Here is a 57,378-nt window from a genome sequence, read left to right as displayed (position 1 = left end):
TGTAGCGATGTCGCAAAGTACGTTGTACGGCCGTGCTCGGCGACCTCTGGTACTATGGCACTCTATGAATGAGGTATTTCCAGAGGTCAGGGTTCGTTTTAATTTTTATCGGAACCTGGATGGAAGCGCCCTCTGGTGGTCAGTTGTTTCTGATCAACAATATTGTTCGCCTAAAAAATCCGGCTGCCAGTGGTTTATCTATGCCCTGCGATGCGATGTGTAAGATTTATTGTTGTTGATACATGTATAAGGTCTTTAGGGTGAATCCAAAATGCCCACATCGACGGAAACTAACACAAATCGATAATATGTTTATTAAACTCTCACCAAAACCAAAACTGTGACAAAAAACATTAGTTTGATGTTCTTTTTCGAGGGATTTGGTGATGCGAACCACACGTAACTCCGGTGTCAGCCATTTACCTCAGGCCGGACGAGGACAATATTACGTCACTGGAAAAGGTATTCCCGATAACTTGTTGGATACTCCCGTAAAGCGAACTATATATAGAGAAATGTACAAAAAGATGTCTTACCATACATGTAGGATGCAGAACAACGGAACAGCAGTAGATACAACAAAGTCCATAGCAAAATACTAATAATAGTAGCAGACGACCAATTCCTGGCGTTTAATCTGTTCCACTTTCTGAGGGGAAGTTCTAATACAGTGACGTCCTCGTTTAACGTCATTAAATTTATCTAGTTTGATCTTGAATAAGTGTAATTATTGAACATTCACTCAATCTTAACTATTGGTAAATACACATTTTAAAAACCTTAATACCCAGAGGTTACCACGATCTGTGCGTTATCACAAGGTATAGTATGTATCGCGTTTCTGTCGTAAAACACAAATCTCATGATAATACTTCACTATCTCTCCACTTGAGTTCCAGCCATTAAGATCCACACAGTCACTTGATAATTACACTTTACTGTGTTCTCTAGAATTCAAAATGGTATTGTAACCACAAAATTAACTTTATGAGAAATGTTCAGGCCTCCATCATTCTCAATGGTACACTCTATGTTCTAAGTAATTGCGATGCTTTCTTGAGAAGACTTAAGGTAGCACACGAGCGTTTACTATATTGTCAAGTTAAGTCAAGTCAAGGACATTGCGATTTGTGCTCGGTAGATAAACGCAGAAGTGGGAAAATACAACAACATATTATTAGTAAATGTCTATAGCATGTTAATCCAGTGTCCCATCGAGTTGTGGTATTGCGTAAGATGTTTTATAAACAGATGAAGCTGCAAGGCGACACAGGGATTTTCTGTAGATGGATTCGTAGTTCATAATGTTAAGGTGAAGTTCATTGTTTGTCTATCTAGTATCTATCTATCACGCAAGGAGAGACATCATTTTATATTGTCAATATTGACTCTCTAGTGGAAATACATGTATGATATCAATGTATGTGTGAAAGTTGTAAAATTAAAGTTTAACAATCATTATTTAATACCACCCAAAGTAGACATTTAATCAGTTCACCACATACTTGGAACGAACTATGCTACAATGGACTAATTCAAACTAACATATGGTTGTATCTAAACAGACTGACAGCGGAGTACAATCTACCCACCAAATGCACATCCTGCTAAACATCCAATTATTTACCTATCATCAGGTATCAGTCAAATGGCATTGTATCATGGTAAATAACTTGTAATCGTTCTTTATAATGAGCTACGGTATGAGCTCAAACATTTCCCTTGTCAACTTTACAATAATCAGCTTCAGAACAACTTCCTCGTGATCACTTCTTTATGTGTGCTGTAAATCATCGCTGCTTTAATTTAGAGCATGTACCAGCATGCTAAGGTGGTAATATAATTCACCGACAACAGACATTTTAGAATGCCGTATATAAAATAATAACATATACTTGTTCCGATGCAATACAGTCATATAATTTAAAAACAGATATAGCGTCATATAAATTAATAACTATAGCTCATAATTACAATTCAAACAAAACAAAGCAATTACAAACTCGGAAGACAGTTACACATGTGACATCGAAGGTCCAGCTCGTTGAGAGAAGGTCATATGTTCCTTTAAGACATACTTACAAAAAATTGTGCTGTGTTTTTAGAAAGTAGTGAGAACAGTGGTACTGCTCCACGTGTAAGCAGCCGGTAAATATTAATAGCATCAGCATCCGTGATCAAGAAACAGATATCGGCAAAACAATAACAACAGAGTATACTACCAGTTTGCCAGAAAAGTAAAATCTAATCTCTATAGATGTTCCGTTGGCTCTCGGAATATGGAGCAGGTTAATGCGATGAATCTGAACATCATTATTGTTATTGTTAACAGACAGACATTCTAGAACTACGCCATTCGTAATATTTTTATACAAAACTGTAGTCAATGAATAGATAGTGGTATACGGTAATTTAGTAAAACTGGTATTTGTTTTAGTCATAGCATAAAACAGTGAAACTATGGAATTTTCAGATGTCTTCGGAATAGTTCCGCAAGTTTGACGTGAAACATGTGATCGGCAAATTCGACGCCAGGCGCGTATCTTCCCAAATCATAAGCCGATGATTCCAGTCCACGTTGAACGCCCTCACATAGAAAGATGTCCTCTTGTTGCACTTTATCGCTGGCTGTGAAGCTCGTGTCCAGAATGTTCTGCAGGTCTTCTTCGCTCTTTTGTTGGATATAATCTTCTTCGAGGAAATAGTCAAAGACAATCATACACGTGTTGTGTGTGAGTGGTAGTGCGACGTTAGTGTCAATCCACGGACCATAACGGTTTATCATTAGATTGGGGAATATATGCGCGTATATCGCGTCGCCACAGACACGCTCTTCGGAGCCCACGGCGCTGACTGATTGTATCGAATGCCATTCATGCACCGCGGTTCTATAAGAGCTTGCATCCAGTGCCACACTTAGATCTTTGTGCGCTGTTGAGACGTGGTATCCACCGTCTAGATAGTTATCTACGAATACCTTCCAGTTGCAGTTTAGGGTGTATGTAATACGCTTCATGAACTTCATTCCAGAGCTGAAACCAATGCCATCCAAGCGGTTCTTCAAGGATTCCAGGTCTTCAAAGAAATTGTCCTTCTCCTCGGAAATCTTGTTGGGTCTGATGAAAATTAACGGACCCCATGCCTTGACCATCATCGGAATTAGTCCGAAGTTACGGGCGGAGAAATTCTTTATTCCGCGGAGGCGAGTGGCTTTCTTCAGTCTGCCGCTTAAGGCATACGTCCATCCATGATATGGACATTGCAAGTCTTTCACTGTCCCTTCCGTATCATTGACGATTTGCATAGCATGGTGACGACATACATTGTAGAATGCTTTTAGTTCGTTGTTCTCATCGCGTAAAACTATGTACGGCTCTTTGCCAATCGTCCCTAAAATAAATAAATAAATAAATAAATAAATAAATAAATAAATAAATAAATAAATAAATAAATAAATAAATAAATAAATAAATAAATAAATAAATAAATAAATAAATACTATTACACTACACGTCAATATCAGTTCCTTAATTTTTAATTACATTTATAAATTTCAATGGAAGGCTGAATCAAAACACACAGCGCAATGGCGTCATTTGAAAATGTTCCAATGGTATTCCATCGCCCAATAGAAAACCGTCATGTCGTTTCGAACTTTGAAATTCATAAAAATGGAAGGAATGGACATGATGTCTTAATTAGTATTATGTAAATCGTTCTTCACATGCATGCGAATGAATCACGGGAATGCAGAAGAAATGTCTAAAGGGGTCATATTTATGGCGTAAGTGGGGTACGTGTTCAGAATGAATTAAAGAACTCAATTTTTGTATGGATTTCTATTAGACAACTATTTCAGTCAGATTAATACAAAGCTACTGTCAATGTGACTATCCAGTTTCCGATCATCCATGCAGGTTATAAATTGTCCATACCGGTAAAGAATTTTCCAGGCTTTGTAATCTGATCTACTCTTCCTGCGAACATCCATGCGTCGTGGAATACCGTGTGTACTTCCAGTTGATGAAATTCTGGTCTCGTGAACCTGTGGAGATCAAATACGAATACTATTTACACTAGTTCAAAATATCGCTGGGTTCGACTTAAAATAGTAAAAGTATGCGATTACAACAAACATTCTGCCGGTAAGAACGCGGGAGATAGCGTCGCAGAATTATTCTGTATGTTGAACAGTGTGATACCGTAATAGAAGATTGTTACCAATCTATTCTGCATGTCTCTTACAGGCACTTTGTACTAGCAATAATGTTCTATAGCGGTGGTTCAAGCTCAGATTTAATACCACTGCACACACATTTTTTAATCTCTCTAGTTACAGATTTCGTGTGGTGCTGGTATATGGACTCCTTATCAGTGTGCTAATGGATGGTGGTCGTCACGCAGCACGTGTTCGAAATTCATGTAAACAACGTATTTTACACGCCTTGTATACGTCGTTATGAGGCTATATCGAACAGGACACGGATTGCGTCAGTTTCCGCACACGTCGAATTATAACAAAGAAATAAAAATACTGCAAGAACGTGTTTCTATTTTTAAAGTGTCAAAGTTCCGAGCTAACATCCTTGAACAACCTATGGGTCGTAGCGTCAGAATCGTTGCGTAGTCAGAATAAGCGTTATTTTTTACAATCGGTTGTCGGTTGCAAACTCAAACACAGTCACGGAAACTGGCATAGCAAAACGGGATTGACGCATGTGACTCAAAGCACGCAATACGTATGCCAGCAATTGCCTGTCTTCGCGCTAAAACACTGGGTAGAAGAATCATTATTTGTTTGCAAATAAATGTGTTTATGATCATTGATTATTGGTATATTATTATACCTTCTATGGTCGAAAACAGCCTGAGTAATCGACTAACTCCATTCTGCTATATCTGGGTCAACGGCAGTGTTTGCGATTGGAATCTAGCGACCCACTGTAAATACCACACACTCTGACAACGCAGTAGATCCAGTGGTAGAACACAGTAAATTTAACGATAGGTATTCAAAAAAGGCGATGGTTGTGACTAGTCTGTGCTGTGAACACGTGATTTTGATGACCTTGAAAACTGTGAGAGACAGTTGACAGGTTTACCTGGCTAATCGGAGACACAGTTTATTGACCTGTTATGAGGAATACCAGTCGTCAGCGGAAAATATCATTGTACATGTACATGTATATAGTACATAATGGCTGATGATTGTTTGGTATGCATCTTGTGAGTGAAGGTGGGTTGAACTCAATAACAACAATATACTCACCAGGTGGAAGGTGGTGTGGTAGCAGCTTCAACTGGAATGTTTGCGTCAAACTTTGCCACTTCCCTCTTAAATCAAAACTTGGATCATTGGTGTCACCAGTACGCAAGTTGCTTGAAGATGATGTTGCTCGTTTCAGCACAGCCAAGCGGCGACTCGGCATCGTGCGCGGAAGAATTCGTAAGGCTAGTTTGCAATGGGCCATTTTTGCGTCTTCTGACCAAATGCAGCGTAATAAATTTAAACATATATTTTGCCGTGTTTATTGGTGTCGATAAATCACGGTAATGTATGCCGTTATCGAATGTTCATATCTTTTCATTGTTAAGTACCTGATGTGAATAGGTGAACAGGGTCACGCGGAAAAATATAAACAACCCTGGGCGGGAGAGGTGCTCGCCCGGGAACGTTTATATGTTATGCAAAACAGTATTCGTGTTTCATCATGAAATGTTACTACATTTGTTTATAGGAAGATTCCTAGATGAGTACAGTTTTCGCGGATTGGTCAATACTAAGACGGAATTAAACATAGATCATGGAATGTTTTTGTTGTTGTTGATACGGTTTCTAATAAATACATTGGGCTAGGATGTATCGTGGCATTACAAAACCGTTCTTGTATCGTATATTCGTGACAATTCTCTAATGCGCATGCACACTGTTTTTGTACGTACACAAAAAGCTGAAAGTATTACTCGGGGATACCATTAAATTCATGGCGAGTAGTAAAACTGTCGAATAGGCTCCATAATCATGATCAGCACGCAAAGATATTCAGTAAAGACCTTATTATAAAGAGGTGCCTTATTATTATTAATATGTTCTTACAATAAAGTTATAGCAGCTTGTTTTTGTGTGGTAGACATGACACCATGATTGAAACTGTAATTTAGTGAGGCCACCAATGCATTCCCAATTTTTTCCCAGAAAAATAAATGAAATTCAAGGGGTAGCCCGTCACTGCCAGGTGATTTATTTTTGGGGATTTTTTTAAGGCAGAAAATACTTCCTCTTTAGTCAGAATACCTTCACATTTGTTTATTTTTTGTGGGTCAACATGTGGGATATTATTATTATTAAAGAACCCATATTTATCATTTGAATTCAAATTTGGAGAGGACGATGCATATAACGCAGTATAATAATTTCTAATTTGCATAATTGAATGTCCCGTTCATCGACCATCAATTTGGTTACAGTTTTCTTTTTAAAATTACGTTTTTCTAAGTTCAAAAAATATTTGGTACTTTTTTCACCCTCCTGATACCATTGTATGCGTGAACGGATAGCATAGCCCTGAATCTTGTGATCAATAATGCTATCAAGTTCTTTTTTTAAAGCTTCATACTGCATCAAAACATCCTGCTCCAAATTGTCATCAATTTCTTTTTCTAAATTACACAACTCTTTTTCCAATTCAATTTCTCTATCTCTTCTTTCTTACAAAACATATAAATTTATGCGCCGCACCGATCGGATCAGGTTGTTTTCAGTTTGTTTTTTTCAATGCTGAAATTGTGCTTAGAATGGCACATGATGGTAAAAACATTTTGAAACGAACACCATACAGACCGTCACACTGAGTGTCACGGTTACGTCACTGTTTATGTGACTGTGACGTTTTTGAGAAACGTGACCCAAAGGAACAAAGTGTTAGAGAAAAATTGCATTGTTAACACTATTTAAAACCCAGATTTTTGAAATAATTCAAGACTATAAAGATTACCCTCTCATTAACAATATCTATTTTTTTACCCTATGCCACCAGCCTACAATTTGAGATATATCGTAATATATCTGCCATAGGAACCTATTATAAAAGCATTATAATACTAAAATATTAAAAACAAATTGTCGAAAGTTTGGCTCATGACCCCCCAACTTTTTAAGTACAATTTATGAGTAGCTATTTCTCAATTAACAGTTTTTGATAACGCATACTTAGTAATTCAAAATTAAACTGAAGATTTAACAAAATGCTCCAAATGTAGGACATGAGCGCCGGCGTGCTTTCCATTCAAGTTGGTACTGAGAATATTTCACCGTGAACATTGCATGTTAGGATGTCACTGATAAAACCATATATGTTTAGTGTAATGCTTGCATGTACTGTATCATTCCGTACACTCTACTCTACATGTTTTTTTTTGTTCTTTTTTGGCAAGGATTAGTTTTGTTCAAAACCTTATTTCAGAGAAAGATCAGAAAGATGCGCTGTCTTCAAGTTCTCGTTCTGATCAAACGTCTCTGCGCATTTGATATGTTAGGTCTTTATCTTTTGTCTTGCCCTTCTGCTTGACCGATGAGTAACTGTCAGTCTTTTGGGGGGTTTTCGCGGGCTTTCGAAATCCGAAAAGTGTACTCCTTTCTTCGAAAAAATTAGAGCGCATGTGCGTATTCCCGGCAAGCTATAAAGTGTCCGATTTTTTCAAGTAAGTTAAGCTGGGCGGAGAGCTTGCGCAGTTGTATGATGTTTGTTGTAGAGCGTCCTCTTTCGATGACTATTTTTGTTTAGTTGGCGGTCAAAGGTTATCGAGTTTGCGAAATCCGAAAAGTGTACCCCTTTCTTCGAAAAAATTAGAGCGCATGTGCGTATTCCCGGCAAGCTATAAAGTGTCCGATTTTTTCAAGTAAGTTAAAGCGCGGCTCCGCAATCCCAGGAATTGCACCAGTGCATCATGGGAAATGTAATTTGCATGGTCCGCCCAGTTGTTTACTTGGTACACAGCTGTTATCATTTCAACTGAAGACGTTAATTCCGTAAGCTAACATCATGCATTACGCTATTATCTGATTTGAAAAGACTTGCTGAATCCCGTTGCCCGACGTTCACTGGGCCTACGCACTCTTTTGAAAGCCGTTTTCTGTGTTTGTTTCGCTCGTGGTCGACTGTAAAGCACAATTTCTGTAAATGGCGTTACGGCATTGTAAGGATCTCATTGGTATCTCTGAATTGAGCTCATGCCTTTGCTTTCTTGCTATTGTATCAATATGTTACAAATGCGACCTTTTTATACAATGTATTTATTTATTCATTCACAACCCGTACGTTACAAGCGCGATGTATTTATACTACGTACTGTGCTATGTTGCCGTGGGTTTATTTATAAATATAATGAGCACGTACTTGCAACAAACCAGTTATTATTAAAAATCTAAATAGGCAAAGTTATGAGTAAATCAATATAGATACATCGAACATGCAACGTGCGGATAATGAATAAATAGTTATAAGTAAACTTTTGGCAAAAATCCGTTGCCGAAAAGTCAGGATGGTAAATGGTGACCGAAACTTTCAGTCACCACTTCTAACTTGAACAGATCAAAACAACAACACTGCTATTAGGCGTCGTTTATACAAAAAGTATTGGACGATGCTCGGACGACGAAATGCGTGGACTGACGAAAAATATATCCAGCGCAAGTCGCAACTTATGAGGGCTGATAACGTTGTGGTCACACAAAGAGAAGTGATGCCGGAGTGTGTTGTAAGACAGATACGCGGACTGTATCCCAATCTCCCAGGCGTGCCTTATATGGGTCATCTCTGGTACTGAAAAATACATTGATACAAACAAACCAAACGGCCCTTTTCAGGGCCAACAAATATTCCAAATAGAGAACTACCGTATTGTCAATTACTTGCATCATGAAATAACTGTAGTTTATTTGAATGACCTACACAATTTAGTTGTCGTACAACGTTTGCTATAATGTGTCTTGTCGGCTAGGCAATAATGACGTTATGCAACGTCAAAACAAAAAAAAAAAAAAAAAAAAAAAAAATGTATTATACGTATACGGCTGTGCGGCACGGGTCCGACGCCAAATATACATGAATATATGCGCGGCTCATACTAGTACGTGACAAAAAGGGCTAAATCTTTCACTGCGGGGATATGTTTCAGGGAACATTATATTTTTTTGTGAGACCTTTCAATTTATTTTTTTCGAGAACGAAGAGAAATTTGAGAAACATACTCGACATATTGTCGGGGATGTATTTGGGACTCCCTCGAATCTTTTCATCGATATCAGAGTGAAAACCATTTTTTTTTATTTTCCCAGCCCGGTAACCACGAATGTCTTACTTTGCGCACACACACTACAGAAATTATTGGTATGTTTACGCAAAGTCGATTCGCACTCGCTCGGGTCGGACCGCTTCGTGGGGCGCCGACGATGTCCCCTGAGATGAACGGACGGACAAACAGCTCACAGCATATCATTTCTTATTAGCTCCACGATATTACTTACATGATCAACTCCGTAATTACATAAACATACCTAGAGATTGAACAAACAACTCGGAATTAACACCTTACATTTACATAAACCCATGACTGACAGCCAGTTTTAGCAGTCAAAGCGACTGTTTGAATCATGCTTTTCCGTCGCTTTTACGCGCAAATCACACTGACATCGCACCGAACTCGTAAATTAACATCGCAGTTGTATCGCGGACATATTCACGTTTGTGTACGACATGAAAATAAAGCATCACAGGCGTTAAGATTGCCGAAAAGAGTGATTTTGCGGAGCACCCCGAAGAGGTGTTTCACGCTTGAGTGTCATTTGCATACTGAAAAGTGGCGGCCATCTTTCCTTTTATACACTCAGACCCGCGGTTTAAGCTGGGCGGAGAGCTCGCGCAGTTGTATGATGTTTGTTGTAGAGCGTCCTCTTTCGATGACTATTTTTGTTTAGTTGGCGGTCAAAGGTTATCGAGTTTGCGCTTTTAAGATGTAGTCCAGTTTACACGTTGTCTTTCGGGACGTCAATGTTTTTGATTGCCAGGGGTCACAATTGGTACTGTTGACGTATTTTTTTAAAAAACAGGCGACGATAGTCTCTTCACATCCCGGGAAACGACCGACTACTACCACTGACACACGGTGATATCAGACTGGTAAACGTGATGGTGTCGGTGAGACTGACGTCGTACGTTGATGGATGTGATCAGCTGACGTACGCTGGTATTGATAACCTTATGCATAGTTCCGACATGTTGTTGGTACATTTGCCTGTGTCGGATAACTTATCTGCTTAACGCGAAATGCACGTCGAATGTTCTCGACGTATTAGGCCAGCGTTCAGTGTATGATATAATCGACAGATGGATACTTTTGACATGGTAGATGTAGCTAATAGCGAGATGGTTGTCTCCGAGGACAAACCACTCATCAACGAGGAAGAACGTAATAAATATCCTGGTGAGATTCATCAACAATACGACGATGCCAAAATCGTCGATGCCAAGGGAAACGAGTCTATGTGTTATATTTACGTGTTGGCGTTTTTTTCCGCAATTGGGGGATTTTTGTTCGGCTACGATACAGGCGTTGTATCTGGCGCGTTGCTGCTCATATCAGAACAGTTTCATTTACACAATCTATGGAAGGAAGTTATTGTCAGTGCGACCATTGGTGCTGCTGCACTGTTTGCTTTATTCGGTGGTGCCTTAAACGACTGGTGGGGTCGACGTCCAGTCATTCTCTTGGCTAGCATAGTATTTACAGCGGGTGCTATAATAATGGGGGTATCCCCTAATGTGCGCTCCATTGTGGCTGGAAGAATCGTCGTAGGTATTGGCATAGGTAAGTGTTTATTATGTTAAACGTCACACCTATTCTAGTCGTTGTCATTTGGTGTACGTGAATGCTATATCCTGTATTTCAAATCAAAGGTCATTTGCCGGGGCGGCGATTTGGTCAGTTCCAATTACTATTTCCATGGTAGTACGTGCATGCTGTTTCTAAATCAATACCATACCCGACTAATCCTACGTTTATCATGATGGAAACGTGTGTTTGGTCGACAGCGGAGTTGAAGTAAGTTTGTGTGTCGCAGGACGTGTCCATTAAATTGGCACTAAATTTAATCACTGGGTGGAACTTCGGAATTAACGACCGAGCCTAAATAAAATGGGAAAACCTATCGCACGACTTCAAGCTGCAAAATACTAAATGTAAATAGAAATTTTGTGACTTTGTCAACATTACATTAATTCTTGTTATGAGAAATCCAGTTTTGGTTTTAGTTTATATTGTGAAACTGTAAAAAAAAAAAACTTTTCCAAATGGCACAGTGCACACGCGGGATTTTGGTTATTATTTGAATGCGAAAAGTTGGTTAAGTATACAGTATTATTAAATTACGATTCGATTTTACAGGTTATAAATTCAAATGTTAATAATTAACCTAGGTTTCGGTATTCGGTACATTACAATGTAATATGTTGCATATTTTGTAATTGAGATGAGCCCAATACTGGGGCGAAACATCACTCCATTTAGTCTGGGCGCTATATCTGTTACGCCAAATGAGCAGAATGTGTCTGACCGATGAGGGCGCCAAACTTGTTTCTTGTTCCACCAATGGGCCGCTTTATATTCAAGTTGTGGCATGGTTGACACATGTCGTTTTATGCGATTTCACTGTTTTTGAGCATTCATGTATAAGTAATAATGACTAAACTTGTTTATGAGCATTAATTGTGCAGCTAAAATACCCCAGGATTTTGAACTCTATATTTCCCGTAGTTCGAAGTTCGGTTGACTGATGATTAAGTTAAATTTGAGTTACTAAATTTGAACGTTAAACAAAACAAAACATCTATGTTACCGGTGTACCTCATTGTCAATTTCACATCGAGTTACAATTTGGACGTGGTTTCGCAAGAGTAACTCTGTGTCCCTAACTTGAACAATTCAGCATCTCGTTGAAGTAAACGTATAGCTTCGCATTGCAATTATTGTTGTTTCACGGTAATGAAAAATACTGAACAAACACGCTATCTGACTGGATGGATATAATTTAGGTATACTGTAAAGAGCGGTGGTCGTCACGCAGCGTCCTGTTCGATATGGGACTCATAGCGACGTATACAACGCGTGTAAATTATATAGTTCATTTACGACGGGACGACCGCTGCAATTTAATGGTAACTAACGTTTAGGTAGGACATACTGAGTTCAGTGGTAAATCTTCACTCAGTTCAGAAAACAAAGTCAATTTCACTTGGGTTACATAAACCAGTCTTATAGTAGTAGCCCATTCTTAATCGTTTCAGTATATTAGTTATGTACTATAACTTTGCCAGTTCGGTTTGTAACGATGTGACGACGGGGGGGGGGGGCACAATGTGATCGTGGTGGAAGATGATAGCTAGGAATTGCTTCAGGCCACGCGTCGGTTTACATGTTCCGTGTCACGTTTCTAACACTGATGGCGCTCTACGATTTCCGTTCCACCCACTCTGGCTTTCACAGTACCCAGGATTAAATAATGGAGGGAAATGTGTTAACACCATATTGGATTTTGCAAAGTATTATGGGATAGAAAATCAGTAACAAAAATCTTCAAAACAATCTTCTAAGTGAAAGTCCAACAATATAACCATAATTTAAAAAAAATAACTCGTTGCTTGAAAACAGCAGAGGTGAAAGCCGATTTTAACATTTGGCTCTTCCCACAATTCTTTTAAAGGGCAATATGACATATGACGAGATTGTTATATGAAAATGATAAACAAAGTTGAAAACATGGCTCAAAAATGGGAAATATACATACCAGTAATCAACCACAAGAAAAATACTAACATGTTGGCCAGCTCAAATTCTTGCAAATCTCAAGCAAACAAGACAAACCTACTATAGTTGGATTGCACCCAGAGAAATCACTGGAAAAAAAATCAAGATTAGAACATCCAAATACACACAAGAATAAAACCACAGGTACACTGCCGCTAAGCAGTAAACGAAAGACATGTTAGTCTTACTTTTGACCCAGGTGATGCATGCCCTCAAACAGGGCGCACCTGACAAAACAATATTTTTAAAAAGTCATTGGTTCTTGCAAGGCATTTAAATTGAACGGTCATTGGTTGATTAGAGGTATGATACTTAAAATCCAATTCCCTACATACGAATCGAATTATACATGTATTTGATTAGAATTATTGAATAAACAAATAACTTTTAATGAGTTTGTCAGTGTATCTGTCTTGAATGAAATATTGACTCGTGTTTGCACTGATGTTCTGTAAAGAAGCTCCAACTGGCAGTTGTCTGCCTTCTGGTAGTATCACGGTGATGGCTGACCGAGGATTGGGACATTGTAGGAGAGTGATTAGCCAAAAGCCTCCGGCGAATTACGAGCCTGTCAAAAAATGTATCTATGAAAATCGCTGCAAGTTGTTCTGCAGAAACGTACGCCGGTAATCGGAGTAATCTATAAAGTCGACACGTCATCACGATTCAGTTCGTATCAGTGTGGTATAGACGCGTAACGCATATATTTTAAACATTTATTGAGTTATCTATTTTTTCCCTTGGATCCCATAGGGCGTAATTAAATACGAGCCTTCACGCTTGTTTTCATGAAACGCGTGTAAAACAAATGAGGTATCGCCATTGTGTGGAACTTGAGGCTGGATATCGTGAAATGCGCATCCCATTATTGTAACCCATGAGAATTGTGACTGTTATTAGTTCCCCAGATATAAACGTTTCGCAACGCCTTTGATTTCCCGGGCCATCAAACATATATATACATACATATATCAACGTGCGCGGAATAGTCGTGCGCACCTTGGTCACTAAGGAGGCCATACACGCACATAGACATCGGAATTTTTTGAGTGTTCAAAACACTAAGCGAGTTCTGTTATACATGGAATGAAAGTGTCGCTATGACAACTGTATGGAAATGCCTCCGAGTCGTGCTGCGCTACACGAAATGTGGGCGTGTCACACGCTAAGCGCTATGCATAGCGCTTTCTGAGCTGGTGTAATATATCAAGGATTTACGAAAATCACATGCGACTTCTTTATACTGAAAAATATGCTTTTTTTTGTCAAATATATCGTGTGTTTTTTAATTAAAATATTTCGGTTTATTCGCTTTCTATGTTATATAAGTCTGTACGAGCGCAGTGGCATGCGACGATCATACGGGCGAGTACGCAGTCTGCATCAAAGAAGTACTAGTATATTACGTGTATACTGTTAACTGTCTAAAAGGCAGTTGGACGATGACTTTATTGTCAAATTCGTTCGTTTGTTAGTGTTTATCACACAGAAACATCTACCGGAGGAGGGGCTATATTTTCAAAACAATACTGTTATTCGGGCTATTATTATTCCCGATTTGTAAATAACTTGAAGATGAAATTGATTGTTGCGCAAACGGGCGTGCGCAAAGGAATAACGATGTATTGTCAACATGGCGACGTTTTGATCGACGGAGCGTATTTTTCTTTGAAACCTTCGAGAAAGTAACTATTCGCCATGAATACGTCGGATTCGATGGATTTGAAGAGCCTGTCGTCGGCGAGCGGCATCGGCGAAGGTAGCCGCGAACGACTAGTGGACTCTTACAAGAAGAGAGCGCCGAGATCATGTTTCGTGATTGTCTTGACACTTTTCTCTGCCATCGGTGGCTTTCTGTTCGGTTACGATACCGGTGTCATATCGGGAGCTATGATATTGTTGAGACACAATTTCCCCGATATGACCTTCTTCTGGCAGGAGTTAATTGTTGCTGTTACCATCGGATCTGCTGCCGTATTTGCGTTTTTGGGTGGTTTTCTTAATGACTGGCTGGGACGTCGACCTGTCATATTCTGCGCTAGCGCCGTCTTCACTGTCGGGGCATTGACTCTCGGAACAGCGCCGGATAAAATAGCCCTGGTAATCGGAAGGGTCATCGTGGGTATTGGAATTGGTAAATATAACTTTTTGTTGTTAAATTTAAATAAGTGTTAAAATAATCTTCGAAAACGCGATTTTTGGAAATCATAGTCTTACTTCTTCAATCTTGGAACGATGCAGAAAGCGGTACGTAATATTTACGAGTAGTATATAACCCATGTCAGTTTATTAGATTAAAATTTTAAAAAGCAACCGAATATAATTAATTAAAGTTTACCCCTAAATTAGCTCTATCAATAAATCAAATCTAATTATTATGTCTTGAATATAATAAATAATATAATTATCTTGTCAATATAAATAAATCTGTAATCTAATTAGTCTGTTAATTAAGTAATTATTGAATCAGTTGTAATTCAAAAGATTTTTAAATTAAAAACGTTAATTGCTAGGTTGTAGACTACTAATTATCAATAAAATAGTTACTGACATGTTTCATTTCATGACACACTGGAGTCTGTCAATAAGACAGCTCAGAAACATATTCACTTTCTTGTAAAATAGCCATTAAAACCGACATTGCATTCAATGGTGAGTGCATGAAAACGGTAATTTGATGTTTGAATAATGAGTAACCTTGTCAGTGATAATTCATTGTGATGTAATGTGTATTCATGTACTGTGGCTTCTGTCATTCATGGTGTTGATAAGTTTAAGGGGCACCTCCATTTAAGTCTAATCTCACAACAAATTTGCTTTCTGGATTAAAATTACAATGGATAACACAAGATAGATCAACATTGTAAACAACATAAACAATAGTGTCCCATGATTCCTTGGTGCAATCTCTGGGTTTGGCAGGTTCCCCTTTGACCACAAAGAAATGATAACAGTGGTTTATATATATGTGGGAAGGTATTCGTTCATTGCTGTGTCTTTAATATATAGCATAAAACACTTGTTGAAATATACTAAATTATTCTGACATATTCATTTGTCTCAGGAATTGATTCCATGTGGCAGTGTTGTAATAAACTACAAGCTAGGATTACCGCACTTGAACTTGGAATTAACTCCTGAGTGCCAAAATCAACTTATGTCTTCTTTCACGTAAATAAAACACATAACATTTTTTGAATATTTTTTTTCTAAAACTTTGACCAAGACCTGAAGCTAATAAGAAACTATGTACATTAGGTCTAAAACTATCATCAAAAATAGGCTAAATTTTGTACAAAAATATTTGTGGCAAAATTGGTGGTGCTCAAAGGGTTATCAAAGGGCGGTGGTCGCTGCGCAGCGCATGTTCAAATTTCATGTAAACGTACAATATATTTTACACATGTCATATGTTGATATGAGTACCGTATCAAACAGGACGTGGCACGATGATCAGCACCCTTTAATATCGAATCTATTATTACACAGTTCTTAATTCATTATTGTTATGTAATATATCATAAATGTATGTACTTATCATTTTAAATTAGTTTTATGTCAGTTAATAATGCAGAAGATAGAATTAAACTTAGCTTCTAAATGTCGCATGATATATTTAATGAATAATTGAACATTTTTTATCTGAAGTGTTAAAATATTTTTTTTTAGCTCTTTCTCGCTTACTATCTTTCTTCGAGTGCTCAACTGCTAAAAAATTATGGTAAATTCAGTATATCTGTTCATTACCAATTTTAATGTCACATCGATGATGTCATGTGATGTGCAAATATGGGCATTGGTATATTACAATAGTGATGTTAGTCATAACCAATGTTCTGAATTCATGCTCCCTTTGGTCAAATTACATTTGTCATTTTACATAAACTGTGTATTCAGGCTTTGTTGTAGGAATAACTTACAATAATATAAATATGTCACCGTAACCCCATACGTTATAGAGTGCCGTAACTTTACGCTATTGCACTGGGTATTTTCATCCTACCATATTAGGAAATGCGAATTCCAAATATGGAACGATTTTGCGCATGAGTGTCCTCTAATAATAAAACAAACATGGCAGCTCCCAGGGTTTGACCGGACTCCATTCAAAGAAGTTTGCTCAATCTGTTCTAAACTTTTTTTGTGTATCAGCATTCCAATGATGTATCCTCGGTCGATACTCCCACTGAACTTCATGCATACTTTTTGGTATCCTTGTAATAACCTTATAATGATACCAATTTGAGGTACAAGTCTTGGGGGGGGAAAAAAGTGTATAATAAAAGATGCTCACTTGTTTGTGGAGGTATTAGTACAAAATAAGTTATACAAGACATGAAAATCACCTTGCTTTGATCACCTACTACTGTGAATACATTAATTATTCACTGGGTTTTAATTTCGCTATTTTCCCTGATAATTAAAATCTGCTAAATTAAATCTGTGTGAACATGTAAAAGAATAATAAAACTCATTGTTTCCTTGACAAATTCATGGAATTAAAACACAGTGAATATGCTCAAAAAATCAAAATAATGAAATTAAATGTCAGTGAAAATAAATGGTTTCACAGTGTCTGCTTTCATCTTGTCCAGGGTATTCAGCATACCTTTATATTACCGGTAATTATTTATTCAGTTTTAAACATAATTATCCTTGCAAATGTATATCATTTAAAATTATATTAAATTATCATTATTATTAACATAAATACATTATTGTGAATATATTTATGAATATATGAATATTCATACTAGATAATATTGACACTAATTAAAAATTGGTATTTTTGAAAAAATAAAAGGAATAAAATAGAAAACATTTTTTTGACATCCATGTTTTGTTTTCATGCCGAAAATAATATTAGATATGATATACTATACATCAAAAAAAATAGACTTTCCCAATTTGTGAAATGTGTATTTGCATTTAATTGAAACGTATTTGCACTTGTCCCAACATTTGAAATTTCCTTTTACTTTGGGTAAACTACATTGAACATGTTACAGACTATTGACGTCACGTTCAAACTCGTTTCTGTTGTTTAATTGGATGCTGCAAGCAATATAAGTTCATGACAGAAATAGAATCACAGAGCCCCTTCCTACGTCAGATTTTAATCAGATTGATATTTCACAATGCTATGCAATGGCTTATTATCGAAATATCTACTGTAGGATTAGAGATTTGTGGTCTGGAGTAAACTTATAATTGGTGAAATCCTGATTTATCAATATAATTTGTCAGCTCCTAGATAGTTTGAAAAAAAGATTCCCTTGAAGATCACCGAGCAGGTGCCAACTGAAATCATGCATCTATCTATCGACGTCTGGAATTAGATTTGCAGCACACCTATGGCTTCATCAATGTTGCAACCGTAGTATGACGGTTACCATGGAGATGATTAGTGGGATTTCTTTTTATCAAATTTACAAAGTCATAATGTGCTTGTGGCGTCTATATGTCCTTGAGGCTAAAACTGATGATGGTTTTTCATATACGGTATACTCTTTATGTTAGTATGCTAGAGTGAACAGGAGATTCATTGTATGTGTTAATTACTCTGTGTGGAGAGGTGACTCTTCTCCAGTGATGTGCATGAAACGAATTTGATAAGAGAGTGGGGATATTACAAGGATTAAAATATTCTAAATATTTAATACCAGATTTTTTATCATGATAATATACTTCCTTTGTGAGATATGAGACTCTCTCACATTTAATATGCAAATTAATATAATTTCAGTCAATTTGTGTCGCCATAATAAATTACAACCCACGCGAATGAGAATGTGGCAGCATTTCATTTTGTTAAGGTTTAATTATCATCGAACAGAAATGCTTCTTTTTTTTTTTTTTCTGTGCCGGATGTTACGATTCATTAAATGAAAGAAATATCAAGATTATTAAAAGTGACAAGCATGTGGACACAAAGAATGACTTTCGGGATTAAATGTGTGGGCAATGAAGGAGAAGTTGAGTTTCAATCTGACAGATCATTTTCAAATCATTAAGCCTCCGCTCTGCATTAAACTTGCAGTACAGGAATGGTGTTTTACGAATGAGGGTTCATGATTCATGGAGTTGATAATGAAATTGAGATAATTCATTCTTTATAGAAATTATTATTTGAACATCTCTGGTTTTTCCAAGTGTGTCATCTCATTTCCAAACTTCTATGAATTAGAGACCCCAAGACCTGTTTTAAGTGGCTTTTCAGAAGAAATTGCATTTTATTATTTGGCTATTGAGATTTATAAATTTCAATTAGAGAACAGAAATGTGTTTTTTTTTATACTGAAAAGATGATGATTTTGTAGTAATCTTTTGGCACTGTAACTTGGACGTTAATGAATCAATCACATTAGGCAATAATATATCATGTGTTGTATATACTCTATCATCATCACCTTGGGATTGCTGATCAGAAGCTGTTGTCTGTTTCACTCAACTAACTGACAAATCTGAGTTTTTGGATTTGCTTTTTTTCGGGTATACACAATAAAGTTTTACGTGTCTTTTTCGAATAGCCTAGGAGCATAAAATGATTCTCCTAAACGAGGTAACTTGATTGACATAGGGGAGCTATATACGTTATCTTTTTGCAAAGGTATAGATTAGGAGTGCAATAATTAGCCCTTCTGGGGGTTGATTGGGTGAGTGATAGGTGAGTGAAGTGATCATTATTCTTTGAAAGTAAGGTCTGGCGTTTAATGGGTAACATCAAGCCAATGGAAAAATATGAAAAAATCTGTTGATGAATACTGTATAAGTCTTAATCAACCACTGGGTTTTATTATCACTTAATTCACTAATAGCGCAATGCACTATAATTAAAATGAAAATGCAACAAATTATTAAATTGAAAAAGATAATGTATGGTTTCCTTTGCAAACCAGCGAATTTAAATATCACTGCAACTTCCAATCAAATGCAGTGCATATATTTTCTTCTCCAGTGATAATTATATGTAAAAAAACATACTCTTTGCTTACCGATATTTCTGTGAACACAGGCACCATTACACACATAATATGTACTGTCACTTAATTGTTTATGGACGTTCAAATGATGACATGTTTTCAGAGCAGACACTGAATTCACAGTTTGATCATGGATTTCATTTGTATATCATTCAAAGGAAAGCCTTACCAACATGTGTAAATGCAAATCTTTTGTAAAATAGGTAGGAAGAAAATTAATAATTTGATAACTGTGATAATCCACTGGCCTCATTATAAATATAAATTCTACTAGACAGTATATCGTATTGTCTTTACCTATTATTAATGTTCTGTATATGTATTCCATATTTGCTATTAGTAGCGCATACATACTAAATATTAGACACAAGTCTGTAGTCAAAAAAAGAATATTTTTAATTTTTTCAGCTGATATACTGTTAATACAATAAATGTAATTTTTGTCTTGTATGTGCTTCCAAGGTGATGCATTATTATTAAAGTAAATACGGTGTTTTTGCCATGGAACATGGAATCTATAAAAGTGTATGTGCTAAGATGCTAAGTGTATGAACAATTGCCCTTTGTAATCAATACGACAGAAGAACCCCATTAATGATAACAAGTATTGATTAAGTATTGATTCATGTATAACATTGAGAATAGATTATTCTAAGCTCATGCTCATCTAACTCTACTCTTAATTTAATCGCCCAATTTTAAATCATGTTTTGTCACATTTTGTGTAATTTTCTCTAATTTTACATGTCTTTCTTTGATTTCTGACTGATTTCTGACTGATTTCCGTGAAAAATGACAATATTAAAGATGTATTCTAAGAAATGTCTAGCATGACACAGAGGTCGTCTGATAAAGGTTCATTTCATCATAACATCATATGATGAATACACAATCTCTGTTTCCATGGAAATGGGGATATGAGGACCCTGATCTATGTTTTTCCCTATTATTCTCTGTTAAATCAGAAAGCTGTCATAGACTCTATGTTGACAATGATGGGTAATAATGGTCTGCAATGTAAGATACATAATTATCATTTGGTATGATATTATGGATGCAGAAATAAATAAATGATGAAGATATTCATATCAGGTTGTTCATCTTTTATTAAATAATTTAGTTTCTTTAACCAAATCTGCTAGCAATAAATGAGAAATTAGACCAAACATTACAGCATGGAAATTAACGATAATTATGAATAAATGTTTTTAAGATACATAATACACAAGAGCGTAACAAATACTACTGAGAAATGATGAGAATAACATTGATTACAGTTGCCTAGGTAGTGTACTATTGAACCTGAATGATGCATTATTTACATTATACTTTAGCTAAAAGGAAATGAACTTGAAATTGGCATTCACAATAATGAGAAAAATCAACACATGACTTTAAAAGATCAAGCTCTATGCGAGCATTTAAAAGTTAAGATTACAACATTTAGTCTTTCAAATTGTTGATTCTCATGAAAATAATGTATTAAACTAATAATAAAATTGTTGTTTAATATGTAGGGAAGATGTGAATGCTCATGTCAAATGTTAATGTTATGAATGTTATTAGGATAGAAAAAAAACAAAAAAACAGAACCAATACGTCTGTTAAAAATGTGCGCATAACAGCGTTGTCAAATTTCGAAAAAAAAAAATTAAATAAAAATCTAAGTTTCATAAAAAAATGATTGCACAATTAAAATGAAATGAAAAAATAAATGGAAAAAAAAAAAAAAAATACACGCACACATGTGCACCAATTGCCCAGAGTGTTTTCACTCGCCAGTTGTAATAAGTGTTGCTATACTATCCTGTAATGATTATTGATAATCTGCACTAAATATCTATATTGGTTGGTATAATCTTAATTATTAATGAATAATAAAATCCATAAGGAAGACAAGTCTCTTGTAAAGTGAAATCACGTATGCATTTATGGTGGCATGTACCTTGGAACTCGCAGCTGATGTTATCAAAAGTGACCTTTGAACTCACCAACCAGTCTATTGAACTTTACATCTCCCAATAGAGATTTCTATACATGTACAAACTGTGTGCGTCTAGGAGGAAAATGGGGGGGGGGGGTAATTAATGAAGCAAAAGGCAAGGGAGTCTCCTGATATCATAATCCATACACTACACACAATGAAATCCTTCATATAGAAATCGGATAAATGATTAATTTTCTCTCCAGTTAATCCTCTATTCAGATTTGTTGAGTGTGTCTCCATGGTTACTGGTTTGTTACATTGTTATCTGGTAAGAGATATTTGAGAATGAGCGAAAAAGTGTTGAAACTGATTCCATTAGGAAATCAATTTGACTCCTTGATGCTGAAAAATACTTTATTTTTAGCTGGAATTAATTTTTGCTGAAAAGACTTTTTGGGTTTTTCGTATGGAATTTATTTTCACTGATTTGTGATGAGTTGAATGTAAAATAGAGGAAAAAAGCTATATTTGCTGGATTTTATTTTTACTGAATCATTCATTCAGTGAAAATGAATATTTTATAGTATCTTTTTAGTCCCTGTCGAACGTAGTCGGAAATGGGGACTAATGTTTGGGTTCCGTTCGTCCATGCGTCCGTGTGTCCGTCATCATTTCTCAGAGACGCCTGGACGGATTTTCTTCAAAGCTGGTACAAAGACAAGTCATAATGAGAGACATGTGCACATTGATTTATTTTTGATTTGGTTGACCTTTGACTGAGTGGCTGCCATTTTTGTTCAAATAAAACACCAAAAATCTACATTTGGACATGTCATCAACCGTTTCCCGGACATGCCTTGACCAATTTCTTTCCAACTTGGCATTTACATCAGTCATGGTGGGTTACTGATGCACGTCGTTTATTTTCATGATTAGATTCAAAATGGCGGACTGGTGGTCATTTTGTTTTTTACGAGTATTCTGCTCATTTTACTGAGATGATCGTACAGATTTAGCTTAAATTTTCTACAAAGACAAGATATAGCCGAATGGTGGTCATTTTTGTCAAAAACAAGTAAAATCACAAAATTCTAACATGTCATCAACCATTTCTTGGATATGCCTTGACCGATTTCATTCAAACTTGGCATTGACATCAGTCATGGTGGGTTCCTGATGCACGTCATGTTTTTTGTGATTCAATTCAAAATAGCCATTTTATTTTTTTATGAGAGTTCTGCCAATTTTACAAAGATGATTTTACAGACTGGGTTTAAATTCAGTACAAAGGCAAGATATGGGTTAATTGTTGTTTTTAATTATTTAGAAATTTCAATGAAATTTAGTGAAACAAATAAAATTGCAAAATTTAAAAAATGTCAACTGTTTTTTAGGCTCGCCTGATGGTGTCACTGTGCATGTTGATTATTGATCAAGCATTGTGTTCTATGAATCTTTATTAACCAATCAGTGAAAGTAATGTGAGCTTGATGGCACCACAGTGTGCATCATCACTGTAAGTAATGTGAACTTGATGGCACCAATGTGTATGTTGATTATTGATCAAGCACCATGTTTTATTATTCTTAATTAACCAATCAGTGAAAGTAATGTGAACTTGATGGCAGCACAGTGTGCATCATCACTGTAAGTAATGTGAACTTGATGGCACCAATGTGTATGTTGATTATTGATCAAGCATTGTGTTAATATGCTAAATGCTATTCAAACATAATCTGACTATATGCTTTTCATTGTTTGACAAAGTCACTAAAAACATGACAGGGACTATGTCATTGACAATGACTTGTTTTTTTATGGATGGTGATCATATAGTATTTAGAGATGTAATGAGGGTAAAAACTGCCTATTTGTGACCATACTAGATAATATTTTTTACTAAACTACAAATATTTTTCTGTTGTTGCATACACAGCAGTATCCATTTGAAAAATGAAATAAAAACACTACGTATAACAATAAGGGACGACGTCAAAAGATCGATGTCGGATAAAAAAACTTATTTGCTTTAGTTGGGGGGTGGGGGGGTGGCCTCAAAAAGTTTCCATCCTACAAAAACGATTTTATTTTTTAATAAAGTCAAAAAAAACCTTGGATTATTTGTAGTTCGTTTTTTTCTATCCAATCATAGACCAAAATAACAGAAAGTGAAAAAAAAACATCCAATACGAGAAAATGGTTTGGTCCGAGTGTAAATATGTGCTCAAATGAGGTCAATTTCAGGGCATGGACCTAGAGCATGAACAGAAAGTAGTTTGCGCTTCATTATTACAACCAACTGCTATGCCATACTATTGTCAGATTATCAATTTGTATTTAATGGTGAATGTAGTCAATGATCATGATCAATATTTATCAATTAAGTTTCAGTGGGTTTTTTGGGAAAAAAACTAAAAGAATTAAGTTTTTTATCCGACTTTGATCTTTTGATGTCGTCCCTAACCAGTGCACATATACTTATTTGATAATTGCATTGTATCATCAATTGAATACTCAGATGTATGGTACAAAAATAGCGGTTTCAGTTTATGATAAATCACAATCTAGTGTATTCATATATAATTATATCAACATACAGTACCAATCAAGTTAAAACAAATGTTCACATTCATATGCATCATTGAAGATGACATTCTATCTGGTAATAAATTCTGACATATCAACTCGTATAGACCGCGCACTCATTTATTTATCATGAAAAAATATATTTGAAACTTCATCTTGACTTTGGAGTAACTGTTGATGGATAAATGCTGTATCGACAAAAATCATCCCTATATATATTCACTAATATCATCACCGTTTAAATTGGAATATTACCTCCGCATTTTGCCCATGTTAAGCTTAAAATGCATGTATACACTGTCTGATACATGTCATTGCTATTCAATGCATGAACTTTCAAGTATTAACATTTGAAATCTGTTATTTCCCTTTGCAAGAGGCCACCCCTTGCATTTTAACACCTACACCGTAGGTCGGATATAACTGTATGGCAGGCAGCCAAGATGCTGCTTTTGTTAATACAAGATTACAATAGCAACTGATGAAATTCGAAAATTAAGTTATTGTCGTATATTATTGAATACCTTGATTTTTATTCTAGAGTTACTTTAAAAAGGTATCTCTCTCTGATTTTATCTTCACCTGCATGGTCTTTTATAGTAAAGGACCACTTTGAATTTCTCCTAAAAAGATTTTCGTATGGAATTTATTTTCACTGATTTGTGATGAGTTGAATGTAAAATAGAGGAAAAAAGCTATATTTGCTGAATTTTATTTTTACTGAATCATTCATTCAGCGAAAATGAATATTTTATAGTATCTTTTTAGCTCCGCTGTCGACTTTGTCGAGCGGAGCTTATCATATGAGTGATTGTCCGTCGTCGTCCGTGTCAATGTTTTACTTTTTCGACTTCTTCTTGAAAACTACAAGCCTAAATGCTTTGATACTTGGTGTATATGTACCTTGGGTAGACCTCTCTTAGGTTTGTTCATTTCATGTTGATATCTTTAATTCTCTAATTTTGGTGAATATTTTTGTCATTTTTGGTAAAAACTGATATTTTCGACTTCTTGTTAAAAACCGCAAGTGCAATTGCTTTGATATTACATCTATAGGTACTACATGTGGACCTCTCTCAGATTTGTTAATTTTGTAATGATATCTTCAATTTTCTAATTTTGGTGATTATTTTTGTCATTTTTGGTAAAAACTGATATTTTCGACTTCTTGTTAAAAACCGCAAGTCCAATTGCTTTGATACTACATATATAGGTACTACATGTGGACCTCTCTCAGATTTGTTCATTTCGTGATGATATCTTCAATTCTCTAATTTTGGTGAATATTTTTGTCATTTTTGGTAAAAACTGATATTTTCGACTTCTTGTTAAAAACCGCAAGTGCAATTGCTTTGATATTACATATATAGGTACTACATGTGGACCTCTCTCAGATTTGTTTATTTCGTGATGATATTTTCAATTCTCTAATTTTGGTAAATATTTTTGTTTTGGTAAAAAGTGATATTTTTGACTTCTTGTTAAAAACCGCAAGTCCGATTGCTTTGATATTACATATATAGGTACTACATGTGGACCTCTCTCAGATTTGTTCATTTTGTGATGATATCTTCAATTCTCTAATTTTGGTGAATATTTTTGTCATTTTTGGTAAAAAGTGATATTTTCGACTTCTTGTTGAAAACTGTAAGTCCGATTGCTTTGATATTACATATATAGGTACTACATGTGGACCTCTCTCAGATTTGTTCGTTTTGTGATGATATCTTCAATTCTCTAATTAATTTATTTTGGTGAATATTTTTGTAATTTTTGGTAAAAAGTGATATTTTCGACTTCTTGTTAAAAACTGTAAGTCCGATTGCTTTGATACTATTCATATTGTTCATTTTCTAATGATGTCTTCAGTTCTTTAATTGAAATGTGCATTGCTAACAGCGGAGCTATCTCAGCCGATAGGCTGCTTGTTTAGTCCCTGTCGAACGTAGTCGGAAACGGGGACTAATGTTTGGGTTCCATTCGTCCATGCGTCCGTGTGTTCGTCATCATTTTTCAGAGACGCCTGGACAGACTTTCTTCAAAGCTGGTACAAAAACAATTCATAATGGGAGACATGTGCACATCGATTTATTTTTGATTTGGTTGACCTTTGACTGAGTGGCTGCCATTTTTGTCCAAATAAAACACCAAAAATCAACATTTGGACATGTCATCAACCGTTTCCTGGACATGCCTTGACCAATTTCATTCCAACTTTTCACTGGATTTTATATGTACTGATTTATCCATTCAGCAAATACAGATTCCAAGTCGAAAATAAAGTACACGCTAAATAAACACATCATGCAATGAATCATGTGCACACATTTCCTGTAGTATTTATGCATACACAAGTAGCTAATTTGCATATACATTCTCCAGGGTAAAGTATGAAATAAATGCATGTAGATGTAGATTTCATTGCATTGTGAGGATTCTTTTTTTCTACCAACTGTAAAATACTTTATATTCGCTTGGAATTAATTTTCACTATTTTCACTGAAGGAATGATTCAGTGAAAATAAAATCCAGCGCATATACCTTTTTTTCCTATATTTTACATTAAACTTTTCAAAAATCTGTGAAAATAAATTTCATACAAAACACCCAAAAAGCTTTTTCAGCGAAAATTAATTCCATCTAAAATAAAGTATTTTACAGTATATAACAATTTACATGTCAATGATTTGATATCAGTTTTTCTCACAAAAAGTGATCAATATCACATTTTGAGTGATATTTACATCGAGGGAGGGAGTGAGGGAGGTAATGAGAGGACTACATTTGGAATATAATCTCCAAATAATTAGAAAACTATACTCTGTGAGGAAAAAAAAACCATCATAATTAACTAACGTAAACTACTTCACTCAATATTTCCATTCAAACAAATGGATATGAAGTGAAATATGACTCTAGATGGGCTTACTAATCTCAGAGTATTATAAAATCATGCTTCCTGCTCAGTTTGCGCTGTAATGGCACTAGATTCATTACTGTAGGAGTGTTGATTTCACTGCACGGTTGTCAATTGGTGCACACTATGCGATCACCATGGTGACAGCACTAATAAGTGGCTCTGTGGAGAAGCTGAATACAGTGCGAGTTATTTCATCATTGCTTTGCAGTTTCTTATTTATGGGCTCACTGTTTGCAGTTATGTAAGACTGAGAGCACAAGCACATATTTTGAAAACTAATTTGCATGAGTGCTACGAGTTACGTCTCGGTGCAGCTGCAGATTATAAGATAATACCTAGAAATTTTGAGATTTATCAGTTGACAAGATTAATTTTCCATGTCTTGGAGTTGTACATATCAGGAAAACAAAAACGTGACCGGACACAGGTATCATAGGGGGGGTTGTTGATCGCATCAGACTCATGAAGTCACTGACCAAGAATAACCGACTGACATGCAAATGAAACTATTATAGTGTATACATTGGTTGAATGTATAAGGTAGAATATTGAATTATCACACCTTTTGCATGTATGTCATCTTCACCTTTGAAATTTACGCATAAATAAAGATGTGAAGAGACAGCACTGACATTTTCTTTACACAGACAAAAAACATGTCATGGCAGAAAGTTTTTGATATTTTGTGAAAAAATACAGGTAGTTACAAGAGAAAATCGTATATTGTATTTACACTTTAAAATTAGTAAACCAATGAAAATACTTTTCTTCACACAAGTTTGCTAGCCTTTTTATGTCAAATCAGCAAAAAATAAGTTAACTCAATTACTTTTTTCAGTTGAAAATAAAAAAATAATTTAATAAAATAAGGTAATTCACAGTGATCTGTTTCGCATAAACTTATCAATATTTAATTAGCATAATTATGCTAACATATTAAAGTCAGCAGCTGCCTCCTGAGGGCATACTTTTATTGAATTAAAATGAAAAAAACAAACAAAAAAAAACATAATTTTTTGTTTGTTTTAGGCCTATTACCAGGTATGTATGAAATTGCCTCTATGCACTAATGTAAGCATACAGTGTAATTATTTTATTGCTTGACTTTATAGACACATGAATTACCTTGTAAAAGTTACACTGTATATTTTTATACAATAAATAATTGAAAGGAACGAGCAGCCAGTGGCTGTTATTAAAATGTCTGTTTCATTGCCTAATAATATCGTTTATTTACACAACATTTTAAATGCTCACTGCGCAGTACTTATGGTGATTTAAATGCAGTCTGGTCTACAATTTAAAAATGTCACCTTTTGAGAAAAAAAATGATTTTAAATTAAAGAATTTATGGTAATGTCATGAACTGATCAAATATGTGATATTTACATGTCAATAGTATAAGGGTTTTTAACTCTATTAGTTGTCTTCAGGTGTGTGCTACTATCAGAGACATTGCAATTGATACATGTACAAACCTGAGAGTTATTGGAAAAACATGGAACGAAATGAAAAATCTTCTTCATGATATAACTATAATAGATGTTGAAATTAAAATAAATTGAAATCAGGCTTCAATTTTCATTTTTTATTTGTACCTTAGACGTGGTCAATATCCCACCTGAGAAAGCATTGTAGAAAGGCATTTCATGTCAGTAGTCTCATATTAAACCATTTAATTAACAGAATAGGATTCCCACAATGGTGATAGAGCTCTATGTAAAATAACCTGTCAGATAAGCAGTGTGGAATACATCAGCGTAAAAAAAAGGTAGTAATTGGTATGTCTTGATCAAAATCAAGACAAATTTAGAAAACGTTATACACAGGTATATTTTTGAAACTTTGGCATTCAAATGGTCTTATAATAGAATAAATAAGGGACTCAGAAACATATCAGATTATGATATAAATTAATCAACACTGAGTTAGAGGGGCCAGAGGTACTAAAGTTTAATAAGAGGTTCCTATTATCAACACTGAGTTAGAGGGGCCAGAGGTACTAAAGTTTAATAAGAGGTTCCTAGAAACATGAATCAGTGTCCAATGATTAAAAATACATTATACACTGAGGTTATCACTAAATGACTCTTATTTAAAGACATAGTTGATGAGTCAAGTGATGACATATGTGATTATCCACACACTGGAAACAATTAAGTTTTTGATGCATCCACAAATTTCAACCATCTACTACTACGTTCACGTTACGGGATCTCGGCACGTGCCGAAATTTTTAATTCTTTGTGTTTGCAAACTGATTACAGCAACTATGTTCATGTTAGTCGGGACCCACTTTATAGGACTTGGCTTGTGCCGAAATCACGCCCTCATTCGTCGATCTGTTATTTGACCCAAACATGGAAAACGATAAGCATATGATGATAATAGTAATTGCTATATTGAGTGAAATTATATCCATTTGTTGTTATGGTATTTTTTGCGAGTCATCGTGCAAATGAACAGCAAAGAAGATTCAAAAAACAATTATTTTTGCACGTCAATGTAGCATTGCAAGATGTGATTTCGACTCATGCCGATCGTTCAGGCAGCAAATCTTGGCACATGCCGAGTTTCGGTTCCAACCATCTATCAGGACCAAGATCAAGTTTTTTCGGCACGTTGTCGACTCGATCCTGACCGTTCACACACAAGTTTCGGCACATGCTGTCTCGGTTCCAAGTCTCGGCACATGCCGCCTCGGTTGCAAGTCTCGGCACATGCCGACTCAGTCCCAACCGTTCATACACAAGTTTCGACTCGTTCCGACTCGGCCCTGACTGTTAACACACAAGTTTCGGCACGTTGCCGACTCAGTACTGATCGTTCACACACAAGTTTCGACACATGCTGACTCGGTTCCAAGTCTTGACCACGTGCCGAGATCTCCAACGTGAACGCCACTTATACATATAAAGATTAGTCATATCAGGTGATATTTTTTTTATCACATTATCAAATCTGATTTCCAAAATAAACTGGATATGCTTATAATTTGCTATTATTATTATTATTGCTGAAAATTACAAATTTCTGGTGATTTGTTGGAAAAGTATATTATTTTCTCATGAATGAAGCCACTTCACGTCACGTGATGAATTATAGAAGGTATGTTTTATTTGATCTAATAGAAGCATGCGCTAATCAGTCACGATGAATCATAAGATATATGCTATTTTCAATTACTTGTTCAATAACCTGGCTAGTTTTCCCCCAAGACACAGACCGAATCGAATAAATTGTTCCAGCAATGTATTTAACAAATTTCAAAAAATTGAATACATTCCCTGGATAGAGAACCAAAAGTGATTTCTCTGATTAAATGTAATTTCTCCATCCTTGGCAATGGTTGTTGCTATGGGCTCTAAGCATGGTGATCTATCTTGAGTTATATCTTTTGTGTGCCAGACAGTAGAATTCATTCCTAGTTGTCTAGCATGAATGTACTAGTATTTGTAGCAGTGTGACTTATGTATGAATTCTAAAACAGTTGCACATACTTTTTTTTTTTTTTTGAAGAAATGAAGAAAAAAACAGGTTAACATGACAAAACTGTGATATATAATTGGAATTTATTACTGTTAATAGAATAACATTACCCCCAGAAAATACCTATAATAGAGAAATAAAATAAAATATACCGGTACACTGAATTATTATCTCTTCAGTGACTCAAAAGTACATTTGTTTTGTTTTTTCAATTGTCGAATGCCAACACACATTTTTTATTAATCAATAAAAAAAAAATGTTTGAGGCGGAATTTCCAAATACTGTAATGCTTCTTGTTGGCACATGAACAGATTATTCAATTGATGCCCTCAAGTCATTCTAAGTGTTGTAATCTTTTGGGAAATAGATTTTCTGGGCTTTAGGGCTACTTCGTATCCTAGCTTGTGTACATGTAACAGTGTATGGCATATACATGTATGGTATTACTCATTAATGATGAATAGGTTTGAATACCATGTTGTTAATATTAAACTTGTTAGTTGACTGTCATTCTTAATGACAAACTGTTTAAATCTTATTATTGTATTTGCAGTGCTTCTTGTGGTAATTAAGCCTGGCAGTACCTGACAGTCATTTGTACCTGTATCGTATATATACATGGACCAATCACAATTAAACTTTGTACATAAATCATATATCATGTTACGTAAATAACAGGGCTCAAAGCCCAGGGTACCTTAGTCTTCTCCTGGGACTACCATTTTCAAAAATGAGTACCCGCTAGCCTCAACTGACTACTTGAAATTTACAGAATGTTAGTCCTTTGTTTTCTAACAAACCAATTTATCTATTGATGTCCTACAGATTAAGCAAAATGATATGTATTTATTTCTATTTACGACTAAAACTGATGGACTACCAAATAATACCATGGGACTATTACAATGTACCATGGGATTTAGGTAGCCAAGTAGACTTCCATCAAATTCTATTAATTTTTGAGTTCAGAGTCCCGTCTATGCACCGGATTTGTTTCAAGATCTGATTCAAGATGGCCGAATGGTGGCCATTTTAAAGCTAAAAATGTATTCAATCAAGCATTTTTGTAATTTTGAAACTATACCTCAGTTGTACATGGGTAAATGTCATTCAAATTAGATACATACATTGAACAGAATGGGACCTTGATGCATCTCATTTTGCAGATCAAATTAAAAATGGCTGACTGGTGTTTTAATGAAAGCTGGTCTAATGATGACATTCACATTTTACCACATATGCACATATATATTTGTTTTAGTGATCAAGGATCTGAGTACTGTATTTTAAAGATATTCACCTCAATCAGAATTTTGTTCATTAATTGGAATTTAACTTGGCTGCTAGTTTATGTATAGATCTACTTTATCGTAAACTGCAAATTGGATTTTTTATTATTTTCAAAACTGTCTTTACTCAATTCCACTTGGAGAGAATTTTGGCATTTCATGTTTATTATCCAGTTCCCATATGTATGTAGCCTTGAAGAAATTGCATGTTATGCCGGCAATCCCATTTCAAATGTCAGTGTAGTAATTATGGATCTTCTGGGTCTGTAATGGACATCAAGTGTCCTCATCTTTTGCACAGTTTTTGTATGAAAATTTAACTCTAGTAGTCAATGACACAGCTCAACTTAAAAAAAAGGTATATAGTCAGTACTTGCAGTCATTTGTAGAATATCGAACATATCTGATTATTAATATTCCTGAGGGGAACTGCGTGGGATTTATATTGTAGTTTAGTGTGGAATTCTAAGAAATCAGTGTCACATAATATGTATTACTGTATATGCACATCTTATATTGCCCTTTATAACATTTATATTCTTAATTTAGCCCAGTTATAGTTTTTAATAATTTAAAATACCTTTTTGTTTGTTTTGTTGCTTTTTTCTATTTGTTGGCCTTTATGCAACAATGTGCAATGTATTGTTTATCTTCCATGTTTATGATGTGATATCGTTTTCTTATTTTTTATAAACTTACTGTATTGCCATAGAAGAGCTCTATGTGCATCCATCCATTTTCTATCCATGACTAATTTTCAGCTCCGTTGTTGACTTTGTCGAGCGGAGCTTATCATATGAGTGATTGTCTGTCGTCTTTCGTCCACGTCAACTTTTTACTTTTTTAACCTTTTCTTGAAAACTACAAACCTTGACACGTGGTGTATATGTACCTTGAGTAGACCTCTGTTAGACTTGTTCATTTCATGATGATATCTTCAATTCTCTAATTTTGATGAATATTATTGTCATTTTTGGTAAAAAGTGATATTTTCAACTTCTTGTTTAAAACTGCAAGTCCGATTATTTTGATATTGTATATAGGTACAAATGTACTATATGTGGACCTTTCTCAGATTTGTTCATTTTGTGATGATATACCTTCAATCCCCTAATTTTGATGAATATTTACGTCATTTTGGGTAAAAAGTGATATTTTCAACTTCTTGTTGAAAACCGCAAGTCAGATTGCTTTAATATCATACATATGTAGGTAGACCTCTTTCAAATTTGTCTGGTTCTTTTATAACTTGCGAGAATACACCTATATTACATCTCTTATGTCTGCAGACTTTATATCAATAACTAATGTTTTCCATTTACAGGTTTAGCCTCCATGACAGTTCCTATGTACATAGCAGAGGCAGCCCCAGCTGATATGCGTGGACGTCTTATATTGATTAACAGTATGTTTATCACTGGTGGCCAATTTATCGCATGTGTATTAGATGGCGCCTTCAGTTACGATAAAGAAAACGGATGGAGGTATGAATAGTTATTGTCGTATTCTTCAAAAAAATTATTATGTTATGATAAATTAAAGCACTTCTTTTAATTAAATAATTAACCGTTTTGGGGAACTGTATGATTTTGTGATGATATCATAAATTCTCTATTTTGAGCAAATATTTTCATCATTTTTGGTAAAAAATGTTATTTTCGACTTTTTCTTGGAAACTACCAGCCGGATTGCTTTGATATTTGAGGTGTACATACCCGATAATTTTTGTGAACAATTTTTTTGATGAAATTAGGTTGGCATTTTCTTAACCAGAACTATTTTACTTTTTCTATGCTTTAACTGAGTTTTGTCTTATGTGTGTGCATTGCTTGGATTCCACAATATTCTTGTAGGACAGCGGAGTTAATTTCAACCATCAAGTCACTTGTTTAATTACATGTAGGTCTTTCATGCCAACTCGTGCACTTATAATGGAGTCAACAAAGCCATGTATGTTATTAAATTATTTATAAACTAGAGAAGTTGTTTACGTTGTATGAGCTAGTGCAGTGATTTGGCAGCAGATTAAAACAGTGGAGTGTAATTATCAGTGCATGTACAAAAATAATAATCCTTGGGGACGGAGCTACGTCACAAGACGTTCCACGTTGCTAAGAGGCGCACCACTATTCCACATAATTCTATGGGCTCTGCACACACTGCTGAGGAACACCGAGCGAAGAGCCGGTGAAAATTCAAATAAACAACAGGAACTCAACTTGTAAGTAATCCTGAACAATCAAATGTATATGCGTTACACATGCAGGGGTAATCTTGTTACACTGTTCAGGGGAGTCTCAACAACCATTCCAAAGTACTATTTTCTGGGAGTTTTCGGCCTTTGTTTTTTGAAGAAAATACTGCAGAATATTCCATCATATTAAAATCACCATACTATTTACCAAATAAATTTCATCTGTAATTGCATGAAATTGTTTCATTCAACATATTACTCTTTCCAGCACATAAGATCACATTTTCAGTGACTTTTTTTAAGTTCTGCTTTTAGTGATTATTTTTGTTAATATTGGTAAAAAGTGATATTTTTGACTTCTTTGTTGAAAGTCAAATTGCTTTAATATTATACATGTTGGTACCTCAGGTGGACGTCTTTCAGATTTGTTTATTTCATGATGATATCTTCAATTCTCTAATTTCGATGAATTTTCATGTGATTTTCAGTAAAAAGTGATATTTTGGACTTATTGTTAAAAACCGCATGTCTGATTGATTGAATATTATACATATAGATACTACAGGTGGTCCTCTCTCAGATTTGTTCATTTTGTGGTGATATCTTCAGTTCTTCAATTAAAATGTGCTTTGCTAATAGCGGAGCTATTTCAGCCGAAGGGCTGCTTATTTAAATTATACATGTAAATTGCTTTCATAATTCCGACAGGTACATGCTTGGTCTGGCAGGTGTGCCTTCATTAATTCAGTTTATTGGATTCCTCTTTCTACCTGAGAGTCCTCGCTGGCTTATTACTAAAGGAAGAAAAGAAGAAGCGAGGAGAGTGTTATCACTCATGCGTGCAGGTGTAGGGGTTGATGAGGAGCTGGATGAAATTCAGCGCAATATTGAAGAACAAAAAGAAGAAATGCAAGCCAGAGGTATCTTCATTCTGTTATTGAACATATACAAACTGCAACACAGTCGCATTTTTCAGTTTGTATTATGGGCCTTCATTTTGTTACATCTTTTCAACAAAAATCAGTTAATTTAGAATTGTATTGGGTTCTGAAGTGCTGAAACTGATAAAAAACTGATTTCAGCAGTTTACAGGTCTTTATTAAAATCTTAATTGTTAAAAAATATATAATTATAATAAATCTGTTTTCATCTTAGTTATTACTGCAACAATATTTAATTAAGACTTATCTACAAAAAATGATTTATTTATTAGTTTATTAATTAATTGAGAAATTGCTGAGCCGGTGTTTAATGCTTTTAAGTTTTGTACACTAACATTGCACTAACATATCTGCAAGAACTAAATCTGAGAATTACACATGTTTCAACGATATGCTTGGTGAGTTTAATGAAATAGTAATGTAAAGCTATATTCCAATTCAGTGTTAGACATGGCATATCCACAGTTGAGTGGTTGGTTTTCCAACACTATAAAATGTGCAGTGATGTAAATTAGCCCCAAATACATAACAATTGCTTAGTGGGACTAGAACTAGTACCATACATACATTTCAATAACATACCACATACCACACACATGTAATTCAATTCCTGCAGATGGATGTTAATTATTAATTAATAAAATCAACTAAAAGGAGCATGGCTATAAATACTAACTGCTTCTCCAACTAGCATGTCAAATTATATTCAATTATTTAATAGTACATGTGGCTCTATATGTGCAAATAACAGAAAATATATAGTGCTATTACAAATGGAATGTTTGCAGAGAATATGGATTCTCAAATTTGTTGAATTTCCATTTTTTTATTTTCGCAGTTCATTTTATTTGTCATCCTTGACAGCTGGGATTTCACGGTGTGATATCCACGAGTAGTATTGATTGTTTTTTCAATTTATTAGTGTCGTTATAGTAATAGATCACTTAGACTAATTATTTTATTTAATTGCCTGAAATAATGAGTTTCTGATTTTGAAATAAAGATATTTCACCTTACTAACATGACAACTTAAAGTCCATTGTGATAAACTGACTGTTGTCTTGATGTTATCATTTAATAGCGGTTTTTCATGTCATCAAATTTTCCTCTCTCACTTTATTTAAATTTTATTTCATATAATACTTGCGCCAATACAGTGAAAATATTTGACTTTTAAGAATAAAATATTTACTTCTGGTCCAGAAATGCTCAAAAAAATGGTGTGGTAACAAATTTGTTTTCATTTTCGCAATATTTTAGCAAAACCAAATTCAAAAAATGTGTGATACACTAACACAATATAAAACTAGAAACAAATTTTGAAAAGGAAATGTACTATTGTCAGAAATTATGTAATAGTATAATGGTTTATTGTCAATCGACTCCCCGATCTTGTCGATCAGGTTATGGCAAAAGAGATTGCCATCTACTTTTAACTTTGTTAACTGAGAGAAATCTTGGCCATTCTAATTCCTTTTGCGTCAATGAATTTTAATAGCTTGTGGGTACAATTAGGGTACTTCTATATGTCTTAAGCTTAAGCAACGCTCCTCGTGGCCAGAATGGGAAATTTCACCTGACATTTGAATCAGTATATACCGATAGACATCATTCCTGATTTTTTTTATTCCCCAAATTTTATGTAAATGATTTATTAGAACTAAATACATTGATACATTGATTATGAATAATCATTTGAATAATATTTTGAAATGGAAAAAAATAAAACTTTTTTAAATTACTCATTTACATTTTTCAGGGAAAGTCTTGTATTTAGTATCATTGGATTTTTTCCTGTAAAAATTGCTTTGGTCTAAGGGGCATGAGACACCAGACAGATATGTTATCCCAACATAGTTTGAATTATGTGTTTTCAATGTGCTTCTGTACTATGAAATATTATTTCAGTGCATGCTTTCTTTGTATGCTTTGCAGGTAAAAAGGCTGTATTAGTTCAAATGATACAGACGCCTGCTGTCAGAAGAGCATTAATCGTTGGATGCGGTATGCAAATGTTTCAGCAGTTAGCCGGCATTAATACTGTTATGTGAGTCAGGTTATATTTGTCATTGTAAATCATCTTCAGGGAGTCTATGAGTACGTGACGGACTTTATATACGAAGGAAAGGTTGAAAAACAAGAAATAGCCGGGAGCAGAAACGGGAATATGAGACAATGATTACATGATGCTATATCTTTCAAGGGTTTCCCCAAAGTCAGTCTTTCTAAAATTTTGCTCAGTTGTAGTGATTACTATATACTGCAAGGTTTTTAATCGGAAACCTGAAGTACTTTGAATATGGTATATTTTTATGAATTCTTCTTCCGTCACTACAGCTGGATCATAATGCATGTGTGAGCTAGCTGCACTGCTTATTTCTAAGTATAACATTTGTTACTGTGTCAAATTCCCTCGTATGGAATTTAATTTTGGATTACCTATTTATAAATGCATCACACAAACGTTACAAATATTTTGCTTCAATAACTGGTGATTCTGGTACATAAAAAGAATTTTTGCACAAAACAAAAATTGAAAGAGAGAAACTGAACATCTTTTATTCACCACTGGGGAGGAAGGGAGGGGGGGGGGTGAAAACTTTGTCTTGTTTTTGTATTAATTTGTTTCCAATTTTATTTATATACAATTGATTGATGTGTTTTGTTCTGATGTTAGTTTGTTTTCCATTACATACTGTTATGATGTGAAAGAATTGAATCTATTTGACTGTCATCATTAATGAATGCTAAAAAAAATAATTGAGAAATAAGGTTTGACAATAATCATTTATTAATTTCTGTAGTACTGCATTGAATCTGTATAGGTTCTGCTGAATTATATGGCCACTCTTGGCACATTTTCCAGGCTGATATATATTGTAAAAAAAAATTTGTTTGAAATTAATTTTCATTATTTTCGCTGAAGGAATGATTCAGTGAAAACAAAATCCAGCGAATATACCTTTTTTCCTATATTTAACATTCAACTTGTCAAAAATCAGTGAGAATAAATTCCATACAAAACACCCAAAAATTCTTTTAAATTAATTCCAGCTAAAGTATTTCACAGTACCTCTGCAATCCAGGACCCTCATACACATGTTTATTCTAATGTTGATATTTGTTTGATATTGTACAATACAATATTATACAATATCAGATCATGCAACAGTGAAACACACATTTATTAAAGGGCGGTGATTGTTGCGCTGCGCATGTTTGACAATTGTGTTGATAAACATTGATTTTCCTATAATCCAATGTGCACTTCTAATGGAAACGTCAAGTATGAGATTTGACCTGGGTGCGACTTGCACCAATTACCACCAGTGACTCCTTCAATACCTTCCAATCACCTAAAAAAAATATCTAATTAATCTGATCTGTTGTACAATCAAAGTTGCCATCTTTGTTTATATGAGACCCATATATCTTGCGCATACATGACGCGACAACTACCGCCCTTTAAAATATAAACTGACTTAAGATTGGTCCAACGTAACTAAGACATGCTTTGATAATTTATTCAACAGGTACTACAGTGCAACAATCATTAAAATGTCTGGTGTGAAAGATGATAATTTTGCCATATGGTTGGCTGCTGTTGTAGGATTCACAAATTTTTTATTCACTGGTGTTGGACTTTATCTAGTTGAAAAAATTGGTCGTAGAAAACTCAGCTTAGGCAGTATGATGGGTAAGGATTATATATTTCATGTAATTTAATATTACCATGGATACCAATCAATTTATTGCATGTGTGTCATTCAAACTTAGCTCTGATGGCACTAGATTATTTCAAAACTCCTACAAGCATCATCTAAATGATGCCAACAAGTACTGCATACAACTATATTTAGAATACTGACGTCAAATATATTAATATGTGCATATTAGGTAAATCCTGTCAGGATACATGTACTGTGATAAAAAAAGACAAAAAAACAGGCGGCTATAGCTAATGCTGTACATAATCTATTTAAAACCAAAAAATGTGTATACCAGCACACACTATTTGACTAACAGCAATATCGCAAATGATAAATTACATTAATTTACCTAGAAGGCTCTCCAAGAGCACAAACCTTGATCACCCACCTACCGGTATGTAATTTATTGATATTAAACTAATACCTCAAGCCTATTGTATGTTTATAATGACAAAAAAGCACATTTGTCATATTTACATATTGCTTATTTTTTTTTTTTGAAAAGAAAGAGAAAATTGAGTCATGAATTGTTTATTCATTATTATTAACCCTATTTGGCAATGGTGAAGAATCCTAGCAATTTCACTGTCTTCATAGCAACTGGATCCAGATCTCTCCTGAAATCAAACTGCTTGGTTTAAATTTCGAAGGACAATACCTATTCTGAAGAATATCAAGAAAATTCATTGTTAACATTTTGAGTATCTGACAACGTTCTGTTTCCATGACAACAAGATCTGAACCCCCAACATCTTACAGACTGGTACTGGTTTTCATGGGCATTCAATTTTTTCTGAAATGTTAGGAAAGTCCATGAATAAAAATCATACCGAAAATTATTTCCATGGCAACCAGATTCACATCTCTGCTAGACCTAAACTTATTTTCTGCTGGATCTCTACTTATTTTCCACTAGTATATTTTCATGCAAACAGTGATTGTGTACTGGTTAGGAATATTTTCAATACATAAGTGCATGTTCAGTTCAATGTTTCAATGCTAAAGTCACTGAGATTTTATTGATTGCTTGATACCTATATACAAAGCTACTTTATATTCATTGTAGACAAGCTAATCTACCAGCGATTATCAAAGATAGGGAAACAGGTTTAAGTCAGTAGGGAGTTTAATAATAATGCTAACCTGGTGAGATTAACTAGAAAGGAAACTGTGCATTTCCTTGCTTAATAGTGATTTGTGTTGTAAGAGATTTATTTTTAGACTGTTACTGCTTTGGCACTTATTTCTCTAGATCACCGACTATTAACTATTCTTCAAGCTGTTTTTGAGTTCATGAACTTTTTAAATTGAAGTCACAATGTGATTAATTTATTCGTATTTTGCAGGTGTTATATTTAGTCTATTATTCTTAGCCGCGGGATTCCTTTTGGCGTCATTAGATTCCCCACCGATTAGTCATAGTTATGTGAAATCTTCAACACATGTTAATTGTAGTGGTTATAGGTGAGTCTGTCTATTCTGTTTTTCCATTCACTGTTTATGTGTACTCATGAATGGGTCAACCTCTGTATCTGACTCTGCTGTATTGATTTGTATATTTAAATGAGAAAAATTAAATAGAACATAATTACTTGGGCTGGTAGTATGTTGGTTTTAGACTGGATTTAATAGGACACCTGCAACTGCACTGTACATATATATGTAATGGGATAAACTTCAATCGATTTTAAAAACATATTCATAAACCTTTAGCATATTATTAAGAATTGGTCATGGCAGGTATTTATTAAATAATACTTATAATTATTATAATTATCATAATTGTAATAATAATTAGTGATTAATGGGCAATGAATTATCGCCAATCACCAATTTCTTACTTAATAATTTATTATCTATTGATAACTACCTACTTCTCCAAATGTAATGGGAATAACAATAAGTTTGCTCAAATGAGATTGGTTGGGGTCTACTTGTTTTGTATATTATCATAATATCTGTTCCTTATTCACATTAATTTGTTTTAATCCTATCATATATTTTAGTGAAATATTGTTCAGTGAGTGAAATGTTAATGCCAATCAAAATTCACATACCGGTAATAAAGATAAAACAAATTTGTGTTTGAAGTTTGAATTCTTCCGCATAATTTCAGGTTCCAACTAGCTTGAAATTGAATGTCCTTGGATGCAATAAAATCCTGTGTAGAATGCCTTCTGAACAAGGAACTAACAGCGTAAAATGATTGGTGTTTTACCTAATTTTAGAGCCAGTTTATTTATACAATATTTCTAAGTTTCATTTATGAATAGTAAATTGCTTTATAATATCTGTGAAATACGTTATGATATTGTAAGCAACCATGTCTGCTCTAATTTACATTAACCCTATAAAGGATCACAAGACCAGGTCTTTTACTGGCTAATATCTACGTGTAATGAATAATACCATTCTTGCATTATGTTAATTATATTTGATGTTGGTTTGTTTGTTCACGTGAAACCTTATAGTTATCGGGATCAGCAGACGTATATACATGATCTGTCAAGCATGATAGAATAACTGAGTGTCACACTGGTTAATGTAATACATGGAATACATTACTGAACTGTTTTCATATTGATTCAATAAATCAGCTATGTACTGTGTGTAAATTGAAATATTTAGTGACTCTTCAGTGTCAGCTCTCTGAGCTGCCACTAGTTAGTCACCATATATTTTCCTTGGTGACCATAAATTATCCAGTACGTGGTAACATTATATAGTATGTATCTCAACCCTTTTATAGGGAATTTTCTTCTCTCATCTTTTTTAATTGAACTGTGCTATCAATATTTTGTCATATTGTGGTCAAGACCATTTAGTCTTGAATGAATTTTGTGTTATTTACAAACACGTACAAAAAAAAAAGTCTTGATATGGGTTCCATGTGATGATCACAATGGGTGTAAAATGCATTTTCTGTTTACATGAAATTGACGCACATGCTGCATCCTAAACAATGCTTCAAATAAACACACACACAATTCAGCCCACTGGTCAATCAGATCCGTGGAATAACCAACTCAGAAGTACACATCTTATGACAGTAAGTAGCATGATATTTGCTGTCTTACCCAATTGTTGGGCGGGATGTCTTCTTCCCACTGCACCCAACTGTCTCATTTTTTTTGACGGCGCTTTGAACACTAATTAGGGGGCACACATGCTGGATCTGCAGACTGCAGAGACTTTTAGGCTCTATCAGTCTATCAGCCAGACACATCAAGTAGTAGAAGCTGATGGCAGTTATTTAGCATCAACTACTAGCCTTTCTTCCTGCTAGACATTGAAGACAGATTGAATTTTGTTGAGGTGTGTCTACACATGGTCACTACTGTTTTTTTACAACCATACTGTAAAGATTCTCATTTAGTGTGTTTAGCACCCCACATTCTACTGGAGTGCAGATACAAGACCATTGCAGACACACTGTCTCAGATTCGTCTCAAGTCTGTTTGCACTGAAGTGACAGATCTACCTAGAGAGCTACTTTGGCTGAAAACAAGCATCGCAACTGTGACAACCACAATGTACTCAGTCTCAGGTGTTCATATGCTATGCAGAGGCTAAACACACTTGTTGGTAGGAATTGCCTAATATCAACATGAACCAGAAAAAAAACATGAAAACCAGTTTATTAGTTACTACCAATTACTTATACTCACCCATCTTCCCTAGTATTAAAGTAAGACATCAGTAAGACATCACTCTATTATTAATTTTTTTTTTTCAGTTCATGCAATGATTGCATATCAGACCATGGATGTGGATTTTGTTATTTAGATCTTCATAATACAGCTGTTAACGGTAGTGGATCATGTGATCCCATTACTAGAACTATGGACGAACCAATGAAATGGACTAGATGTGGAAATAGCACTCAGTTTACATTTGCCTATGATTTTTGTCCCACTGCTTACTCTTGGATGGGCATTGCAGGTCTTGTACTCTATCTCATCTTCTTTGCTCCAGGTAAGTATATCAACACTTTTTTATAACTCCTTTACCAGGTTCCCATTTGCTGCTTAGTAGAAAGATGCAGTCAAATTTATGTACCCTTAGGATATCAACAGTACTTGATTTGACATCCTTTTGATTGCCACTCTAGCAAGAAATTTGTTGTACAACCTAGTTGTAATATAATCACTGATTATTCCTCCAAGTATAAGTTTTTGCAATTGAATATTTGATTTGAAAATTGTTGTTGCTTGGTATGCATTTTATATGTTACATAATTATTTATTCTATTTTATTCTATATTAATTATTTTCTCTTTGTAGGAATGGGTACAATGCCATGGGTTATAAATGCCGAGATTTATCCTAATTGGGCTAGAAGTACTGGTAACGCTTGCTCCAGTGCTGTTAACTGGATTTGTAACTTACTCATCTCAATGACATTCCTAACATTGACTGATGCGCTAACAAGGCATGGTAAGCGGTCTTGCAGTTATAAGTACATGTGTATCCCCATTCATTAATTCAAACTGCTTTATGAGACTTTACTGCTTTGTAAAAAAACATGATTGTTCTGAGCTTGAGTACCCTGGGTTCTAAGTCGGACGAATATGGCAATAAATGATATACTGTAAAACACATTGAAATAGCTACATGTCATATTTTAGCCAATTTGAAATCTCAATTTAGCTAAAAAGGCCAACAATCTCATTGTGAGAATATACTTTATTCTAAATTAGGGACATCTTGAATTGGTGAAATTACAGATTAGCTAAATTAGCTAAAATGACATGCTAGCTAAAAAGATGTGTTTTACAGTATATATAGATAGTAAAATAAAGGACTAATGTATGTATTGATTCTCACTATACAATACATTTATTTGTTATGTTTTCTTACAGGTGCATTCTTCTTATATAGTGGACTATCACTTCTAGGATTTTTCTTTATATTTGTCTTTTTACCGGAAACCAAGGGCAAGAAATTAGAGGAAGTAATACAGTTATTTTCAAAGCCCTGGTGTGCCTGTGGCACAGTGGAGCTTGAACGTGAGGTTAAGTACATACAAATAAAAGGTCACAATGCAGCAGATACAGATGTCTCGGATGGAGAATAATGTTGCAATAAAGATGTTTCCAGATTGAATCATATCACAATTCGACTGCTGTTCTTGCCTGGATAATCATGCTTTTGTTTTTACCCAAAGCAATTTCTGCTATTGGCGCATCACAAAAAATGTGAATTTCGCTGCTGCCCTCTATGGCTATTTCTAAAAATACCATTTGTTTTTATGATTCTGGCTGATAAATTCAAGCAGGGAAGTCGGCACCTGCGCATGTGGCAGGCAACCATAGAGTATCATTGTTTACAAACAAGCGTCTACTTATTAGCTTTTGCATTTTTAAGCAATCATTGTTATCACCGCATGTGTGCAGCTTTCTACCCCTACTCTTAAAACTAATTGTGTCAGTGGCTTCTCCTAATCAAAACTTCACAACAAAATTTTCTTTTCTTTTCATTTATAATCTCTTTGTTAGTTTACAAATTTAAGGTTTGTTGCAATATCTGTGTCACATTCCACATAAACGTGTATGATGTGTGGAAGTAAATTATGTACCGGTATTTCTTGTAAATTTATCCATTGAATGTTGATCATTGTAGCTGGGTATGTAAAAACAGAATCAGTCCAACTATGACTACTGTCAAAATAACTGAATATTAAAGCAAGAGTGCACACCAGTAATATGGCTAAATATATTGTAAAGTAACAAGTAGCTCAACTATGCATCTCCTAGGTATTAAAATCATAAGGCTTTATGCAAATTCAAATTTTAACCAATAGATTTTGACGTCTTGTATCACGTCACCGCTTAACTGACAAAAACACATGGTTTTGCCTCAATTATTCATGGAAATTCATGACAACCCTGGATTCTGTGTTTCATTTACCATCCAAAGGCACAGGAGCATGAAATGTTGTGTTTGATTTCCTCGACTGTGAATACAGGTTTATAGTGAGAATTATGACAAGGTATAATGATGAATAAACCTTGGCTGGTGAAGAAGCTACTTGTTCTATGTATACTATACGGCTTATCCACTTCAATTTTTATTGTATTTACTTACCCCCTCCCCCCAACCTTTTTTTATTCTAGTTTTCTCCCTGAAGAAGCAATTTGTGTGTTGCCAAGATTTTAACAACTGACAGAGATGTAGTGCAGTTGAGCTACACATTACTTTGAAATACATTTTACCTATTTGATTTATTCCATATTTATTTTGTGTTCTTCAGTTTGAGTGAACTGATACATTTTATGATTAATCTACACTAGATTTTCATGAATAAACTGCCTTTCTTCTATTGAATTCACAATTTGCATTTGTTTCACTTTTTGTGATGTACTTGAACATGTACTTGCTGTAGTGTATAGACATCAAATAAAATAAATACAGCCGGAGGCAACACTCATGTTAAATCTTTTCAAAATGCCCCATTAATTAGAAAACAATTATGAAATTTGGGATAATCTTCATCACTAAGCTGCTTGACATGCATTTTAATAATTTTTTTAATAAAAAGTAATGTCAATATTTGTGTTAAATGTAATGGAAAAAAAGTAGATGGTAATTGATTTTATCATGCAAGTAATTTTTACCTTGATTTTAATTAATATTCATATACATGTACAACCTAGCATCATTTAGATCATGTTGTCCTATGACTAATTGCTTCAAATTGTTCTACTTATAAAAGTGGTTGTTCAACCACACAAATCTATATACACATGTACATTGTATTTTAGGGGCTTTAGCAATTCATATGAGCTTTTAGGTTTGTACTTTCATGTACATCTTTTTAATGTAATGGTGCTTGGAGAGAATCCAATTTGTTGACGAAAAAGAAAAAAAAAAAACTAAAGGGACTTTAAGGATGTTTCCTTAAAAGTCTACTACATCATTAATATAGCAGTACAAGTATTTTTTTTTCATTTTACTGTAATATGATTTAATTTATTAAGTGTCATGTCTATTGTGTTCATGCTTGATTGCTGCTTTCGTTTTGAAAATAGTATTGTTCATTAATAGTGCATTTTTGTTGCAGGTTAAAGTAATCTGTTGGAACATTCATTTATGCATTTAACCTGAAATTAAGTTGAGAACTAGATAAATATTTATTGTATTTTTGTTATAATTTGTTGCACATGTACATCCTGTATACTATTGTGAAGTAGTTAATTTTGGTGAGTTGAAGATTCTAGATCTTGTAGGTTATAATCTGCATTAATTAATTAATGTATTAGATTTATACCATATTTTGTGATAGCAGTTATATATATTGTAGTTGATACTCATGACATTTTCATAACCACTAGGGTGACTGTAATTCTTAATAACTCATGACCCTATCAACCCTGTTTTGTTGCTATTAAAAACAATCTTAATAACTAAAAGAGTCATTATTTGTTGTCAGGTCATGCAATATTGTTTAAATTTTTGGTTGAAAAATATATTCCACAATATACAGCAACAGATAGGACACTACTAAATCTGTTTATATTTTTTATATTTCTGACTGTGCATCCTACCAATAAACTGATGTGCTGCGTCATGAAAATTAAATTATGGTCACCCCCAACTACTTAAAGGAAATAAAAAAAATGAATATTCTGAATACCAGTAGGATTAAGCTAAATTATTCTCAGTATTTATTGATATTTCAGGAAATATTAAAATTATATTTCAACAAGTACTATTAATATTGATGTCCACAAAATCACTGCTGCTGGGCTATTGGTTGGTGAATAAATACCAAATAAAATAAATTTTTAAAGTGTCTTTTTCTTTCTTTTTTCTGTATTAACATTGGTGTAATATTCCTTGCAATTCAAAATATTCTGATACTGTACAAACAAATTTGACATAAATATTATGAGACTTATGTTGGTTTTCTTGTCCTTAGGTTATACTTTACTTCAAATGAAGTAGAATTCTCTGTAGATTCAACTTGCATTTCGTTGTCAACATGAGGTGATGAGACATCCAATAAATTATTGTCTTCATTATCCTGTAGTGTTTGTGTTGCCTTGTGCTCTGTGGACTTGATCTGCAGTTCTTCCTTCATGTTGCACTGTATTCCTGCATCTTGTGTTTTAGTCACATGGAAAATTGATTGGTCACATTGTACTGAAATACTCTGAACGTTGGTCGTCTCTGTCTGTACTTCATGTATTGTTACAGAAACTGTATCTATTTGTTCTCCTTTACTTTGCTGCAATGGTATGGCTAGTAAGTTACAATTGCCGGGACCTGAGGTGGTTTTGTTACATGCATCCATTCGATCATTATTTAGTCTCTGTTGATAATCTTCACTGTTATATGAATCCTGCTTTTCATTAGTTGCGGAATTGTTCCTAATCTCTGTCATGAGTTCCCTGCTGCCCTCTTTGTTTGATTCTAGCATACAACCGGTATTTGTTTTTATTAAGAGCTCACAATGTTTTTCTGGTGTACATTTCATAGGCGTGTCCACAAATTTGTTCAAACTGCTGCTGTTGTTTACATTCACATTAGTTATACCACTAGTTTTCTTAGAATTATCTAGTGAATCACCGTCATTATTTGCTTTCAGAATGTCAACTGGGTTTGTGCTACTTTTTCTTGCATAATTACCATTCATTTGTATTGAATTTGTTTCTGCTGTGTTGACACTGCTGTCCTCAATGGTCGGTTTAGAGGCACTTTTTGTTTCACTACAAGATTCTGGTAGATTGCCTTGACTAGGAATGTCCTCTTTCTCCCTAGTTTCTTTGGGTTTATTCTTTTCAGCTTCACTGTCGATTATTGTGTTGACAGACTGGTCAAACCCTGTTATTTCTTGTGTTCCATCACCTTTTCGCAGTTGTTTTGAGATAATTTTTGTGTCGGATTGATGACGAGTAGAATTGGACTTTGCCATAGATTTTGAGGGTTGGTTTGGAATTGTATCGGCAGCACCTTTCATAGATGCTTGGTTCTTCCACATTGGAGCCTTGCCCTAGAACAAAAAGCAAGGAATGTATCTGTCACAAAAAAATTTATGTAAATGAGTACATTAGTTTGAGGAGCATTACTAGCAATTTTATGATAAAAAAAATGTAATGGTGATATACCTGATCATCACTAGAAAATGATAGCATTTCTATTGTTGGATTAATCATACTTCGCATGTCTTTTCCATTCTGTGTCATGGTTGAATTACAACCACCTGTAGCAGTAAATGGAAGAATATAAAATTAACCAAAATTATAAAAAATTATTAATAAAAATTATTGATGATCGATCAATGAGAGGAATTTTATGAGAATGGGTGAAGATGTACTTCCATCCCTGGTAGAAAACATTGAAAAATAAACATACACTAAATGAACCAAAAATCATACGTTAGTGACATACCTATGCAGAATTTGATTTTCCAGTACTTAACCCATTTTTAACACCTCTTCATTTTTACTGGCTGCATGTTTATACTATTGATTTAGCTAACTGATAACAGATGTTCAAAATGTGCATAGAACGGCCAAAACATATTTCATACAGATTAAAAAAAAAAGAATTGTAAGCAGAAATTTTCATATGATGACCTTGGTTCTTAAAATGCAAATATAAGAGCTACCTGTGAGTTGGGAAATATTTGATAATTGGGATAGCATGTCCTCTTCATAACAAATATCGTCATTCATCTGCATGTCTAATGACATAACCTATAATAAATGCATTCATGTATAACACTATTTTAGATTAGCTAGTTTGATATCAGTAATCACTTCTTTTATTCATATTTATGACACAAAATTGGTTTCATTTTGGAGATTTTTTTTCTATAATAAGTACCAGAAAATGAATGGTGCTATCTTTAGCAGAGATGATGAACTCCACAGATCAGCAACTACCGGTACTACTCGATTCAGAAAAGAAGAAACCATCAGCAATGCATTTGATCCATCTCCATTTGGTTAAATAAGACAGAACAGGGCATATTGTTCACATGTATCACTTTACACTAGCACATATAAGCAACGAGCGAAGATGGGCAAAGATCAAGTATATCTTAAAAATGTTAACAGTTACTTATAATGTAGTAAAACCCTACTATATTTAAATATACCGAGGTAGGTAGCAGAAAATAATACCTCTTTCATTGCTTCTTCTGCTACTCTCATTTCAGCATCTTTACAAAATGTTTCTTCAACATTTCCATCCCTGCCAATTTAAAGAATCATTGAATGAGGAAATACAGTATATGAGATTTGCAAGACAAGCAGCCCCTAGGCTGAGATAGTTCTGGTGTTAGCAATGCACATTTCACAAGCAATCTGTACCACAGTATAAGACAGAAGACCTGTTTGCAGAGTGAATTGAAGGCATGAATAATTTCAGTAAATTTACATTTTAATCATTTTAACTTTATTTGGAACTGTTGTACAAGGATCATAAATATACTTTAATTTTGTTTCTACATTGTAATAATTATAAATAAAATAACACCATCAGTCATTGTGTTCACTTTTTATAAAACAAAAAAGTAAAAAGACAATGAATGAAATTTGAATGAAATTTATTTCACCAAAAAAACAAAAACAAAAAACAACGGTAAAGGTAGAAGTTGCACAGGTAGTAAATACATATAAATAAATAAATAATTAAATAAATAAATAAATAAATAAACAAATAAATAAATAAATAAATAACGAATTCTACTTAGATAACTTTTCTTTTTTTTTTGGTGGGGATTACAGATATAGTTCATCAGAACTAGTCGAGTCCGTAACCCCTGTATATATAATTTCATAGTTTAATCACACAAATCTCCAAATAAAGAAAGAAAGAGAAAAAATATTACAAATCAAATTTTTAAGAGATAGTTTTTTAATTTTGCTTTAAATATATGTCTCTTAGTGATGGTTTTAAATGCATCAGGCAAAGAGTTCCAATGTTTTGTTGCAGAGTATTTAAAACTGTGTTGGTTGAGTGTAAGATTCAGCTTTGGAGTATAGTAGTTCAAGCTACATGCTAAACGGGTTTGATAATTATGGGACAAAGGATCCAAATAGTTGTAAATATCATGTACAAAATATTTATTGCTGAGATCAAAGACAAATAAACTGGTTTGTAACTTGCAGAGTGAAAAAATGTCTAGTATTCTTAGTTTTTTGAAAAGAGGAGCAGCATGGGAATACGAATCAGAGAAAGTGATGAGGCGTACTATTTTTTTCTGTAAGAGATATATTGGTTGCAGTAGAGTAGCATATGTATTTCCCCAGATTTCCAGGCAATATGTAATGTATGGTAGAATTAAAGAATTATATAAGAGAATTAGGATATTCCTAGGTACAAAAAGACGTAGTTGTGAAATTAATCCAATTTTTGGTGCGATAACTTTGCAAATTTTATCAATGTGGGCTTTCCATGACATTCTGGTCAATGGAGACGCCAAGGTAATTGACAACATATACGCCCTCTATCGGTGACCCGTTAATTTCCAGGCTGCCCTCAGTAGTGACCGATCGTTGTGGTGTTTTAATTATCATGTAATTTGTTTTTTCAGAATTAATAGTAAGTTTGTTAGCACTGCACCATTCACGAACCCTTTGAAAATCATTATCAATTTCTGAGAGATTGATTTTATTGTTTTGAATAAATTTAAATAGGTTAGTATCATCTGCAAAGAGTCGAAAATGAAAGGAATTGGTAGAGTTGGCTATATCATTAATATATATTAAAAATAAGATTGGGCCTAGAATCGACCCTTGCAGAACCCCGCAGGTAATAGGTCGTGGCAAAGATGAAGTGTTTTCAATACATACAAATTGTTGACAATGACGATGTACAATCAGTAATATGATGAGCTCCACTCAACAAAGCTGATCTAATAAAGATGGTGAAAATAAAGAAACCAACACTTACTTCAAAGATGACTCAATTTCTTCTAATTTATGCTGTATCAAATATTTATTACTTTTCACCAATGAATCTAGGGAAATAGTATGAATAATATATGTGGATATCATTGGATGAATAAAATAGTGAAAATATATCTAAATGTTTATCAAAACTTGTGACATTTTTTGTACAGCAATGACAGTTCACCACACTATGAATAGATTAATGAAAGTGTCCTTCACAAAGCAGGTGTGTTGTTACTATTCAGAACTTACTTTTCTCTACTTCATTGCAATCAGGATATTGTTCACTTGTACCCTTTGGTTTAGTATTCTCGGTTTTATAGAAGTCTTCATCGTTATGACTGGATGCATTAGGGATAGTTTCATTGATATACTTTCCACTGGTACTTGTAGTAGGATTATCAATTCCATTCGACCTGACTTGTGAAAAGCCTTCTGATTTGCAGCATCCAATTGTGTCTTGATAAACAACAGGTTGGTTTATAAAATCCATCCACTTTTTATGCTGAGGTGACTTTGTATCTGAACAACTTGATATAGTAACATCTGATGATTTTTCAGCCAGCTCATCAGGTGTGTCATGGCTAGCATTCACAGTTTTCATCCATAAACTTTGACACTGTATCGGCAAATTTCTAAGATTGTTTTCAGAATTCTTAGACTTGACCGTAGCTTTGTGGAAGCTTCTTTTAATTTTGTGGTCAAGGTTTGCAGCAGACTGAGTTGACATCTGACTATCTGATACGTCGCTCAGTGTTTCTGAGCAGTAGAGCACAGGCAAATGGTCAGATTTCCCAACTGTTGAATGAGCCCCTGAATTCAGATTGTGTGGCATTACATTTGGAGATGTTACAGCTATTAGTTGGCTGACACTTGCTGCATTCTTAAAATCATTTGCACAGCCGTTTTCTTCATATTTATGGGAATTTTTCAAATTATCCTAGACAAAAGAAATAGCAAAGTTTGTCTGATATATATTCAGAATGTATAGTACATGTATGCGGTAAAACTAAAATGCAATATACCCCGAGAAAGTGTATTGAAGTCAAAATATGGTATACTAGCCCCAAATTAAAACACCTCCATGGTAGCAATGGATCATCTATTTTTGGCTGAGCTATAATGTGCCAACTTGAATTGTAAACCATGTTAACTTACTTTTTCATTATAATTGCATTGTACAAGTTCAGGTATATAGTTGTCATTCTCAGAATCATAGTCTGAACTACAGCAAGATGATCTTGAACCAGGACTTGATTCCCAGCCACTACACTGTTCCCTATTGTGAATAAAATGTATTTTATAAAATTAGATCAGTTTTTCAAAATAATACACCTTGTAAGGGGTCAACCATTGGAAATTCTAGGAAAAGGAGATTCTAGAAAAATGAAAATTATTTGTTTTTTCATTCGCTTTGAGCTAGATTTTTTCAGAATAATGTTGCTGTTTTTGTGTTTTTTTATTTTGATATAGCAAATGTGTGTGTTGTTTTATAAATATAATTATGTTTCTGTAATTTCCCTTGTAAAAGATTTTTGGTGCTGATGTTTTTTTTTCAACATTCCCTTTCCTTGAAGTTTCTAATGGTCAACCCTAACTAAATAAAACAAGCTTCTGTAGTGATATAATTATATACTTTAAGGAGATTGAGGTTTTGTTGTATTTTACAGTTATTCAGTGCTTTAATTTTATAATTTGTGTACTGCAGAGGAAACAATTTTAACTTTGCATATTCATTTTATCAATTTAGTACATTTTATCACCAACAAATTAAGAGATAATAAAACCCTGCTAATAATTAAGCCCTATACAGTATACAGTATATTAGCATAATCTTGTAGGTATGTACATTACCTTTTAAGGGGAACATTATGGGTATTTATTTTTCCCAGATTCTCTTCTAGTGTTGCTTTCTTTTCAGGTGGTCCTGTGCTATTATAACAGTATGCTGCTGAATCAGCAGATAAATCACATTGTCTTTTTCTCCATTCAAATGCAGAAGTAAATACATTTTTTGGTGCTGGCTGTGAATATGGCATGTAGGATGTCTATGGAGAAAGAGAGACAAATGAGCATCACGTCAAGTTCAAAAATAATTTCTAAAATTTAACATTCTTCAGGGTCATTGCCCGGATTTTTTTAACTGAACACATTAATATTATTGACTATTCTATAATACTGAAAACATATGGCTGGTATGTTTTTTCAGTCGAGCTGCCTCAGCCTCACTTGTGGTACAATTTTTCATTGGAATTAAGACACCAGTCCTCACAGGACATTTTTAAAAAATATCTCAAAACTTTTCTTTTTAAACAGCGTTTTCAATAGCTTTGATACTTGTGTATTTTTTAGTTTGACTAATGCACTCTGTGGGATATAAAAATGTGTATAATAATGATAATAATATAATAATAATTAAATCAGATGGATGAAATATTTACATTAAGATAAATTTCTAAATTAACCACAACATTTTATTTTTCATGATTTCAATCTTGATAATTGTTTTAGGAAAATTGTACATTGAGATGTAAGTCTCAAAAAATATGATCAATACAGTAATACATACATCAGCTGTCACATCAGGTTTCTTCAAATCTTGGGGACTGGAATTTTCTTTGCCTTGATGAAATTGTAGATTTCTGTTATACTATTGGGATAAAATAACAACTTTTAGAGAACAACATATTTGAATGCTACACAGTAAGATCAAATTTCCACACTGAAAAAATTGTATTTTGAAAAGTTGATCATTCTGAATTGTATCTGTGTCAGCGGACAAATTAAGCACATATTCAGGAATATTTAATGTTTTAACACATAACATAACTAGAACTTTAATTACCATTCTCTACATATTCTGGTAGGAATTTGTGAAAAAGAAAGTGAATATTATGATCGAAAGTGGGCAAAGCTGACATGTAGTATTTCCGTGAAAATTAATTGGTACTGAAGGTGATACTGACAATGTATTGTAAAATCAATAATTTTCACTGATTTACAATTTCAGACATATTCACTGGGTTTTAAATTCACGGTTTCGTCATTTAGATAATGTGTTCTATGCTAAATTTTACATATTCACTGTGTTTTAATTTAGCGCATTTCTTCAGTCAGCGAAATAAGCTAAATTAAAACCCAGTGAATAATTACCCCCTTTACAGTATGAGTTACAATTAATTAAGATTCATGGACTGAATTAACTTATAGTAAAATAACTTATTAGGTTTACTCACAGAATGTTGAATAACATTGTCTTTGGTCACATCTTTAGAGACAGGAACATTCAAAGTTTGTGGAAAAGTATGAGGTCTTAGTGGCAAAGACAATAATTGTGATGACTGTTTGGCACTTGTATAACCTGGCTTATTAGCAGCAGGGAAAAATGCAGTACTGGTAGGATGGGTATATGTGTGGTTAGCATGACCACATGTATTATGACTTCTGTGAAAATAAAATGTGTAGAAATTATTTATTATATTTATTAGGAAATTATACTTCTCTAACATTAACTTTTTTTCACATATAAGATCGAAGAAAGTTAAAACACTAGTCATATGTGCAGTATATGTTTGAATTCATGTAAACAAACAATTTATTTTACATGTGTTGTATACGGTACATTGTTATGGTTCCAATATCGAATCTGACATAGTATATTTAATGTACTTCAGTATCAAATCAATAATTTCATTTAAATCACATTTAAATTTTCACACTGCTATGATATATGAAGAACAAGTTATAAAACATTCTGAAGCTATAGAACACAAACCTTTCTGGAATATCTGAAAGTTGTAGTTTTGATGGAATTTTGCAAGGTGACATAGGCAACTCAATATCTTCATATCTTTTATGCAGTGGTTTGGCTTTGTCTAAGTTGATTTTTATAACATTCGATGAACTGGACTTCCCTATAATAATTAATAACAGAGAACAATAACGAAGCAACCATAACTTTCACCTCAACAGATCAGATGGCTTTTTATTCCACACTTACCAGGGTATATGAGCAGCATTTTTGAAAGTTGAGTTTTGTGTAGAAATGCTGTATATAGTGAACTTTATATATAATGATACTTACACTGCTCACTTCACTCATTTTTTCTCATCTTTTCTTTCATAATTTTAATAATGATTTTATTCATCTTCAGTGTTGCTTAAATTCATTTTGGCATTGGCAAAATTGTTCAAGATTGTGAGTAATGTCCATATATTTTTTGTGGACCTACCTCGTTTTGAATGCAAACCATGTGAGGAGCTGACGGTTTGCAATGATAACAAATCTAGACTAACAGCTTTCAATCTACTATTTGGAGACTCATGGTCTTTAAAACGTTGTACTTTACTGGTGAATCTCTTTTTTTCAAAGTAATCCTGTAATAACAATTATTAAATAGACAGCAGATATGATAGAAAAACAAACATTGAGATTAATGCACAGTCCTCAGTCTGTATTTAATGCCATAGTCCATCACTAAAAGTGATCAAGGATTATGAGGTACTTGTGACTAGAAAGTGGTGTAATCAGTTATTGCAAATATTATTTGTGCATTCACGTATCAGAAAGTATTGTAAAATGTAGTAACTTCCAAAAAATTTTGATCAACTTTAAAGATACTGTTGCCTTGACGGAACTCGTTGATAACCACTGCAGAGATTTTCGCTATATTTTGTGTTTGAATCTCAAAAAAAAAAAAGGAAGTGCATCTCATGATCTGTAATTTCAATATGCATCATGATACAAAGTTTGAATGAAATCACCCTGTTCATTACCGAAAACTGAGTGCAGACACATTTTAAGTAACAGAATTCAGCAAATTTGAGAACCAAAATAGCTGTCAGAGTCAGCTATATTTTATCAAATTTTAAAATAAATTTATGTGCATATGTAAGTCATCATATGGACTTTGTGTTAGGTTTGAATGTGATGGGTCAAGGGATGTCTGAGAAATGGCTTTGGATGAATGGATGGACAGAATCAAAATTAATAGTCATCAATTTTGGGTGAATAATTAGATGCATTGTACCAGTATATGTAACAAGACAAACATCAGTCTCAAATATTGTTATCTACATTCACACTATTCTATGGATATTCCAGCATTCGTATTATATACTATTTAATGTATATACAAATATTACATTTTAGGCACAAGTGTGGAGTTACCAGTAAGTAGTCTCAGATTCTACCTCATTATCCTCAAATTCATAACCTAGCCTCAGATTCAAAACCCAGCAATTGAATCAAACCAGTCAACAAGCATAGTGCACAACATCATTTAAAACAATCAAATGTTATTCAATCAGCCAATCTCTCAATTCAGTTTGAATTGTGAAATTTATAAATACTTATAAAGATGATGGGAATGCTCTTGTTGCACTGCAAGTATCAACTATTTATGTACAAAACTATTATGGGGAAGTGAATATGGTACATACCGACTGCTGTTTCTTTTCCTGTTTCGACCGAATGCGATTCCTTGTATTAGAAAGATAATATAAATAAATCAAATGAACTATGGTTCAATACACGCACCATATAGTAATACCGTTCGAGTGCTCCACGAAATGACTCTTCTCTGATTATCAGAATGCACAGAATACATCACAGTCTCTCTAGAGGGACTGTGTGTTAATCAATCTGTTTGTGACTACCGATATGTCCTTTCGAGGCTGACAATGGTGTACATAAATGTTAGCACAGAGAATTTACAGAGATGGTAATATTTATATACACTAAAATGTATATTGATGGGCCATTCAAATTACTTTTCCTATGCTGAATAGGTGATTTTCCATTCAGTTTGAGATCTTGTTTACCATAATGTGTGAAAGACATGGATCCGATGTCTGCCACAAATATCAAATGATTTGACACTGTCCCTCATGTTTAGGGATGGTGCCCTACTCCATCAAAATTGATGGAAATGCTTTCGATCATATACACAAATTTAGGAAAATCAACAAATAAATGTGTGATTCCTATAGCTTAGGGACGACGTCAAAAGATCGATGTCGTATAAAAAACTCAACCCCCCCCCCCACTGAAACTCAATTGATAAATATTGATCATGGTGTCAGACTACATTCACCATTAAATACAAATTGATAATCAGACAGTAGTATGGCATAGCAGTTGGTTGTAATAATGAAGGGGAATATATACGCATGTGCAAACTACTTTTCTGGGTTCTGCGCATGCTCTAGGTCCATGCCCTGAAATTGACCTCATTTGACACACATATTTACACTCCGACCAAACCATTTTCTTCTCTTGGATCTTTTTTTTTCATTTTCTGTTATTTTTTTCCATGATTGGATAGAAAAAAACGAACTACAAATACTCCAAGATTTGTTTGGCTTCATTAAAAAATATTTTTTTTTTTGTAGGATGGAAATTTTTTGAGGTTAACCCCCACCCTCCCCACCTCCAAACTAAAGCAAATAAGTTTTTTATTTGACATTGATCTTTTGACGTCGTCCCTTAGTCCCTTAGTACCGTATATATATTGGTTGAACTTTGAAGAATATTAGTTGCTCTTTCAAATTTCGTCAAAGCCTTACCTATATTT

At 34.1% G+C, this 57,378-nt stretch overlaps 2 protein-coding genes across 2 annotated transcripts; one reads left to right on the top strand and one right to left on the bottom strand.

Annotated features, from left to right (window-relative positions):
* Window positions 1-2,458: 2,458 nt before the first annotated feature.
* On the bottom strand, window positions 2,459-5,986 carry LOC100373430 (uncharacterized). Its single transcript, XM_085497331.1, has 4 exons — window positions 5,975-5,986; window positions 5,270-5,334; window positions 3,936-4,045; window positions 2,459-3,390 (listed from the first exon to the last, which is right to left on the bottom strand). The coding sequence occupies exons 1-4, from the start codon at window positions 5,984-5,986 to the stop codon at window positions 2,459-2,461; spliced, it is 1,119 nt and encodes a 372-aa protein (XP_085353457.1).
* A 4,024-nt stretch (window positions 5,987-10,010) lies between these two features.
* LOC100373277 (proton myo-inositol cotransporter-like) lies at window positions 10,011-46,684 on the top strand. Its single transcript, XM_085496837.1, has 9 exons — window positions 10,011-10,866; window positions 33,381-33,540; window positions 34,959-35,170; window positions 37,127-37,238; window positions 38,725-38,888; window positions 40,248-40,365; window positions 42,638-42,876; window positions 43,185-43,337; window positions 43,763-46,684. The coding sequence occupies exons 1-9, from the start codon at window positions 10,386-10,388 to the stop codon at window positions 43,975-43,977; spliced, it is 1,854 nt and encodes a 617-aa protein (XP_085352963.1). The 5' UTR covers window positions 10,011-10,385; the 3' UTR covers window positions 43,978-46,684.
* Window positions 46,685-57,378: the final 10,694 nt, after the last annotated feature.

The sequence above is a fragment of the Saccoglossus kowalevskii genome, chromosome 3, assembly GCF_978046115.1.
Source record: "Saccoglossus kowalevskii chromosome 3, keSacKowa6.1, whole genome shotgun sequence".
NCBI classification, from domain to species: domain Eukaryota; kingdom Metazoa; phylum Hemichordata; class Enteropneusta; family Harrimaniidae; genus Saccoglossus; species Saccoglossus kowalevskii.
This window is presented reverse-complemented; position numbering and strand designations above follow the sequence as displayed.

Excerpts from the sequence above, each read along its gene's own strand:
- LOC100373430 (XM_085497331.1), bottom strand. Across the intron at positions 4,046-5,269 it reads ACCACACCACCTTCCACCTG|GTTCACGAGACCAGAATTTC; the intron begins GTGAGTATATTG and ends TGATCTCCACAG. Across the intron at positions 3,391-3,935 it reads GCCTGGAAAATTCTTTACCG|GGACGATTGGCAAAGAGCCG; the intron begins GTATGGACAATT and ends TATTTATTTTAG.
- LOC100373277 (XM_085496837.1), top strand. The coding sequence starts at position 10,386 with ATGGATACTTTTGACATGGTAGATGTAGCTAATAGCGAGATGGTTGTC. Across the intron at positions 10,867-33,380 it reads CGTCGTAGGTATTGGCATAG|GTTTAGCCTCCATGACAGTT; the intron begins GTAAGTGTTTAT and ends TTCCATTTACAG. Across the intron at positions 33,541-34,958 it reads GATAAAGAAAACGGATGGAG|GTACATGCTTGGTCTGGCAG; the intron begins GTATGAATAGTT and ends TAATTCCGACAG.